The 72,089-nt window shown below is 42.0% G+C and overlaps 1 protein-coding gene across 2 annotated transcripts; it reads left to right on the top strand.

Annotated features, from left to right (window-relative positions):
• Positions 1–12,982: 12,982 nt before the first annotated feature.
• On the top strand, positions 12,983–69,984 carry sema4bb (sema domain, immunoglobulin domain (Ig), transmembrane domain (TM) and short cytoplasmic domain, (semaphorin) 4Bb). Of its 2 annotated transcripts, none has more exons than XM_069174151.1 (15): positions 12,983–13,057; positions 36,586–37,041; positions 50,304–50,464; positions 50,624–50,686; positions 51,257–51,355; positions 53,636–53,747; positions 54,145–54,261; positions 54,780–54,937; positions 60,103–60,284; positions 60,825–60,975; positions 61,401–61,611; positions 61,763–61,878; positions 62,767–62,924; positions 63,737–63,828; positions 64,893–69,984. In XM_069174151.1, exons 2-15 carry the CDS (start codon positions 36,921–36,923, stop codon positions 65,669–65,671), a joined length of 2,520 nt encoding a protein of 839 aa, XP_069030252.1. In that variant the 5' UTR covers positions 12,983–13,057; positions 36,586–36,920; the 3' UTR covers positions 65,672–69,984. The 2 variants fall into 2 exon arrangements, with proteins under 2 accessions (XP_069030252.1, XP_069030251.1); XM_069174150.1 differs by lacking the exon at positions 12,983–13,057 and adding an exon at positions 22,341–22,502.
• The last annotated feature ends 2,105 nt before the right edge of the window (positions 69,985–72,089 follow it).

Here is a 72,089-nt window from a genome sequence, read left to right as displayed (position 1 = left end):
TTTGGAAATTGATGTCATTATATTGACTATATGATCAATTTAAAATGCAAAACTGGACTCCCTTACTACATCGGGGTACAAATCCTCCCCACCTTTAGTATAAAGTCAAAAGATTGATTGAAAAGGCACATGCAGCCATAATCTGTTCCAACTCAGCCAGAAGGAAGTTGACCTCATCAACATGAGAATCGTCAGAGGGCTGACATCATGGGGAACCTAACCACGGCACTAATAATCCCCCTGCCACATCTCAAACACTCTCCTCTCCCCCTTGTTGGTGTGTGTGTGCCTCCTGTTCAGTGGGACAGAGGCAGAATATGTGTGTTGACTGGCCCACGCACAAAATACTATTGAGACGCATCGGGCAGCCGCCTCGAGCTCCCCATGACGTCACATTGGTTACAATAAGACAATCAACTGATGGGCCTTCCCCTACCGTGCTGTGAATGGACATCTGCTGCTGCTTGACAGGCCTTATTGGTTGTTGGGCGTTTAATGCCCTTAAAATTTTGCCAAGCCCAGTGTGGCTGGGCTGACATTTGCACATGACCCTGACAAATTATACGCAGCCAATCAAAGACGGGAACAAAGAGGTTTTCATGGCACATTTCTAGTTGGCAGGAATATATACTGTATATGATTTCTCTTGTTATTGGTCATTAGAGAGGGAGAGGTGTTTAAAAGATATACCAGTAGGATATGACTTTAGTTTGTCCAGCAAATTTGACCAAAGAAATACAACTTAATCTGTAAATGATCTCGTTTACACACTGATTAATTCTTTCAGTCATCTACTGCCAGCAGATTTCTTCCTCTGTGCTCTTCGTCTATGCAGTCCTGCTGAACTCTGTGAAGTGCTTCACATCTATGACAATATTTGTCCTCATTGAAGGAAAAGCTTTCATCAGCTTTTTCCCATTCCCCTTATGTTCCCACTATGTCATCAGTCTTCAGTGGCTGCCGAGCTGATTAATTGGCTGGCAGGCTGCTTTGCAGTCTGACCGTGATTGTGTGACTGGCCGACTGACTGCCTGGCAGACCTAAAGAATGAATGATTGGCGAACTCTTTTGCTGACATCTTACCAAGGTGACAAACTGGCTGGTTTGCTGGCTGATTCTCTCCTCAGTTGCTTTCAGTAATGACATCGCCAACAGAGTTAAAGAGTAAGGCCCATCTGCATTTTAGTGATCGTCAGTATGCCTCATTAAAAAAAAAAAAACAGGCACACAGTGTGTCAGTCTGTCTCTCACTACTCTTTGACTTCCCTACCCCATATTTTTTTGGGCTCTAAGCCTAGTTCCCACTGTCCCACTAAATACATGATATTATAATGAAACTTTCATTAAACCAAATTATTTCTTTTAGCAAATGCTGTTAAAACCACATGAATTACTATTTTTGTCAGGGACTATTTTTAGCAGCGGATTAATACCTGTTTGTTTCTCTAGTGAGTGTTTGTGGCAGCAGAACGATGTATGTAGGACTGACTCAAAATAAATCACAGTGCCCATGTTCATTGTTATGAAGGAACATGTCCTGCAGTGCAACAGTTTGGCTCACTGATGTTCTTTTAATATATTCTACCCGTTCCAGGCTTTGGCTGCAGTCAGAACTTGTAAGTAGGATCAATTCAAAGCTGGTCTTCTCATGGGATTTGTTACAGTGCGAGTCTTACCCTTTAAAATGAAGGATACAAAAAAGTTACCTAAAGGGTTTGGGTTATTGTGTAACAATAAACTTCTGGCCAAAAGGCAATCAGCTAGATATTATGCGAGGATCAGACGCAGATCTCAAAAGCCCATATAAGGTTTTGGTTACATGTCTCTTCTGGGGCAATCACTCAGGGAAGCTTGGGAGTTCTCATTTGTTGTGAAAGAACCGTCAAGCTGATGGAAGTAGATGAAAGAGGTCAGGAGGGGACAGATGATATCGTGCTCATAAAGCTTTTACTTCAGTCATTGTTTGCATTTATGATTGAAAAATTATCTCATTAGGTTACTCGAGTGATTTGTGTCTTTCATTGCCATTGTCAACAAAACAAGCTGTTCCTGAAGATCTATTCGTCTGTCACCCCGGGTCAGGGATCTTTCCAAGAAAACTCCATATTTGTCCCTTTTCTCCTCAGCTGCCTCGTGAAAGAGGGTTAAGTGATGGGTTTAAGGCAGAGGAATATCCTGCTTCTCTCTTGCTCTCTGTCTTGTTCACTCTCTTGCACACTCTCAATCATTAAAAGAAGCATCACTTTCTCTCGTATCTGAAAGCTAATAAATGCCATCTAGTTGTCAGAAATATTTTCGTATTCAATTCAGAACAAGTTGAATACCAGTAACATGCCAAGATAAACCCTCCAGTGTTTGTGTATTGTTTTCTGAAAAGGTAGTACACAGGATGAACTTAAGGCCGCACCTGCCTCTTTATTTCAACAAGCTTAAAGAGGCCGTTGATGAGACTGGAAGATCTTGTCAAGAACAGAACAGTTTGTTCTGCTGAAAGGAAGGCCAAACATGCACACCAAGTAAAAGTTGCTTCAGACAAAACCAGGAAATTCACACTGATGTGGCACAGCTGCAGAGACGAGTTGATAACTATTCTCCTGACACTTCATTCAATCCCTTGTAACAGGACATAGGAAAAGGCCCTTTGGTCCGTACATATCACTTTGTGTCGACAGCTGCACTCTGGTTATCATTCTCACGTCTCTTTTGTTCTGGTTACACAGAGTCAGGTTGTGGTGCTGAACTTGTTTATGTACTCAAGTGCTCATTAAACTTGTGCTGTTTCTATTAACATAGTCAGACAAAGCAATCTGTGCTGATATTTTTTAATGTCACTTAGGAAGGACTAAACTATTTTTCCAGCTGGACAATCTTGGCATTTTCCAGAAATCCAGTTATATTAACCCTTTTGATGACTTAGTTTCGCCGAACAGACCAAGTGACATATGACTGGTGTCACTAAAGTCAATGTGGTCACACACATCGACACACAGGCCGATAATGCAGCAGTTCAGGGGTGTCAGCAAAACACACAGATTACAACTTAATGGAGTCAATTTTAAAAGAAAGAAATGGTCAAGTGAGCTGAGTACGAGGGTAGATTAAAAGCTTTGGAAAATGCTACTGTTGTGCATGAATGATATGTAGAATCATGACGTGCACGAAGCCGGGGGAAGATATAACCCTCATGAGTAAGTGTTCGAAGATTCATCGCTTGATTAAAATCAGCACCTGAGTTACACCTGTTTTTTGAGTGCCGGTGCCGCCTGTCTGTGATTTCACCATATGGCACACATCAAAACATTTTCAAACTCTGGAAATTAGCAACAGAGAGCCTTGAAATGCTTTGGAAAGCCTACGGCAATAAAGCAGCGAGCGAGACGAGGTGTTCTGTGTGGCATTCGTATTTTAAGAGGAGCAGCGTCCAAAACTGAAAAAGTTGCATCGGGTCAGGAGCGCAACCAGGTGGGTTTTGTTTGACATTTGCGTGGTTGTGCACCATGAATTTCATTTTCCAGGGTCAGACTGGCAACATTGAGTTCAACTGTGACGTTTGGTACAGATGATCTGAACTGTGGTGCGATGGCATTTTGGTTTTCTGACATGACAACATGCCCCTTTCAGGGTGCGCTGAAAATGGGCAACACAATCATTGCTGCCTAAAACCTCTACTCATCGGATTTGGCTCTCTGATACTTCTTTCTGTTCCCCAGAAATTTGACACAACCTTTCATGTGCGCTCTTTGCTCAAGTTTCAGGTGCATACTGAAATCCCTGTGCACCTGGACCTGGATCACCTGGAGTACTTACTCATTAGGGTATCGTTTTCTCCTCCTTTGTGTACCGGTCACAGGAGCAGTCTCGGGACGTTTTGATCTGCTCTTGTATCAATTGGATGAGAATAATAATTCAATATTGTGAATCATAGGTTGACTTCCTTTTCGAGAAATGGATGAGATACCACTCTCACCTGTGTGGTAAGGCACTTAGCCGGCTCTTCTTTAATAACACTGGGTTTCTTTGATCTACTTGACAATGACAAAGACATGACAGCTATTGTGATTCAGCTTCACATAGAGTAACTACAGATGAGATGGGAGGTCACACAATTGGTGCATATTTTGTTAATTAGCTTTCAGTTAAGGGCCAAAAATTCCCTTTGCATATTGTCTAAACATACTTTCAGATGCTGATAGGCATATTTTTAATCTTACATATAGGTCCAGTGTAGTTGTTTCCTCATGTTTCCAATACTTTGAAGCAAAAATATGAGAGTGGTATCCGTCTTCCCTGAAAGAAAACACACAAAAATTATTTCTCAAAATATTGAACTGTCTAAAACAGGACTTCTTTGCCCTGTACAGCTTCAGCTGAATAGATGAGACAGAGAAACACTGTTTGTGCTCGCAGTTGAATTGTAATCGACACGTGTTTGTTTCCCAGCCTGGCACTCCTTCACCGTCGGAAACGATTGCATCTTTTTGATCTACGCCTCAGTGTTGTTGAGTCTAAACAGTGTCTGACCTGCTTGTATTCGTTCCTACATACATTCAGGTTTCAGAATATGTATGCAGTGCAGGTCTCTGCACCACATCAATGTCAAAACGCTTCCCCTCTCTTTTTTAGTGAAGCTATTTCCCTGTTTGTGGTCATACAAGTGTCTCATTGGGGACGCATGAAAAGGACACGCATGTACCTTTTTCTCAGCACCACCTTAGTGAATCCTCCCTCAGCTGCTTGGGGGCAAGAACAGACGTCGCTGTGTATCCAGAGAGAGAGGGAGGCCTGGCTGGCCGTAGGGTTGCCAAGGCAACAGGGAACATTGCGGGCATAGTGTGTGAAAGAAGAGGGGGTCTAAGCTGATAGGGATAACCGAGGCGCCAGGGGACACCTTTGTGCATTAAGATACTCCACACTCCCTTTAGAAGAGGAAAAAGACCGTTGTTTTATTTTATTTTTTTCAAACCAAACTAAATTAAACCATAAATAGTGCTGGTTAGGCAGTGTCTGAAATTGAAGAACCCAATATCAGTGAATGTAGCTCACGGGTGGACACAGAGCCATTTATTTATCCAGACCAGGGTGAATGGGCACTTTGATCTATTTCTCATGTCTGTGTTATTGGATGTGCGTTATGCATTGCACTGAAAATGAACACACTTAAAATTATGTGCAGTTTTTCACAACATTAATGTGAAATACATGCTGTACAAATGTACATATGTTAACATTCAAATACAAATATTAACATGGGTTCTTGCCTTTTATCCTGTACGTCTGTGCTGATAGACTGTTGCATCAGTGTCCTATTGAGGATGAAGTTGTGTCAAGGGTAAAGTAATCCTGAATGTAGTTTTGTTCTGCCATTTTAAAGGATATTAATATGAACACATTAAAATGAAGTTTGGGAAAGAAATTAAGGCTTATTTGAAATATGTGATTTATACAAGTCGCTCTCATTGACCATAAGCTAAAACTATAACACCATCAACCATCATCTGGATCTGTTGATTTTCCTACTCTTCAGCGGTCCTGAGCCATTCCTGAAAATGTTGTTACGCTTTGCTAACAGCACGTTGTGCATGTCAAGCATTCTCATGGCTCAGTGATTTAAAGTGTAATTGCAGCAGCCCCGGTCCTGCTCTAGTTGGGTACCCATATTGAATGTCTTCTCCTTTTATTCTCCCCCTTCACTTCCTGTCTCTATTCCCTTTCCGCTATCAAATCAAAGGGAAATGCAGCCACACATTTTCTTAAATTAAAGAAAGAAACTGGTTCATTTCTGATGAATTACAAAAACGTACACCGCATTGCAAATGTTAGCATAGCACTCGTTACATCATAAACATCAACACTCACTGTTTTCTTTTGAGGTCTTCCCCGTGCCAAGCATCTTTACACAGTGTTTTTAGGAAACGCTGTGGCCGAAAACTATAAATATATAATAAATTATTGATCCGGCTGTTTCTTACAGACCTTTTTCACTGCAGACAGTTTGATTCGTCGTAGTAGAAAAATCACAGGTATAACTGATAATGCTGAAAACAACTTATTGTGATAGTTGAATGGTACAAGGTGATTATTAATGTTATTGACTGTGCCTTTCCCAATATAACGAATCCAGACATCTGCTGTGAAAAGAGCCTACTGATGCAAATATCTGTTGATGCTTGTTTTATAACCAAAGGATGAACTCTTGTTGCTATTTTTGGTTTAACAGAATCTCAGCAAACATTTTCCACAATCACAAATTAAATAACATGGCAGCAAACATATATGTAACATTTTATAATGTGTACATTAATGTGCCCTGTCAATAGACCATCCATTGCAGCTTACTCTGCCATTCTCATGCCAGTGGTCTTAATTACTGCTATGTTTCCAGAGCCTGGGAACCCTACCACCATGTTGATTTTAGATGTGGCCCCTTCCCAACAGGGCATAGTTTTGTTTTTGTAAGAACAGGAAGATACAGCTTCATTGGAACTTACTCATAACAAGCCGTTCAGAACAGGCAAGAAATTTGAATTCTTTAAAGTAATGTAAACAGCTTCTGGGTGCTGTTTAATCTTTCAGTTAAAGCGTGATTGTTAACCTTTTTACAAGTGTGACAAAGTTTAGGCGTGTATAAGGCCATAATTAGTAAGAATTAGACCCAACAACGTAAATTTTCTGATAGCTTGATGAGATAAATACTATTTTTGACTTAGTCGTTGCGATGGTTGAGTTTGTACTGAACCGCTAAGGTGTTTGTGGCTGAGAACCGTAGAGGAAGAGGCGCAACCTTTACCTAACTTTTTTTTTTAAGGTACACAAGCGCTGAAAAGTCAGATGTTTTTTTGTGTATTACATGTTTTTTCCATGCCATCTCACTCAGTGTTTGAGTTTAACCTTGCAGTGATTTCCAAACTTCAGTCAGTAGCTTCTCTGCAAAGTTTTGCTTCAGAGCCATATCAGTTGTAATTCCTGTCAACTTTGTCACTGGAAAACGATTCCCAAATCCACTCTTTTGTGCCAGACATTCCCTGTTTTTTGGGGAAATACCCACGAAACTGCATGCATTCATTAAGCTGAGCCTTGACAACAGTACACTAGTAGCTCTCACTGTGAAGACCATCCAATAATCTGAAAACATCAAAGTTATCATTATCCAGACTGGTGAACTATAAGGGCATTTTCTGATCCATACTTTCATTTTTTTTAATTGTGCCCCCAACTATTCTGATCTTAAATAACTAACTTGTTAGCCATTTGGTTGAGCGCCAAAGTGGTAAATACAGATGAGGACAAACAGGATGACTGCTGAGTTGATTGTGAATTTGATTTGGAAATGATGACTGATTTGCCCAAATTTGATCGTGTCCAGTCTGAGTCCGTTTGTTTGCAGATAAAATAATGTCCTGTGTGATATCAAATTTTTCTCCTTTTCAGACCTTCTCAGTTAAATTCCTCCGCCTCTGAACAGTACAAGCTACGATTTGCAAGGTCGTTTACTCGCAGAATTTCACACCTGCCAGTCCACTAGAGGACCGAGGTATCAGTGTGACGGTAGGCCTCCCATTGACGTGAAGAGGTCTCACAACACAGGCCTTGTTAAAGTCCTTTAAAGATGCTGTAAAGCAAATTCCAAGACTTGCTTCTCAGTACATGATATACGTGTGAAATGAGTTGCTTAAAGCATGTGCAAAGTTTGAAAACTTTGTCGCACTGAAATGTGGAGTTAGACCGTTAAACAGTTTCTCATCCGTCTTCAGCTCAGGTTTTTTAAGGCGGGGCTAAAAGGTAGCTTCAGTACGTCACTGAGCTAGCTCAGATGGTTTATATAACCTTCTGCATGGCTCCTCCTCTCACACAGTGAAACGCTATAAAAGCCTGGAGCTCATTTGCATAAGAGGTCATCCCACTGGACTTCAGTTCTACTCCTGCCGTAGTCAGATTGTTATTGTACATCAGCCAGCTGCTACAGGACGTCTCCCTCCACCGGCAAAGGAATCTTTCCTGGAACAAGAACCTCCAAAGCAGCGCTGCATCGTTATTTAAATGTCCTACTGATGAAGAAAGGAAAAAGAGGTGGATTGATTTCGCCATGCTAAAGGAGACGTTAGGATTAACACCAACAGCCGCCTCTGCAGGGACCATTTCACAACGGATAGTTTTACCAACTTCCACCGGAGACGGACGGAGTTCACGGACACACGGCTTCTCCTGCAGCTCGGAGCCGAGCCGAGCGTCGCCCTCCCGGCCGTTCATCGTCCGCCGCCGCCAGCACTTCACCACTCAGCGTAAGTTCTGTGCACTTGTTATAATTATACTAGATAACTTTTCCACAGTAACTCTGCTACATTTAGTCCGCGGTGCAAATCCCTAATGGGATTTTACTCGTGTAGAATAACTTTATTTTCATGAAATGGGAGCTAACGTGCTAATAAGCTTCTATTGAGCTCGTAGCAGAGTTCAGAGGAAAATGCTCCGATAAGGAACTATAATATATGTAACTCTGTATTTTACATGTCGGGGTGATGGTAAACATGGACCAGAGGAGATCTAGTCCTCCCGATTAATGAGGGTTGTTGTTTTTGTACTCCGGTGTAACGTTACAATCACCGACCCTCTCGGTTACATGTACCGGTACCAGTCCGGATAAACGAGCCCGACTACATGTGCAGGAGGCTGCAGAGAGCAGGTGGAGGCTGCAGAGAGCAGGTGGAGGTGGAGGGACATCAGTGAAAGAGAAAGACGTTCAGCTCGACCTGAGCAGGTTCAAGGTTTGAATTGACGTGATATAATGAATTGACGTGATATAATGAATTGACATGTGATGTAATGCAGCGTTGTTCATGTTGCAGTTGTTACAGAACTAAATCAACTCCTCCGCTCTCATTATCTCCACTATTGTAATGCAGGTGTGTTAGAAGTAGTTGGAGAGCTCACTGTCTGCTGTCTCTGGTGTCCAGTTTTACTCCTGTGTTACAGCTCAGGGGGACAAGCTTCATTTATATGCATCTGTATGTTTCACTCATTGGACAAATAAATTCTGATTCTATTGTGTTTTCACAAAGCAGGCTGCTCCGTCCACCAGAGAGACAGAGCCACTGACATCATGCATGAAGTCACCTGAGAGGTTGGATGTCAGACGGACCGCTTAGTGTGAAAAGAACTGCAGCCACAGGACTCTCATACTGAACACCTTCCAGTGAGTGGGTGGAGCTTCAGCTCCTTCAGGACACGCCCCCCCAGTCTCAGAGCAGAGAAGACTGATGATTTTCTCACGATTTCAAAGCCTAATTTAACATACAGTACTTGTCTGTGTTTCTTTTCATTCAAATTTGGTTGGGTAGTTAACAACCCATACTTCTGTGGTGTAATGAATTTAAAATTCATTTTCACTTCTACTTTACAGCATCTTTAACATAGGTAGTGTGGGGGTGAGTGGATGGTTTATACATCAGACTCTCACCTGGGATGCCGATGTTCGGGGCCACAAGAAAGCAAAGCTGATTTGTTTGTCTTTTCCTTACCAAGTAGTTTTTGTGGCTAACACTAACCACGTCTGTTTTTTTCATGAACCACGTGGTTTTGATGTTGAGGCGAGACAAAGCCATCATACTGACACACTGTCCTCTAGTGAACAGGTGGTGCATTGCACACTTTGGCACGACACTACGTTGAGTAATTACTGATAACTCAGTCAGTTAGTTGTCCAGTGCATTAACTATGTTGTAAGGTGAATGGTCATTTCTGACTAAGATTGGTAATCCAACTTGGTGGAAGTAATCTTCATGTGTGGCCTGTCCAGGTTTCATCTACTCTTCTCGTGCTTTTTTTTTTTTTTTTTTTATCTCTATTGTGATAAATCCTTTAGGAGTCAACATGTTTTTATCAAGCAGTGTGGAAGAAGTGCCATTTTATCTTTATTTTAATCTATATTGCCCTTTTAAATAATATTATCTTACATTTGGCATATGTCCCTCAACCCCCCACATTAAAACCTCCCAACCCCTAATTTAAAAACCAATTGGAAACTGAAACACTTTTTTTTTAAACCCTGTCAATTAATGTTTGATCTAATATTCTGACTTCATAATCCTTGCCATCTGATTGCATCATTTTACTCCAAATCTCCTCTGGATTGAATGATTGTGCAAATTAATTTATCATATGTTTGTGTCACTTTCATTATTTTCGCATATGCTTCAGCAATAAACAGGCACCAGCGTGGGAAGTATACATTTTCTGAGCAACATGTAGCCCCAGTGATTCACATCCACTTGCATGTGGGCTCAGGACCATTAACCTTTGTCACATTTCATTTGGTGACTTCAGAGGATCTCTAATAGCTTGTGACAAATAAAAGGTCAACCCTATTTAGAGCAGGTTTTAGAGGAAGAAGTGAAGAATTAATTCCATACTCTTCAGTATCAATGTGACCTGTGTAAAAGCATGATGAAATTCTTTCTTCACTGCTGCTTCACCTTAAAAATGAACTTGATTTAATTTAAGTGAACTGAAAACTCTGCGCTATAACCTGAGTAGACAGACATTTGATGGTGACCACTGCTGCAAACTTTTGTAATGTTCCTAACACACAATTGAACAAATACCTTTATTTTATATAAAATGAGGTGCAGTTCTGATCTTTGACAGCCAACCCCACAGAGGAGGGAGGGGACAGACCCAGTCAGCATTTCCGAAGTGGGAGATGAGAGGACAATGACATAAAAGGAGCCTTTTTTTCTCCTTCGGCCAGTAAAAGATCATAGCTTAAACCAGCAGCGAAAATCATTAGACAAAGGTGTGTGAGAATATCCAATATCTCCAAAAAATTATTTTGGCAGGAGAAGAACAGGGCTGCACTTCTGAAAGCCGGCACAACAGTGATTGTGCCAGAAATGTTGCATAAAGAGAGCAATCATCAATCATTTTAACTCAGTTGAACCTTTTTTTTTTCTCGTTTCCCCACTGAGATTTCCTCCTTTGAGGTGTGACAACTGCATTAGTGGTGCATTAATCCATGTTACTGCTGAATCAGTGTGCTTTGTTATCTTTCAATCAAAGCCCCGCTGCCTCTTCTGTAGTATCACACATGATTTTGGTCTGTGGTCAGAAGTCTCTAAAGGTCTGGATGCACAAGATCTGCAAATGATGCGCATGGAGTTAAAATTTTGGTGAACTTTGACACACAAATTCTCACGATGAACTATGAGCAAGGCAGTTTGGTATTGCTAACATCTGATGGGGCAGAGAGCCAGAGAAAGCTATTGTAGCTTAACTAAATGCATTGCACCTCTCACTCTTATTTAATCTCCTCTGTCAAGGTAAAAACTCTTCCACACGGCCGTGAATTGCAGAGTTGTAGAACAGGAGTCGTTGGTAAAAATATCTTGTGAATAAACTGCGAGCTTCATGTCCCATTACAGAACCAGTGAAGCTAACAAGCTGACAAATTTGCTAACCTCCTTTTTTTTTTTGGCTCATAGAGCAGTTTTCCCTCGTTAAAAAAAACTTTTTATTGAACAGAAATTTAGTGAAATGGTCAACAAAATACCAGAGGGAAGTAAACAAAACAGTACAGAGAAATTGTGAGTGACAAGCCTGCCACCCAACCTGACAAGTTTATGTATGCTTGCCTGCTACACAAGTTCACTAACAAGTAATCATTATTGTCACCAAGAGGAATTGGCCTCATGCATTTTGTATGGACGAGACATTTTGTGGTGTGACATCAGGGAAGCGACACGAGGCGGATATGAGAGTGCAACATACAAATGTGCAATAAGTCCCACAAAGCCTGCAGGGCTAAACACTGACACAAGTTATGAAAATTAATGAAGAGAGCCGGGAGAAGAGACTTCGTTATCTTTGTGTTTCTGCCACCTGCAGCCTTCCTATCTCGCTTTCTGCCTCTCTTGTGCCAGATTGGTACAGACAGATCAGAGGTGGGAGGACGACCCTGAGCTGTCATTGTTTTCCTACTAACGCCCTTCCTGCCCACTCCCTCGTTCTCGCCTTCCCTCTTCTTCCCCCCTCTGCTCCTCTTTAGGGATGGCAGGCTGCACAAAGACAGGTGATTGCTGCTGCTATTGGGTAAAAAAAAAAAGAAAAAGAAGGTGTGTGTTTTCTCTTCCATTTATGTCAAAGCCAGCAGAAAGTGTTTGGAATCACTCACCTGAAATGTCAGTGACTTCCTACCAGGGTGTCCATCAGTGCTTTTTCAAACTGACAAGGGAGCCATTAGCCAGCTTGGAGTGTGTCTTGTGGTGAAAAGGAGCAGGATTGTGATTTTTGTATGTGTGTAATATTAAAAAAAAAAAAGGAAAATCAACATCTGGAATACATCTGTGCATGAAAGCTGTGAGAATACTTATTTATAGTTACCAGGAGGTTTGGGTACACGATGTAGAAAATGTGGCTCAGTTGTGATTATTATACCTTCTTGATTATAAATGTTGTTTATGTTACGCTCATATGTACACAACCACAGACACGCACGCATGCACGCACGCACGCACACACACACACACACACACACACACACACACACAGGTGCAGGCAGCATGACGACACTGCACTGTATGCAGCATGGACACAATCTTTAATCATCCTGTGGTCTGCTGCAGAGGGAGAATATACTGTGATGCAGACACAAACGCAAACACAAGGACACACACAGACAGACACACACACACACACACACCTTCCCCCACCCGTAGCCCACCCCCTGCAAACCTACCATTCCCTAGTCCATGATGTAATGCTATCAGACCCCTCCTCTCCTCTCTCTCTCCTTCTCCTCATTCTATTGGTGGCTCCCGCCTGCATCTGCTGGATCAGCTCTGACTCCCTGCACACTCACACACACACACACACACACACACACACACACACACACACACACACGCGCACATGTAGGCACTTGCATACACACACACATACACGCACACACTTCCATGCTGCCTCTCACACACACTCTTACACATACACTACCAGGGGGATTCCTCCGCCACTGCAGCCTCTGCGCGCTCCACCTGGCTCCCATCGTCCGCCGTGGGGGGAAAGCACGGTGAGTCCCTCCTTTCTCTTATGACAGCAGGCGACCGTGGTTCACAATAAGACAAAAGGATGAAAGGACATTGTTTTAATCTGCCTTGCCTATTCGTTGTTTTAGAGTGACGGACAAACACCGGGAGGCATCGCTGCCACTGCAGCCTGGGAGGAGAGGCTTGCAGCTGAGTTTGTGCTTGGAGTAATGAAGTGGTGTGAGCTTGCTCAGTTACTACAGACACCGGTCGTCTTGGCGCTGGGTGCCATGGCAATAGATTGCATTCAGTCAGGGTCTTGGCTTATTGTGTGTCTGTGTCCTAGTAAGGAGCTGGATGCTGTGGTGAGGTGCACGTGTGCGTGAGCTTGCGGTGAGATGAGAAATGTGTTTGTATGCATATGTGCTCACGCAGCCTGAAATAGGAAGATTAAATATGCTCCAAGGTGTTGTGGGTTATCTGATTTCCTCTTTGAAAAATGTCAGTAACCTTGGTTTGAGATATCAGGGGAAGGAAAGGAAAAGATGCTGGGAGCTGACTCAGTTGAATGTAAAACCAAAGTTGCTACTGCATTCTCGTGATGGTTTAGATTTTTTTTGACTCCTGCCAACTGAACAGGGAGGACATTATGATAACAATAAAGCCCTGACAGTCTCATTATGTACATACGTATAGATTGTTCCTCTTGCGCCGCTGACAAAGCAGGGTGTGTGCATGTGGTGAGGACCTGTTCGCCTGTGACATTTGGACACTTTCAATCCTCTGCCTTTCTTCTCCTTTCCCATTATGTGCACTGGGCTCTTTCACTGTAAGGCTCAATGACACTGAGTATAATAGGAGAAGTAATTATATTATTGCCACAGCTTTTGAATGCTAAATGGAGAATTAATAATAATGGAACTACGTGAAATAGCTGGTACATTTTCTTCCTTAGCCAAGGTTGACCAATTTGTATTTTGTAGCATTGCACTGCAAGCTCACCTTTTGAAATGCAGTGTGTTGAAATGTTAATATTTTATATGGCTTGTCTACTTCACATGTGGACACTCATAACTAATTCATCCAGATGTTTTTCCATTTCTATATTGCATGGAGCTGGCAGAAAAGCTAGACATGATTCACTTCTTTTCCATTTCAAAATAAATGATGGTTCACTTTTAAGGCGTCTTCATCCTGCATAGTTGATTAGTACGTTTGTGGGATCCATAATTTAAACAAATATCTACAGAATCTGGAGGGAAGTGTAATCCATCACATGCCACCAGCTCACTGGCTGCAAACCAAACCATCTATTTTCCAGGCTTGATAATCTGCATACCATTCTTCAATTAACCAACAAACAAATTATCTTTGCTGTGCCTTTCAACTCGCTCATTATTATCAGTGATGGCAGCCATAACCGCACAGAAATGGACCAACCCGCCCAAGATGTTTTGAAAATCAGCTGGCCTTATTCAGATTCTCCACAATCCCTCATGAAACAGTGTGTGCAAATGTGTTGGTGGATTTTTTTTTTTTTAATCGATGATTAGCACATGAAACAGTTCTTCCTCGAGGCTGTTTAACTCTGACATAGTCTCTGTAGGCTCGGATGGAAAGTAATTAGGATGGTGGTCCAACAAAAAAAACCGAATAAACCAACAGGCAATGAGGAAGTGCAGTTCCTATAGTCATTTCCTATTGGTTGTTGAAGCATTATTTTGGTCCTTTAAAGGTTCGTGTTTGGTTATACTGAGATAGTTTATTGATTTCTCACCGTGTGAATCCCATTACGGCCGACAACAGACATTGTGTCTCCCCAACTGCCCCAAAGACCTTTAAAAGTAAAACCAGGAGCTGATACTGCAGTCATGTGCAGCACTTTGAGCTTGGCAGAGCATCTAGAGGTTAATTCTCTCCCTGAAGCACTTCTTCACTTATTAGATATTTCTGTGTTCGTTTCACCTGTTTTGACACACATTTAGACTTTTGGAGTTTTCTTTGAAGTGGCGTTAAGGTTGCAGAACTTTGTTGGTACGATTTCATGCTGACTGAACATATTCATTTTGTAGCTTCCTTCACTGATGTCAAACCAATTGGCTGAAGTAAATATGAATATGAGCTAACTATTGAAAGGCTAGCAAATTAAAAGGATCAATTCAGTCAATATTTCATTGACTCTTCCATCTGTGTGACCAATTTGGATTTCAGCACAGAAAAGGATTCACATACCTCTTACTTTAGGTCTGTCACTGTTTCATAGCAGACTCGGTGTCACACAGTCGATAGCTTCCACATGAATTTTTCTTTTTTTATCAGATTGTTTGATATATTTTTTTTCCATTCTCTCTAAACAGAGACACCACAAGTATTTCTAAGAATAAAACATGCAATGGTGTGGGGCCTACTTATGGAAAATAACAACCCCATGACAGCTGCTCTGGTTCTTCCATCCCAAACTGAAAACACTCCCCTTCCATAATAACACTAAAGTACTCTTTCAGTCAAACTTTCCAGCAAAAGTCATGCACGCTACATCATCACTGAAACATGTTCAATGGATAAACTTCTAACTTCCAGCATCTAAATGTTAATCAGACAAACTCATCTGCAGTTGAACTGCACTGATAAAAGTATAGGATGTAGTGCCTGCACAGTGACACAGCTTAAAACACAAAGATACACTGGTTTAACAAAGACAAAACACTGAACAGATGGTTGATAGAAAAGCAAAATATGGAGGATGATCCTTGTTTAACAGATGAAAATCCACCTTGTCTGTTTGTCCTTCTACTTTTAACTGTATCAGCCAGAACGCCTGAATACATATCTTTGCTGTCCAAACAGCTGATTGAAGTATCTTTCCGTTTTCAATGAGCTTTCCACAAACCTCCACAGAGCTGAAAGAGCAGCAGTTTTTATTGTTCACTTTAATTTCAGGAAAGGATTACAAAAATCTTAATGGATAAACCTGCCATTAGACCGAAGAAATACACAAGCAATTTCATAGGTTTTAATGGTATTCCCCTTTAACACTGCACTATATTTAATGTCATGATTAATAAAGTTATTTGTGCTGAGAAATTAATTTTAAAGAAAATGTCCAAAACTCATTAATTCCTTCTCTGTGCCTGGAGGCTTTCTTCCACAGCCCTCCCCCTTCCCGCTTTGCAGCTGTGCAGGACCTTCACCTATGCCCTCCTACTGCGGTACCCACAGCCTCGCAGCTTCAAAACCACCAAGAAAGAGCCAGACAAAGGAAATCCATGCACTGAGCAAACACACACGCCAACATCTTCATTTAAATCTGCCCTAGCCATCGCTGACATCCCTTCCCTTAAGCTCCCTGGGGCAAAACAAACCACATTAAGGTGCATTAATCTCATGACACTCTATAGAAGTCATATTAACGCCACATGCCGGCCCTTCCCCCGAAGCTGTCGGACAGCTGATATTGCTTCATATTCATTAGGAAAGATGAAGAGGTGTCCGAACAGTTCAGCTGGCTCCAGTATGTTCATTATGGCGTCAAGACTTCGAGGTCTATTTCACAATCTTTGCCACATGTTGGACCCTCTTTATCTGTCTTTTTGTGTGTCTTTCTTTGTTTGCGTGTGTGTTTTTTCTGTAACTTTGCTGTTTACTGACCCGGAGAGCAATGCTGTAAAGGTAATCCATAGATAGATCCGCAGATATTTCTGTGACATATTTCCAATTCATCTTCAGATTCATTCCAGTTTTTCTTTTGTGAAGTTTTATTGTGAACCCAGAAGAACAAACAGAAGAAATCTAACGCACTGCATAGCCATGAAGGTAAAATCAAAGCTGTTCACTGGTAGCTTCAATAATCTCAGTTTCAGCTCCGACTGTATTCTGTGTTGATCTGTATTGACAAGTGAGCCGGTAAACCTCAATGCTTTAATTATTTAGGGAAACCAAAAACCTTCAGGAACTCACTCTGAGATGATGGAACGTGTAATGAATGAAAGCAAGAGCCAATTAAAGCTGATGAGATGATTTGCATCTCTTTAATTATTTTCCTTGTCACCATAAACACAAGCGTACTTCTGACATGTGTGTGCATGAGAGGGAGAGAAAGACAAAGCTGTGAGGAAGCAGGGATGGATGGAAGTCATAAAAAAAAAAAAAACAGTGGAAGCCACCTCCCTTGTCTTTGATACGGGCGCTAGCAGCCATCTGCGATAACTGAGTGATTTCCACTCTCTCTCTGTGATGTTGTTTGGCCACATTGGCTGTTACCAACAACCTACATGGACAGTGCCTTATCTCTGAGAGGATAAATTCACCGACATTACAAACACCTGGCATAAGCCCCTGCATTCCTCTACCGGTATCTGGCCATGTGAATAGTTTTGCTTTGATGTGTCCAGATTTGGGGACATTTGTTGCTGATATTTCTGCCTTGAGGTCAGTGCAATGGGAATGAATTGAATTTGATTTGTAAGACTCACAGCTTTGAAAAATGACAAAGCATCGTGCTTTTCACTACAACCCACAACTCACAGCATCTGTGTTGAGAAATTGTATCGGGACTATTACTTTGGAGGAGAGTAGGTCTAATGAAAACTGAAGTTTGTGGATTTTCCAGAGCAATCGGGTCATTGTTTCTCTGGTATGTTTTAGTCATGGAAGTGCCTCTACAGGGCTGGCGATGTTGGGCTGTCAGTCTGCCAGACCAACACTACAGGCCAGACTAAATATCTCTACTACTAGTAGATGGATTACCATGAAATTTGTACTAAACATCTTAGTAATATAAAAAATACCGACATACTTTATTATTATTTTTAGCTGTGAGCTTCTCCTCCTTTGTGAAAATTTGTACACTCAGAAATCAATTTTTTTTTTTTTTTCATATACTCCATTTTTCGTTTGTGGACACACTACATACACTAAAAAAAAAAAAAAATTCAGGACTTTTATGGATGGATTTGGGATACAATGTTTCCGCTACTTAGCAAGTGTTAGCATAGTAAAATGCTAAAAATAAGATGGTAAACATGAAAGGTGCTTAATAACAACACAAGCTGTTGAATTGTCTTTTGTAAATATGTTTTCTTTCTGTTGCTGTTTGTACAAAAAACAAATGTCTCCCATGTCCAGTGAAATGAGAAAATATTATTTGATTTCAGTAATTTAAGTTAGATTATTCTTTAAACTGTATCACGGTCCAAAAGTTCACTGTCAAAGTTGTGTAGCCATAAGACAAACATCAAAAGCTACAACATTTCATTTTAGCTATTTTGATGTGTAATGTATGATTTTTTGGGGGCAAATTTTGTCAATTTATGTATACAGACAGATAAGCTGTTTCACTTGAACCAAACAGGAAAACAAAACCAGGTCAAACCCCAGTGTGGCTGGGCTCTGTATGAAATGCCAGAGGGCTTTTAATTTGAAACGGTCAAAGGAAGTCCCGGCATTCGTCCAAACCAACGGTGTAACTTATCACTCACTCAGTGACAGACATTCACATTTTACGTTTGTGTTTGTGGTGATAGTTTGTTACGTAAGTAAACATCACTGACAAACAAATGTTCTTCTCGTCTGGTTTCAGAAACATGCAAAATATAATTTATAGGAATTTTATATCAACATAATTTAAGGAATCAAAATAGCTAGTCTCAGACTTGACGGGCTGACTGTGTCTGATATATGACCAACTTGTCAAAACAACCCATCTCAGGATCATTTATGGAGGAAGCAAATTAGAAACTTTAGGATCTACGTGCTGCCTCAGTTGAACAGTCATGAATCATCAGTGTGAAGAGAGGAGGCCTCTTGCGTGTGCGGAGAGAGATTAAGTGAAACGTGGGGGACGTTTTTGGGTCTGTCAGAGCTCGACAAGGTGAGGCCACGGAGATGAGTCAGAGCGGTCCACTGTGCAGGACGCACCTGCAGTGGACCGCTCTGACTTAACGTTGCAGCCTGCAGGGGCGAGCACACCTCGTACTCACACCGATGTCACCATTCAGTTAGCGCCAGCTCGCTCCACTGTGAGATGCTACTTAGGCACAGCAGTGCAATGTGTACGATTTCTTGCAGTCTTGCAATATCACTTTGTACGTTAAGCGTCCGCTCGGCTCTGAGTCCAGCTCCACTGAGGTTTAGCAGTTAGGTTGATATTTTTCTGTATTCCTGCCCTGCCGTAAGTTAATACTTGAATTGTTTTCTAACTAATGATTGTAAAGTTTCCAGTTATGGACCTGACTGACTGGTTGAATCTATAATTTATGTTATAGCTTGCTTATCTCCTTTTTTTTTTTTTTTTTTTTTTTTAGCTCCAGCATAATATAGACATGGGAGATAAACTCATCCATCTGACCACTGAGACGTAGCTCTGTATTTTTTTTTTAACCTCAAACTGTTATGAAAACACGTTAAACATTTTAAGTAAAACCCCTTTTTAGCGTCTTCATGGATAAAGCTGTCACAGATCAGACCTTTTTAAAGAGTTCAGCCTGTCAAAGATAATCCAATCCAGATTTGACCGATCCAAGTACAGTGGTTTTAGATTTGACAACAGCAGGGCCGGTATCATTAATACCAATCTGACTCTGAGTAAGAAAGTTACACTGCTGGTCGGCTAAATGCCACAGCTTTCAAATTAAAATCACACATTTAAAATTGAAAGCTCCTATAGTAGCAATAAAACAGCCAACAGGAAAGATGCCATTTGGAATGTTTTTCTGTTCAGTTTGAGTTTATTAGCTGCATTAAAGAGCCGTTACTCGCCAAGAGTTGTCTCCAGTAGTGGAAAACAATATGATGTTTACTCTGGTTTCCAGTGACTCACTGTCCCCTGTTGAGGCGTGGGGTTAACTAATTAGCATGCTAATTCAGCAGACATCTGTGTAGCACAATATTCAAATGTCTTTGACATAGTGTCGAAACCATTATTGCTTCACTTTCTGTGGATCATTTTTTAATTGATTTTTGAATGTTTTAAACTAAGAATATAACAGAAACAGTAACTGTGCTAGCCATGTTCAGCATCTTAGCATGCAGATGTTCATACAGCTGATTGAAATGTCCTTTTACGTTTTTAGTTTATACTTAAGTCATAAATCAAAGCATTAGAACACATTTTGACCTGATTGCGGAGTGACAGGAAAATTGTGAGAATCATCAGTGTCGTGAGGATTCTTTCTCTGGGCACCACAAAACGCTTATTTTTAAAAACAAAATCATTGAATTTTCTTGCCTGTGCACGAAACGCTGATCAATACGAATGACAAACGATTTGAGGCTGTAAATCAAAGAGGAGAAACTGTTGATCTCATTGACATAAGCTGGGCTCTACTGCGAGCTGCTACGACTTAGGGCTTTTGTTGGGTGAGTAAATCCAGAGAATATAGGCGGCTATCCAAATCTGATGTTGTCTGTCATATACTTAACCCCAATAAAAGCTCCACAGGGGGGCATGCCCTTAATATGAATGGTTGCTGTGTGCTCCCTGTGTTCAAGTTCACGTGCCATAACAATGAGATTATTTGAGCGCAGCAGATTGAGGGTGATGTGGTCAACAATTAAGCTTTTGTCAAAGTCATGAGGAATTTTTTTCAAAGTATAAAAATGCCCCAAATAAACTTCAGCATGTCTCACCCAAAGCTGCAGTATCTCCAGTTTGAGGGTGCCAACACCTGAGGACTCCTTATGTTGTTCTCCTTTTGTCAGTGGGTGGTAGAGACTAATTAACATTTATAAGTTTTAACCTATTTTTCTTAGAGAACTTAGTCATAGTTTGATTTTTTTATTATTTTTTTTGCCATAAATTACTGCTGAGTGGAGATAATAAAGAAAAATTCTGCCCGTTTTTAGAGGAATTCGTACTGCTGAGTTGTCTATCCGCCCCCTGCTGTTTCAAGCCTGACTTGGTAAGTGGGACTACTCTCAGAAGTAATCCTTATTTGTAGTTGAGGGACTACTTGGGTCTCGGCAGATAAGGAATAGCAACTTTGATTTGGGGTATTTCTATCAAAGTACATACAATAGAGAGAGATATGCATGCAGTCGAAGCAGAAGAAAAACAGGGACAGAAAGCCAGAAAAAAAAAAAAAACGGCGCCTTTGTCATAAATTTAACCCCCACCTGTCAAAGAGTTTTCCATTGTGGGGTGGGAGACATTGGCCTTTGCTTTATCTGAGGCACAGACACACAAAACCAGTCAGAGTGTGACAGCATTTCCAGAATAAAGCGTCAGGACTCTGTCATACCGAGCTATCAGCATGCAGCCTGCAGCACTCAGTGCCTGGCTTGGTTACTGTCATCAAATTTCTTTGTGTTAACAGTCAAAATATCTGACAAATTGTCACATTACCACATGTTACTGAGAGCAAGGAGTTGGAGACTAATCATGTTATTTTCTCCCCTGCGGGTGAGAATAGTGGTTTTGTGTTATGCTTGAGCTTGATTTGTATCCCCCCGTGTTAGGAAAGATAATTTGGATTGGACATCCAGAGCAGAGCAGAGGGGACAGCCTGGCTGAACTCTTTAAGGAAAACTAGATGACTGGTGCCCACAGCTCTTTTTTTTACTCTTTTCTAGGGGTAAAAAGAGATTACATGAATGGCTGGGTCTGGTTGTGCTCAGGTCTTTGCCTTTGTACATAATCCCCTGTAATTCTCTTTGTGGTGGACACTCTCGCTTGTCATGCATTGTTTGATGGCTGCAGGGGAGCCCCGAGAAGAGAGTGCAAGACGGACACTGACACCCAACCCAACAAAGCAGGGAAACTTTTGCTCCACGAAGACATCTGTCACCTCAGATTCTGAGAGAAGCAAAATATGAGTCTCTCCTCTTCTCTGAGATCTTATTCTGCAGGATGCATTTGATGTATACTTCAGAATGTTTTTCAGAGATCAGCCTCTTAAAATGCACAGCTCGGTTCATCATACGCATCGATAACTTGCGGAACTTTGTACGTATATATTTATTGTTGTGGAAAACAATTTTCTGTATTTTAAGCTATCTTGATTAGTTCATAAACAAAATTTACACACTCCACTTCAGTCCTAATAGGTCACTCAAAATGGACAGAATTAATTTAACAAAAATTTCATTTTCACAATAAATTTTAAATTATGCTATTTCTGTCTTACAAAAGGGGGAAACTGGACATATGACCTGTAACTTTGTGATATTTTCTCTCTTTGGTTAACAAGAGGTGATTGTAAAGAGTGCTGCAGGCTCTGAGTGGTTGCAGGCAGGCAGCGTGTGCTGTGGGTGGAGCCAAAGTTTGGAGGCTTGAAAGAGACCAGCGTCTCGTTTGTAGCGGAGGAGGCTCGTCTTCATGCGCACGGAGGATGGACTTTACCTCACGGACACGCTAATGGACTCCTTAACTCACAAGCTCCAGCGCATTTTGCGGATTTAGATGTTGTTTCGATCCGTTTTTCCGACAGTTTTTCCCCGACAACTGAAGACCTCAGCTGTGACCGAGTGGTTTTGCGCAGCTACTCGTGGATGGTAAAGTCTTTTTGTGCTTCGGTCTGCTTTGGTTTCCATGTTAACAGCTTTATAGCGAACACGGTTAAAACGCACATAAACGTATTTTTAATTTATTATTTGGTTTTTATTATAGTAATATTATTTCCCGGGCCTCTTTATACCGGCATAAATGTACATTTTAAGTATTTAGCCGGGGCAATTTATTCTAAGAGGAGATCTTTAAAGCGCAAATGCTGGTTTTCTGTAAAATTGCTCAGGTTGGTGATGCTTTATCTTAATACAGTCCCTGAAAATCTGACTTTGATTCCATTCCTACATGGTTTGTGGTCTTGTTCACCTCAGAGCTGCCATTTCTGTCACAGATGTGCTTGATAGGACTCATGAAGGGTGTCAAGCACACATTGCCTGATTTGCACCCTCAACAAAATGTATAACTTATACATGAGAATAAAACTAGTTATGTTGTAGCTGTAGCTTCCAGTATCTATTGTATATAGGTGGGGAGATAACAGCATGGACTTGCTGTCTGCCCGTGTGGGTAAACAGCTGTTATTTGCATCTAGTCCAAAGAAACAGCAAACCAGACACTGTTCTGAAGATCTCTGCTTTATTTCACCAAACTTAAAGAAACATTGGAGAGTTTGCTGCTGCTAAGTGCTAATTAATCTTATGTTTCTGTTAACTCCACGGCTAGCCTTTTGGATTTGAGTCTATCCAACTTTACACTTTAATGATAATTTACTTGATTTCTCTCATGCTCTTCCAAAGAGCGGCCTCCTCTTATCTCTGCAGCCGTGTTGCAGAATGTGTTGACATACCTCCCATATCGCTCCACATTTCTATGAAACAAACACAGTTTGACGCTGGATGGAACATCCTCCTTTACTCTGTGTTTGGATTACTTATAAAGTCTGGATTTCATCCTGAATTGCTGGACCTAATCTGGTTGGTTATGATGCAGTTGAGAGCAGAAGACATTAATTTTTCATATTGTGCTGATATACTTTGTTGGAATCAGACTGTAAATGACCGGTGGAGCAGACTTCCCGTCGGACCTCTGCTGTTCCTCTTCTCTGTTTACCGCTGTGTGATACTATATCGGTAACACTGATCCGACTCTCTTACTGTAAACGAAACTGAAGAAACTTTTTCTCTAGAAGCACGTGCAAAAGCATCATATGGCATTCTTCACGCCATCCTCCCTCTCTCTCCTTCTTTCTCTCACTCTGCAGAGCACATGCACTTATACACACACACACACACACACACACACACACACACACACACATTCAAACACAAAACAAACACGTAGTCTCCACCCAACACTCCACCCACTGTAACAACTTCAGAGGAATGGTCAGCATGTGGAGAGGTTTTGGTAAAGAGCTGGAGGGGAAGTAGAAACCGGGGAGGGGAGACACTGCTGCTTTTAACCCCCAGAAGGTTTGTGATATTCCATACGCTGTCCAGAGGGACTGGAATCACTCTGGGCTTTCTGATGGGAACTTGCATTTTCAGACTCCCTGTGCACCCTCCCATAAAGTGCTGAGATGTGGGAAAACAGTCATTTTTGCTGGGCTGAAGCCAGACGGCACCCAGGGACGGGGCAGACATGAGGCCAGCCACGCTGCCTTTTCATCAGCTCAGCTGAGATTGTGCAGAAGACCTCAAAAAAAGGTTTGTTGCCTGTCCCCAATAGTTTGACACGGTGTGTAAAACTCCTGTGCAGATTTTGTTTTCTCTGCGTTTTCGCCGCAGCTAAAACATTTGGCAGCGAAGGCGCCTCAGTTTGAGGAATCTGCGAGAATTCTTTTGAGTGTTAATGCTACCTTAAACTGTGAAAACTCGCACTTTGCCTTCACACGTTGTCCAAAGACTTTAATGGTTTACATTTGCTTTCACTAAAACTTGGCTGTAGCCCTGCATGCTAACTGTCTCTGCTGTGTCCTCGCATAGCTTTTGTCTGCCAGTTGCAAGGCCATTCATATTCAGTTTGACCTGCAGGTCCTGTCAAAAGGCCGGCCAGGCCCTGCAGGGGTTTTGATGTTGGCGCTGAATGCAAGTGATGTTCCTCTGAGGCTGTCCTGATGAGCCTGAAATTCTTCTACAAATGGGAGTTTCTACGGTTTCCTTTGTCTTGTCACTCTGGCGATACTTTCACAAATAGATCTCTTTTTGATAGTAAAAGTGTGTGTTCCACTTACATTTCACTCATGCCTGGTAATATCTGTTCACGCAGGATCTTATTATGTCCATGCACTGCCGTACACAGAATTACACCCCTGCAAGTAGTTTTCTATCTGATTTTCTTCATAGCATGTTTTAATTTTAATGAACGTGGTTTCTGCAATGTTTATACTGAAGATTCAATGTGACTGTGTGGTTGTTGTGATGTAATCTTTAGGCCTCCTGAGGTCATTATAGTCCTGTAATATTTCTGTTGTAATCCTATATTTGTGTTCATCCTTTCACAATAAAACCGACAGCAGTGACAGACCCATGTTAAAGAGAGCTGGGTAACACATTTTGACCCACTCTGGTTTTTGGTGAAGGAAGGTTTATATCACTCTGCTGCGTCGGTCTGACGACTTCCAAGTTCATCAGACTTGCCCTCTGCAGTGACCCGTAGGAGGGCCTAACTGAGGTGGTGGAAATATATTATGTAACATGTTCTTCTCCAGAGAGAAATTAGCCTCTACTTCGTTTTCCCTCTCTTCTTTTGAAAGAAATATAGTGGAAAAAGATAAACTGTGACTTTGTAATGGAAAACAGACTAGCTATGTGCCTGGAATGTTTTTCCTTGAGAATCTGCTGATAACCATATGTTGTATTGCATTTGGGGGTGATATGAATTCAGTTATTGTGTTTTTATTTTGCCTAAAGATCGACCTGAGGTTGAGTATTTACATGGGAAATTACTAAATAGACCCATATTATTCAGCTATAAAAACAAAGGACTTGTATTCCTACATATGGCAGGAGGGGGACATTATCAAGCAATTAAAGAGAGAGTGTGCAGCAGTGGATAAGCAACCCATTTATTGCAGGGAAATACTCTTTATTTATTCTCCTCTGCCTCTGTTCCAATACAATTTGTAAACCAGGTCTTGGTTCCATCTGTGGATTCTGTTTCCCCTTCGTTTTCCTGTTTGTTGGGTATCAAGTCAATTTACAAGGTGTTATATAAAGCTCCATTCATGTATTGATATAAGTTTTCTTTAGTATGGAAAATCTCTTATGTTAAGGACAGTATAAAAATAATAAGTGAAGGGTGACGAAAGGAGGGCATGTATTGTCTTTTTTTTTTTCCTCTCTTGGATGAAGAAAGGGTAGTTGGACTTTTCTGGGAGAGCAGCAGAGGAGGTATATATATATATATATATATATATATATATATATACTATATGCTACAAATTTCCCTTTTGAATAAAAAAAAAAAATGAACCCACACATATCAAAACAGCTGTACACGAGCATACGTGGGTGACACCGTTTAAAGTCCTGCCAATGGAGTCACACCACTGCACTGATCAACAGGTGATGGTTACACTCCAAGACATGCAGCAATGCTACAACAAAGGCAGTAAAGAACAAACAAGTAAACATGCATGTGAACAATGTTTGATTTATATTATTTCAAATATAAACCGTTCAAAATTTTACATATTTTAAATTTGCGTGAATAAGTCTATATTTATAAACAAAAAGCAGTCTGTCAATCTTGATACAACAGAAGTGCTGGATTTCGCACCACTCTCTCATGTTTGACAAACATTTTTCACTTTCCAATTTTCCTTAAATGTGAGCGGGCTTTGTTGTCATCACATATAATGTTTAAATTTAGGTTCACGGTCAAAAAGGTTATACCAAACTACTGTTAAGTGTTTTTTGACATGTTGGAAGTTTTCCACCGTTTAAAGAAATTAAAAAAAAAAAAAAAAAATTTGGGATGAGCTTCTTTTTTTTAAATTTATTTACTCTCCAGACAAATAATTTTTGTACAGTCCCTTAGTTAAAAATAAAAATAGGCTGAGTTTGTCTTCTCTTGCAGCAACTTCATAAATCAATTAATCATAATGTTGGCGGTCTTTTTAATCATTTGTAATTATATCGTAAAGTAATGGTTATGGAAAAAAATCATTATGCTTCCATTCCCTATCTGTCCCATGTATCAGCTATTATCAGCTGGACTGTTGCCAGCAGGGACCGCACTGTTGACTTATTTCTTCCTTTATTGGCGGCGACTGCTCGCAAAGACAAAGACGGAGCCCATACCTGACAGTAAACAAAGCAGAAGTGCTTCAGCTGTTCCTTTTGAAGTTGACATGTTTACCGAGAGTAAACGGCCAACTGCCTTGAAGTGGCAAACCTGACAAATGACTCAGACACAGTGTCATGTTTCCACCGGGGATGAGTAATGTGAACAGTTTTGTAGTCGAGGCTTGTGGCTACGATCATCGAAAGTCGTACCTGAACACGCTTGACGCGACTGCAGTTCGGGTCTGACAAGGTGAAGTGTGGGCCAGAAACAGAATACAGTCATCTGATACGCCTTTAAAATCCTATTGGCCTGCTTGTCAAATCATGTAAAGAAATGAGTGCTCACATCGGTTTAACTACAGGGATTAATCGTGTGCGCGCACACACACACACACACACACACACACACACAGGCATGCGCGCGCAAACTCGAGGTGCAAGTCATGAGATGAATGGCTTACTATAGACAGCCAAGCCTGTGGGTTTGATGGTGTAATTAGCAGATGAACTGTGATGCTAACACAGCATGGTCCAGACCTCACAAAGGCCTCTATTGTGTGATTACATGACTGAAAATCTTCGCCTCTCCTTTGTCACGCCACAGAGTTTGTTCACAGTCTTGACTGACATCATCACCGACCCTGCAGATGAATGAGATGTTCTCCTTGTGTTGTGGCCGTTTGCCGCAACAGCATTTCTTATATCTGGGCTAGAAAGTCGCACGGAAACAGGAATGACAGGGATATAAATGAAATGCGATTTTTTTCTTTTTTGCACTGCTAACTTCTTTGGACAATCATTAAATTCAGTTCTGTCGAGCCGTACAACCCATAGCAAGGAAGTGTGTGTGGACATTTAAATTCCTTTCTCTCCTTGTCTGATGTTCCCACCCAAGGCAAAATGTTGAGCTCTTATCGTGAGGATTTCCTGATTGGTCAGTGCACTTCATTAGTCTAAATAGGTCATCAGGTTAAAAGTGTATGGAGAGCTTTTCAGCCCAGAAGCACATAAACAAAAGGAGATTAATGTAATCTATTTTCCAGTGAGTTTGTAGTCCAATAGCAATTATTTTTTCAGAGCAGTCAAGTTATTTCTTCATGAGTGGCTTTTACATCTCCAAAGGTTTCCATAGTTTCTGTAACAGCGCTGTGTCGAGAGGGAAATTATGTCTCCTATCACGCTGCGTTCTGACTGATGCGCAGCTCATTATTGACGCTTTGCAAGTTTTTCAAGAACCGATCTCCCACCGTTCCCCGTCAGGCTTGAATAATTTCAGGCAAGGGCAAGTCTGTATCAGAGAGAATAAGGTGACCCTAGCTCTCCTTTAAGCACTTATCTCCTCTGCCAGTTCTGCTTCACTCACTCGTTTGAAATGATAATTGCTACTTCCTGCATGGCAAAGCTGAGCAGTATGTACACTAATGTAAAAGGTAGTTTAATTATTCCTCAGAGCCTATTGGAGCTGCGGATCACACTGAAAGTGGTGTCACATCTCGCTCTTTGCTCTTCATTTCAGCACAGTGTGGGTATGGCGCGGTGGGATGAACGTCACAGAGATACAGTCCCGTGCCCCCTAACCTTAAAGACACCGCAGAGGGATGTAGAATCACTTGGGTCGCCTCTGCATTTTAATGAATGCCTTTGACTTGGAGACACAGATGTGACGGGATCATGGAAACGGCGCACGTACCATAGTTAAACAATTAACAGATCTGTCTGGTAGCTCAGGGTCATGCCAACCCAATTAGGGCATACTCAATGAGTATCCTGCTACCTGATTAACATATGAGAAGGAGGTTTGATGCAAAGATGTGGATCAGCCAGTGAGAGCGTTTATATCCACTCTTAATGGACACTAAAGTGGATTTCATGTTGCACTGCAAGTTTTTGTTGTGGTGCTCTAAAAGCTCATCTTTGATATGTGTTTACATTCAGTTTGGTCGTATAAGCGCTCCTTTCTCTTTAGCAAAAAACCCAAATTGGTTTTCAAGTTTTATTATTTGAAAGTGATCATTATTGCGTGTTTGAATGCACCAAATTGCCAGTCATCAACACAAAGACAATTCTGTGAATAATTGATAGTACGTGCAGGAGGAAGTCATCTTCATATCAGTCTGGGATCACACGTGAATAAATAATGGAGTATTTAATTTGAGTTCTGTTCTTAGAGACTTTCACATTAATGTCTGATGACACATCCTGTTGTATCCACGAAATAATGCCCAAAAAACCAAGATAGGAAAAGGCACTGGACTATAACGCGTGATATAATGCTGGTATTTAACCACATAAAATATTGAGACAATTTTGTTTATGCATCAAAATACACAGTCTGAAATCTATCAAACAGTAAAAGGTTAGAATTCTTGCAGCTTATCAGCCACTTGCAGTCACTGTGAGTCACACATTACCCTAAAGGAAATGGAGAGGTATATGTTGAATCAATGACTACCGATTAACAGTCGGATCTGCTTTTTTGTGCCATTTGTACAAATTTGTTTCTTTCAGAAGACGTTTGCCTTCAGGCGTCGGGATCCTGAACCCAGAGTTTGCAGCTGTTCCATATTACAGACCTAAAAGTTGGAGCGTGCATAAAGGTTTTTTTTATTTTTTTATTTTATCCTGGGTTAGAATCTCTCTGCTGTGTGCCGACAGAGGCCTCGGTTAGTTTCGGAGCCAAGAGAAAATCATGTTACCTGCAGGGTAGAAGTGATATTGGAGAGACAATAGAAGAACATTTTTCTATTTTTTTTTTTTTTTATTTGTATTTTTTTTTTTTACTTCCAATTGTAACTGAGGCTAAAAAGTGAAAGCAGAAAGCAAATCTCTTGTGTTCAGAAAGTCAATGCCCTATTTATCCCGTACTTTTATACTTTTTACTCTTTTAAATATTTACAATTTAATCAGTATTTCATTTCCTGCTCTTCAGGAATTTCCTTTTTAAGAAGCAATAACAAAACTAATCTTGATCTTTTTTTTCCAGGTTTTCAATTGTGTTCTGCATGTTATGAGTTATGAGGCGGCTGTCCATATTAAAAACTACTCAAAGGCTCCTGTAAGAGGATATCCTGAAGATTTGTCTCTGATAAACGTTTTAGCTAAGAAAGTGACGAGCCATGTCAGCACCACTGTAAATGCACTCAACACTTAAACCATATCTTGGTAACGTTTAGTAAGACTTCCTGTTTTCAAAATTCCACAGACCTGCTAGCAGCTTGGTTGAATGTTTTCACAGTTTGACGAGACGTCATTAGACCAACATGGTGATTGTGGGACTCGTCTCCTGACCTGTTTTGAATTCAGGTCACGTCATGTATTTATGTCATGGTGGATGAAGCACAATCTCTACACGCCAGGCTGTGCTGTAGTTTGCAATATTGTGATGTCATTACAGTCATCTACTCCTCATCATTTGTCTTTATCACCGAGCGCCCTCATCCAGACATGCTGATTCATGCTTTGACGCTGTGTAAACTCACCGAGTCACTGTGATGATGAATTTGCTATGAGCTCCGCCAGCTTAGAAAACAATTGGTGCTGTCTCGACTGCTGCACGGGGTGCTTACAGTTTATTTTTAACCCAGTCGTGATTTATTTAGCAGTCTGCTTTCTTGGTGCTGGGAGCAGCCTGCTCGGCCGAAACCTTCCTCTTCACTCCCTCCTGTCCCAGTCCCAGGTGGACCGGGTAAAAGTTAATGTGGTGCCTGATGTTCCCACCAAACATAGTGCTGCATGAAAACAACACTAGTTCACCTTCTACCCTTGACTGAAGAATATACTGAAGATTCATAAGGTTTAAAGTTAGCTGACAGTGCTGTTTTTTTGTTCTGTATTATCTATTTTAGTTATTTATCAGGAGGACTACACTGTCTTTAAGATTAGTGGTAAAGAAAACTTTGCCTGTACATAAGCAAGAAAATATGTGGTTACAGAAGCTACATCTTTCTTCTCTCTTTCTCATCTCTGTCCTGTTAAGGTGTAAAAGTTTAAGATAGTCTTGTATCGATAGATTTCCGCACAGAACAGTGGTTGCCAGATTTCACGCTTCGTTTCTGCTGTTTTTCCGGTTTGATGTTTGATTTGGCTGTACAGTGGACAGCCTTCCTTGTCAGTTTGTGGCAGGTTATCATGTACCAGAAGAAGAGACAACACAGTTTTGTTTTGAATGTTTTGAATGCTAACCTTTTCCATTGGTAGCACCTGGTTTTTGGGAGAGTCGGAGGATACTTGGTCAACAGCTACACGGATCCATCAATTGTGTGTGGTTGTTTCAGCCAGATCTGTCTTTGAAACACAATCCACACACTATAAACAATTTCAACCTAAATGTCACTTCAACCTGGCAACCTGTAACCTGGTTTAAACAGAAACCTGTAATGACTAATAATGTGCAATATGTGAATAATGGATTTGCACAGAGTAATATGCAATGAGTAACTCCTTACATTTTTCACATGATTTGGCCAATCCTCCTTTTAGTATATTTTGCTAGTGACTCCTCGTTAATTAAGTAAAGGAGCTCTTAATTTGAAACGAGTGAATGGACGGGGGAGCTAATTAGGGATAAATTAATGATAAAAGACAGTGCTTTTACAATAAGTTAACAAATGTCTCACAGTTAACCACTGAATGGCTAACCATTGATTTTGGGGAAAATTGGCCCTCCCCCCACATCCCCTGTGTGATTTGCACAGCCCACTCAGTGAAGCAGGCTGCTGCAATTGTGAGTTATAATGACAGACACAGCAAGGAGTCTCTGCCTTGTCAGTCACCTGCAGGGGTCTTTTCTGCCCAACATAATGACTCCATAAATCTTACTGAATAGTCATCTGAATCCAAGGGGCCATGTTGTTTTTTAGGGTCGAACACAAAAAAGAAAATTTTTACTTTCACATCATTGCAAGAAAAGAACATTTATTCGACCCAATTCATTCGAACCACGGGCTTTGTGTCTTTTTTGGGAGCAGTTACCGATTGGATACAGTCTCTCAAAGTCACCCTTAAATCTGGCAAAAACTGAGACCCAGTTTCAGATTTGATTGCAACGCCACAATTAAATTGCTTTCATAGTTCTCTTTCATTTAGATGCACTCATGATACAGCTAATGGATTGGACCACGGCCTAATCTAGCCTCATGTCAAACTCTGTGATAGTACTCTCATCACAGGGTCCTGCCTGGCTGCTGATTATCTCCATAAGTGCCTCAGCCTGTGCCAAAGCCTAAATGTGAGACGAGTCACTTTGCAGTGATGAGTTATTGGGAGCTGGTAGTCAAGCACAAAGCCTGGTCATTTTACACAAAAACTGACCAAATGGTTAGCATTCACGCTGCTCCCCTGTCCAGTGAACTCACCATGACCTGGCCGAGTGTGTCGCACAATGTGTCTGTCATTTCCTTTCTCCCTCTGAACAGATGCAGGTATTAATAGGGAGCCTCGAGGGAGGTTGCGAAGGTTAATGAATCTCTAGCTTTAAGCAATATGGCACCAGATTCACCCTTCACAGATACAAGGAGCAGCAGACCCTCGCCTAGATGAGCAGATGGGTCCTGTGGCATTGAGCATAGCTGGTCGCTTGTACTGTAACAGCTCCGGTTGAATAGAGCTCTAATCCTATAAATCCTATAATTGTTGCCTCTAATAAGATCACTTTCTTTGGTTGAGTACTTGCTGTCAAATATGATTTAATGCTTATTAATATTAAGTCCTTTTTTTCTTCTTCAGAACCATGCACCATTGTTCTTCAGAATGGATTAGGACACGACATGATTAATTTGACTAAAATGCATGTATGTGTGATGTGGTGTTTAAGTGGAAAAAGTACATCAAAGAAAACAGGAACAGTGCAGCATGAGTGCAGTATTACATCAGTGTACTTGCCCTTCATGCCCTTGCTAAGCCTGAACAGATCTGCCTCAGGCGTGCAGAGCATCCATCCAGTCTTCGTCAGGTGCTGGCCCCAGTTATACGAACATTTATGAGTCCTCCAGTGTTTTGGATTCCCCAGATGTCTTCTGTTTCCCAGTCAGCTGCATGGGCTTCTTCATATTGACACAAAGTGTTGTTTTACTGATCAGACGCAGACAAGGAAATGGACTCCCAAGTCTTGCATGTGAGACAGAAATGAGTGTTTATTACTTTCTTTTTCAGTTTTTGGAAGTCATATAAAAAAACAAAACAAAAAAACAACAACTCTGAAATCTGCCGATCTCATTTGGTTTATAGTCAGTGCATGCCTGGTACTAGCTTCAGATCGTATTTCATCATCATGATACAATTCATTTGGCAACTTTCATAGGCTGCAATTTGGACCGCATCAATTAGAACTTAATCTCTGTTAAGTTGTGCATCGCTCATCGCCATACTGGTCAGAAAAGTAGTTTTTGTTCTCTTTTGGGCAGTCAGAGGTCAGTCCAAAAGTGTTGAGATACTTCTTTATGCATTACTGTTCTACAGAATTAGCCAAAAAGCTTCCTAATTTATCAGTGAGGCAGGAAATCCTGTTAACAGCACCCCTCTCTTTGCATTCAAATTTAAAAAGACCTCTGGAGTTACATAAGGATGAGCCCTGGGAACATGTGCGCTGGATGTGCTGCCATGCTTCTTTTCCCAGCAAGCGTAAGAGGGGTCCTCCAGAGGAGGAGGGAAATGTTACAGGATCGTGGGTGGATGTCTCAGCCTCCAGTGACTCAGGTAGCTTCAGTGGAGCAGCAAGAAGCAAAGCGGGCTTGGTCGTGAAGTGAAGAGCGACACAGACGTATTGGTTCACTGCTCGAGACCCCGGGGACGGACAGACACCCGGCTGTGACAGGGAGATACAGAAGCAGTATGAAAGTCTTTCCACACCAATACGGCTGCATTAAAAAAAAAAAACTTTCACAGAGCGTTTTAGCACTGTTTCCCAATTTATCTCTGTCCATATTAACACACCTGAAACTGCATATCACATGACCCTTCACATTCGCTGGGTATGCCAACCAAAGCGGGCGATACAAGATTTTTGGTGACTCATCGGCTTCTGTAAACTGCAGTGTTGGTCACCAAATACGGTGCAACGCAGAGCTGATAACATTACTGGACAGAAGAATTGTTGCAAATTACCTGGATAATCGCTTCCCTCCTGTGCATGTCGGCAGTGGCATCTTTATAAACTGCAGAATTTAACTGCTCAACAGCTGCTATTGTAGACAACAAGGTCAACAATGCCTGTAATTTGTTTTCCATGTTGAATTAATCACTTGTAGTCAAAGCTGGTGTTTGTTTTCTTCTAGAAAAATGTCACATGGTAGTGGTGTGACAAATTAATGAAGGACACGTCGTGACAAATACGACCTCAACAGGAAGCAAACTTGAGTGTCTGCGTTACCATTTTCAAAAGCCTCCGTTTCCACACATTGTCTAAAACACAACCCCTTAGTTTTTCAAACTAAAGCGAGTTCAGCAGCATTTTCAGAAGTCTAAGAGGCACAGGAGTAGCGTGAATGATAGCTGTGGATGTGGTAAAAGTTATGCATTTAAAAGAAATGGACATATTGTTGTGGGTATAGCACAGATGAGGTTGTAAATCTGTTTATTCCACATTCTTTTAATCAGAACAATGGTTCTCCTCAGCAGGCCTCTGTCTCATCACACAGTCACTGCCCCAACTCTCCTCCTGGACTGTTGTTGGATTTATTAGCTATCGTAAATATTTGAATGAGGTCTTTTAGGAGTTGTTGCACTGACGCAAGAGATGCCATGTGCTCTCCAGTGTTTACTTTCTAAACGTTGCCACCTACATGGGGGCTCCGGGGAAGACATCCAGTACTGTCGGGCAATAAGGAACAGTCAATTGTGTTTTAACACAGGAACAGCCTTTATTGTGTTCAGTGAAATGAAGTGAGGTGTGTGTGTGTGTGTGTGTGTGTGTGTGTGTGTGTGTGTGTGTGTGTGTGTGTGTGTGTGTGTGTGTGTGTGTGTGTGTGTGTGTGTGTGTGTGTGTGTGTGTATGTTTTATCAGGCTGTTGGTAGAATCACAAAAATCAAGCAGCAATTTTTGCTCCTCTGGTTTAGGTTTAAAGCCAGATGTTTTCCCTGCAGCTATTTGGTGTGGGCATTGTGTTTTAGTTATGGTATCCAGGGATGTCGGTCAGGCTGACACTGTAGCCCAGACTTAAAATATGTCAACAAATATTGGGTAGATAGCCAGGAAATGTATTACAGCCATTCATGCCCCTATCAGGGTGTAATAACTTCAGTGACCCCCTGATCTAGCACCATTAATAAGTCAATATTTTAACTTTGCCAAATTGTTTCTCACAAAATGTCAGCAGAACAAATGACATCAGCCTCAGCTGGTCTTTATGTTTAGTGTTAATACGTATTTTCTAGCATGCTAACATGCTACACATGATAAAATGGTCAACATGGTAAAACATACGTTACTACATTTTAACACTATCATTGTGTGCATGTTGGCATGTTAATATTAGCGTTTAATACAATGCTAAGTGCAGCATCAGAGAGCCACTAGCGTGGCTGTTGTGAAGCAGTTGTCATTGATATGTTTACAATGATGGATCGACGTGTTATGTAAAAAGTGTTACTATTTGTAAGAAATCCTTCATAGTGTTACAGCGTGTTTCCGTACGGTTTTGTTTACAACTTTACTGTTTGGTTTGACTCTCGCTTTTTTTTTGTCATAACAGGCAGCTTTTTTCCACTGCTTTAATAACCCAACTGTACACTGTCTGTTTACCATTTGATGCTGACCGGACAAAGTTAGGTGACCAAAAACCAAAATACAAGAATAGGGAATATGTCCAGGTGCCCTTAAACATGAATCCAAACGCTCACGTATCTTCTGATCAGCTGGAAGTTCACCAGGTCAACTTAAAGGATCAGTGTTGAGTTTGCATTTTGTTTCTGTTGCCTTCAAATTCCCCAAAATCATTTATTGCAGGTTTTACAACTATGAAGACAAGTTTCCAACTTAATTATTGTGTTTTTAAAAAAACGACATTTTATCTCCTGTGTTTGTTTTGCAAAGAGGAGCGAAACAGATGGGAATTGCACCTATTTCAAGTGCTCTCCAAGAAAACTGACACCCTGCTAAATAAGAAATATAAGCATATGGCTACACTTTATGTGCACACTCACACCGAGGCCAATAAAAGTCAGAGAGCTGGTCTGTTCATTGCGCCTCTTTGAGACAAATTACAGTTTTCTTTGGAATCGCTCATCTTTCATTTATTTCCCCACAAAGCCACAAAAATTAGAGCCAAGCTCCGAAGTTATCTTCTTGTGGATCTCTCACCAATTGTTGATGCCAGCATAATTAAATTCATGGATTTAAAAAAAAAAAAATCCAGCAGGCATTTTATCTTGTGGAGAAACTTTGTGGGCTCCAGTGCAAGCAGCAAATTGGACATTCACTTAGACTTGAAAGTTTGTGAAACCCTTCAGGCCACCACATGATGAGTGTGTTCATGTCAGCCGGCTGGTGGTCTGGATTATTTGTTTAGTTGAGTTTTTCTTCGGCTGTGTGGTGAAAAAGTAAGCAGTAAAATCACAAGTAGTCGTTGCTGTGTGCTACAGTTCAATATTAAAGTCTCAGGATGGCGAGATGAGGCGGTTTACTTTTGGGTGATGCCACTGTTGCTGTCAAAACTGATAAACACCTCTCTCAAATCTCTGCAGTGTTTCCACACCATCCCCCAGAATGATCCTCAGCCAAGTGCATCAGTCTCTGTGCCTTTGGAGTTGGTAGTTTTTACGTCAGAAGTTGGATATGGATTTGTTTTTTTTTACCGTGTTCTTGGATCAGACATAAAGAAACCATTTCTCTCTCTTCTCCCCACAGATCCAAAATGACTTGTACTAAATGACCACTGGTTGGAGCTTAGCGCTGATCCATCGAAGAGCACTATGAGTAGATGAAAACAAGCAGCCTTTAATCCGGAAAGGATTCCTCCTCTCTGTGCTAAGAGTCTACTAACCGTGTGTAAGGACCACTGGGAGTACAAGAATCAAGTCAAGGACACATTCACCCCCCGTCCCCCGTCCCCCTCCGCCTGCAGGAAGATGGGAGTGAGAAAATAAAGCTCTGTGGAGTCAAGAGGAGCTTAATGAATTCCAAGGAATCTTAAAACAAACTGTGTGCATTTGTGTATGTCTGCATAAGAGAATCAGGCAACCATGTGGACATTAGCTGCGACTGTCCACCGTCTTCTGGCTGCTGCGCTGCTATTGGCTAGCTGCATCCAATCAGCGATTGCCACCGAGGAGGATGTCACACCACGCATCAGTTTCCCCTACAGTAAGTAAAAATAATTGTCACACTTTCGTTCAGTCATGATAATTGTGAGAATTCAAAGAAAAGTGGAATGACAGCAATGCTCTTGTTTTTCATAACATGATGGACGGTTTAAACAGAAATGTCTTGTCATCACTTGGCAACGTTGATAGGCGTGGCAAGTTTGTCGTGCTTTGGATTTGGAATTGAATTGAAAAGAATTGCAAATGTTCTCATCATAAAAAAATGTTTTTCTCGTGATGTTTTGTTTAGTTTTAAAAATTAGAACAATAAAGCGTAAATATAACATCTGTCTTGTCCAAGTATGAAAATTAAGCAGATAAAACTTTTATTATCATAATTATTATTTAATTCTGGGACTAATTAGGTCGACACTGCAGGAAAGAGCACGACCTCTTTATTTCCTTAAGTTTACCAGGGACGTGCAGCTTCAGCCTTTGTCTTTTATTTTAATCATGTGGATTAAGTTCATATTTTGGGTATTTTTAACGGAAATAGTATTCGCTGGGAACTATTTGACTATTATTCAAAGAGACCCTCTCTCAACCTGTAAACTCTGCTGTGAATGCACAGCTGCGGTAGACTTAGGATATGCTAGCTTTACCTGGCAGGGTTTGCATTGCACCTCCCATTTAAATTCATTTTTGTAACTTTCCACACCGAACTTTTGGATGGTTTTAGTTATCTTTGCATGTTTTAGCTGCATCTAATCTCACAGCACCACAAAGAGTTCTATTTCTCCTCCTTTTGCTGTTTAACGACAGTTTGCAAACAGCTTTTATGAGCTTTACTGACACCTTCTGGTGATGGTAACACATTACTACCAGGTGACTTGGGAAAAATATACTGGCCTGTAGATACTAAGTGACGTGCGAGATCAGACACCCTGACAGGCATAGCAAAGGTAATGACTGGAGGCGGGGCTTAACAAATTCCACACAAAGTACTATCATCTAGATCGGTGGTGCACAAACACAGCTGCAACAAGTGTGCAGTGAAGCAGTCTTTGCTGCAGAGTCTTCACACAGACATGACAGACCACAAGTGCCCGCATGCCCAGATGCACACATGCCAACTTAAAGACACCAACACTACTAACACCATTGCTCATAAATACATGCAATTATAAGTTTTGCTCCCTGCGGGTCTTTTTTTAGATTAGATGCCACTGCAAAGAAATTACTGTCTGTGTTGTTGTTTTTTCCCCCCTAAGCCTTGACAGAAGGACACGGGGGGAAATGTGTGGTGTAACAACGTGGCGCCTCAGATTGAAGAACAAATGAAGTGCAATAATTGGGGGCCTCAGCTGTTCTGTGGCACATAAAGTCCATACCTTTTAGCCTCTTCTTGATAATATGCAGCTCAGTGCCAAAATTTATCTCTCAAATATAAGTTTACTGTTTGTCCTGGTGAATCCCCTGATTGAATGGAAGACCTTTTTGCACCTGACTTCATCATTATATGCAATTACTCTGCACACACTGAAGCAGTACTCATTATAATAACTGTGGATTAATCTTTGTAATTTAAAAACGTGGCACTGTTTCCTAGTATTTGCTCAACTGACAGCCTTTTGGTAATTGATTGATGCATTATGGGAGACTATGATAAATGAGGTAGCTGTTTGGATGTGGCTCTCATGGGAAATTGGCTGCTTCTCAGGAGAGCCTCTGTAAGCAGCCACTTTTCAACATCCTGTGTTGCAGCTGTTGAAAAGATCAGGTCTACAAAACCAACAAGTTGCTTCTCAAAATCAGCTCCCTGCTTCCTACAATGTATTTCTGTCCTCATCCAGGCAAATATGCTGATCCAGCAGGAACTAAAGTACAGGCTTACATGGATGCAGCAGGATGTTTCGGCTCCTGTAAACACTACCTGCCTGAATCTGAAGCGCCGCCCCCTGAAAACATATTCTGATTCTTGTTTTCTTCTCTTCATCCAATTTAGCCAGGCGTCATCCTTTCTTCACATGCACCGCCCTCAAATTAGCATCACTCACAACCAGGAACAACCTTTCACATGCTTCAGCCATTTAACTTATTTCTAAGAGCTAAATGGTTTAAATTGGGCCAAGGCTAGTTCCCAGCAAGTGAGTGTTTTGCAAACCACTGACGTTTCTGTTCTCCCTCCACTTTGCTTTAGCCCACTTAGCATTCATAATCTAAATTTCATGTATTTTGACACGAGCGGTTAGTGATGGAGGTTGTCAACTGGGGAACATAAGTGCTTTCATCAGATAATATAGTGTAGAAAATCTTATTTCAGTGTCATTGCCACTGATTATATCCTATTCAATGAGCTTTGCTTAAACAAGGTCTGCAGCATCACTGACATGCCAAACGTTTCGTATACAAACTGGCCTTGGTTCACCGTGCACCATTGATTTAAAAGATGTAAAGCAGGTCACCTCTTTAAACCTCCATTTTACATTTTATTGCTTGTAAGAAAAGCACGACCCGGTTATTTTCTTGAGAGAAGACCCTTGCCCTTTTCCTGGAAAGGCGTCCCTTTTCTTTTTGTTCTTCCTCCCTCTCCTCTCGCTCCTTCCTTCTCCCCTAATGAGCGGGCTAATCTCCCATGTATAGTGAGTGGAGTTTTTTGTGGTTGCTGCAGTGGGAGAGCTTGTCTGTTTTTCATTATGGCTCTTGTGCAGAGAGGCAGCACAAAGGATCACGGGACTTGAAGCAGTAAGCTTCGGTTCGGCTTGTATCACTGCTAGTTATCGGAAACTTCTCAGGCAGGATGTTGCTGTCTTTCACCAGAGATGCACTGAGAACGGGGGTTATTTGTGTACCTTATTTTGTGTTCACTTAGAACAAGGAGGAGAAATTCAAATTGGTTAATCTGGTTCCTCTTAAAGCAATAGTTTGACATTTTAAGAAACGTGCTTAATATGTGTCTTGCTGAGAGTTAGATGAGATAAGTGATTCAGGGATAGTACATTTGTTGGCGAGAACCAGAACCGGTACAACAGCTGAGATGTGAAGCTTCATGTCTAATAGTTTAAATAACCTTGTAAATATATCCAGATATACAGTACAGAGTGGAAGCAGTTTCACATTTGTACATCAAAGAAGAGACGACTATTGGCCTTGGTGAAGGTCTGCGCTCTCCATCTGCCCTTTTACTTAGATTTTTGTTTTGTCTTTTAACTTCTTGTTGCTAGTGAAAATAAAGATGATTAAAAAGTTGCAGCCCTGATCAAATCAAACAGCTTCTTGTTGTCCTCCACACCTCCAATTGCTGATATGTGACTATTGTTTAAATTTTGTATATAAACTATGAAAGGAACATTTAGGACTATGTGTTAATATTTATATAGCTTCACAGTCATGTAACACTTCAGTTATTTTCTGCTTTTGCTGTACTAATGCAGAGTGCATAGTGACTTGGGAAGAGTGAGGTTGTAAAACAAAGGCTACACAAGGCCGATCTGAAACCCGTAGCATCCAGAGACTGTGTTATACAGCACATCACATAGACACCTTGATAGATGGAAAACGGCAACTGACAAAGGAAAACAGATCACATCTGTCTTAATACTTTCACACAGGCTGCTAGCAGAGAAGCAAATGAAAATGCCCCTTTAACCCGAGCTTCAGAGCACGCTGTGTATGCTCAGTGTACACAGTGTCCTTTCTTGTTTACGTTCGGTTTATGTTCGGCGAATATTGTGCGCTTTCTCTCATGCATGCTAATCCACTGACCTTGGCAGTGTGTGTGGATTGCAGTTCAGAAACAGAGGAGGGGCAACAAGAGGGGAGGGGGGCCGAGGGGGTCGGACCAAATACTCCTGAGGTTTTAGACATGCTCCGATGCCCACCTAAAACCCAGCAAGGACACGCCCACTGATCCTGAAAGAAAAGCAGACTGTGGCTTCCAGCAGAGGTGGCACTCACAAGTGCCTGCATATAAAACCATAACAGCCCCAACAATGGGGCATAATTACGGCGCATCAACTCCGTCTGCTTCAGACGTTTTAATGGCTTCACCGCTTGCACGCTCCAGGGAATGTACAGAAAAGTTCAGTCTTTGCAGATTTCGATCAGGAACGTTTGATTTGAAGAAAATGGCAAGCAGCGCAAAATAATGGTGTATCTGGTAATTAAGATAGACAGAGAGGAATGTGAGGTTAAAGAGTGTCATTAGATTAGATTCGATTTTTGGATCGCTGTGGTGCAGTGAAGATTGGTCCAAAACAAAACTGTGGTTTGCCATCATCACTATTAAAATTTTGCACCTCAGATTTTTAGTTTTACGGTTTGTTGTAATACCGAAACACAATTTTTATGATGGACTACATTTGTTGAATGGACGTGCATTGATGTGTTGTCTGTAGTGCTGGATGTACGTCATTCTGAACAGCTCAGAGACTCGCAAACCAAAAAATGCTTTCACACACTTGTGTCCACACTGTCATCCAAAAGGTATTCTTTATTTCCATTGCATTCAACATCAAAACAAGGTGTGGAATCCTGTATATACACAGCTTTTTTTTTTTTTTTTTTTTTTTTATCTCCGGGTACTATACAGTATTTAGAGGTGAATACATCCCAGACAGTCTTGTTACTTTACAAACACACAGGGACACAACAATGCTTTTTTATTGTTCCGACCACACCTTTTTACAAACTACTATGACAAGAGGAGATCCTGCTAAGTATTGTCATTTTCAATACATCTGCAGTCTCCATTGTGTACACGTTGTGTGTATAATGGTCAAAGTGGATACAGTCACGAGCGCAGAACAGACTTGTCTCTGACCACTTTCAATTAGCTGTGATGATTTATGACCGAAGGAAGAGTTTTAATGGATTCTTCTGACATAGAATTTAATGAAGTCGAACTTTTGGCTCGTCTATAACATCTTTCCATCATACTAGGTTATTTCCTGCACTAAAAGCCATTTGGCTAGTTACGCTTTTTTCCTGCATCACTGCGTTACACACTGACAGTGCTACTTTTTTATATTGGAGGGGGGCTAATGTGGGAATAAGTTGCATTAAAATGTGGATAATTTCAACAATATGGTCAAATGAGAATTAAATTGACGCATACTACACCAACAATATAATGATCATGCAACATTTCTAGACACAATGATGTACTACAAAAATAAGTATGTGTTCATACTCTTTTCAGAAGACACTTGAGGTTTTTACATTCGAGTTGAAGCAGAACTGAAATGGTTAAAAGCAGCCGGATCATGTATCTTTCATTAAAAGTCAGAACTTTCCTGATTCGGTTCCAGTATGTTAATACGCTCCACATGCCGTTTCATTCTGACTCGTGGATGTGTGTGAAAAGAGAGACTGAGGTGCGTGTCCCCTTGAGGCCAGGCTGACTATACGCTGTGTTAAAGAGACACAGCGGAGGGAATCGGTAAAAGTTGCTGATTTTATAGAAATCCTGTTTTATTTATTGTTTTAACGGCTGGCTGTCTTTTCTTTTCTTTTATTGATCAGCCGCAACAACAGACTGCCATGAAATGGTTTAAAAACATGAAAATCTCAAGGTAGAGTAATCCTTATGTTCAAATAAGGAGGCGAATGCAGCAGATCCTAAGTAGAGCTGACCGATGCTGGATTTTTGTGAAGTAGAAGAATTCAGATTTCGATATGTTGACCCCTTGTGGCCAACATATGTTATGGAGGCAGGATATTTTACAGTTTATTGTAAAAAAATATCGGCTGATTAAATCGTCCAACTGATAAATCAGTCGTGCTCTAATCCTGAGCTCAGCAGGCAGCTGATAGCAGCATGACTACAGGAAAGAAATATGACTATGACTGGAATACTAAGAGTAAAAGCTTGCAGCTGTTCAACTGAAGAAGTGTGTGTGTGTGTGTGTGTGTGTGTGTGTGTGAAAAAGACAGAAAAGTCATTAACGAGGAGTGTGAACCAATGTGCTTGACCACTTCCCCTCCTTGGTCACTTTGTGGTATACGAGTAGGAGACTGTGCGATTGCAGCCTGCTCTTCTCATCAGGACCTCTCCACACACACACACACACACACACACACACACACACACATACACACACACACATAAAGGGTCGGGGTTTGTGTTTGTATGCTGCAGTCGCACTGTAAAGACCTTCAGCACATGTCAGTTCAAAGTGAGTGCACTTAGTAAACTGCAAGTAGCTCCTCTAGTGCCCTAAAAGTGTGCAAAGTTAGAAATGGCTGCACAGATGTATCGACGTTCACTTTGATGGGATTCTAGCAGCAGCCGAAACCGTCTCTTGGCACGTGTGAGCCCGTTGAATGTGGATGTCTTTTCATGCCGTGTGTGTCTTTAAGCCACATTGAATCCACTGTTTTGGTCCGTACAGAGATTTCTCAATGTTGAGTTGGTCCACATTAAGTTTTGTCCACTCCTGGTCTTCGGGACCTGAATCCTAATGACTTCCATGATTCCCCTTTGTCAGCATGTCCACAGCTGCTTGTTGGACTGCCATGAAATTTTGCACAGATATTCATCTTCTCACAACTTGATGGTGATCCCATTAGTTTCCACCCTTAATTTTTCTTCTAGCAACATCATCAGGTCAAAAGTTGAACTTTTCCAGTACTTTGGTTTAAGACCAAACACAGGTGAAACCGACATTCTCATCAGGTTCAGCGTTGTTGTGTTTTCTGCTGATGAACATGCTGAACATTATGCTTGTTTAACATCAGCTTGTTAGAATTTAGCTCAAATTACAGCCTCACAGTCACAGATATGCCCGAAGACTCTTAGTCTTGTTTCTGTGTGTAATAAAGACACTGAGAATAGATTTCTTTGACATATTCTGTCTCTTGAGACCAGAACTGCAGCGACACTTGCAGCATGTGGAACAACTTAATTGTTAGACCAGCGCGTTTGAGCTTGTGGCCTTTATCAGGGTCAACATGCAACACACTGCATCAGTTTGTTTTCTTTCTCTGTGGCGTGCACCTTGGCAATAGGTGAAGTTGTGTCCGAAATTTGTACTTGCTTTTACATCCTCTGTCTCTTGCCTGTAGAGCAGAGAAGGATGGATTGATCACCAAAGATTCGGTACTACTAATACAAAGTATTGTTTTCAGTGTAGATACTGGCGTCAATGTCATTGACACCAAGAAATAGATTAATTGCATGTTGTAGATCATGTGTTAGGCACATGAACTCGCCTCTTAACGGAGCTATATTTGCATCTTTTGCGCTGTTCCCATCTTAATGCCACATACCCACCTTTCAAATTCTGAAATAGCCTTCATCCTGCAACCCCTCAATTCTTAACTTTGCACCTGTTAGAGCTCTAAAACAAGATTTCCTGTCTGCTTCTTATCCAAATACTCAAATTACTCATTAAGTTTTTTTCCCTGCTGGAACATCGCTTCACCGTGTCAGCACCACTGTATCCTGTTAACAACACAGGGACTATCAACCCACCACCCACCTGTGCTACGCAGGTCTTAAAACAAACACACTCTTCATGCTGAAGCAGGCAGACTGTAAATACTTTCATGGAGCTGAGCGTGAACCAGAGTTCAGCGGCAAGACGTATGAAATATTAGAATTTGTGGTGTCCCTCACCGCTGCTGAAGAGAGAGGATGGAGAAAGAGAGTCTGAAGAGGCACGTGACAAGCATGGGCACGTCTGTTTTGAATTGCGAGTGAGGAAATTACACCCACCCTCCCTCTGGATTTCAGGGTCTGCGTTGGAATAACTCACTCGGATACCACATAGTCTCTCTCCATCTCACCCAGCTTAGATCCAGGATTTTGTAAGCTTTCAGCTGTGATAGACCATCGCGCTCTGTCGTGTTGAGTGGGTGCGTGCCAATCCAGAGTGTGTCAGGATGACACCTGAGAGCCTTTAATTACAGAGCAGAGCATCATGACTGTGTCAGCGCCTTGTTCTCTGCTTTTAGAGCTATGCAGTGCGTTGTGCACTGACCTCATCCTTCCTATATGTGTGTGGAGAACTGTTTTATCTTCAGAGGGTAAAGCAGGCATTTTTCAGGATTTCAGGACTTGTAGATGACGCACGACATTTCCAACAAACAGTCTGTCATTTCATGGATTTCTGTTGCTGTGTTTCTGCACCTCTAACCACGGGGCCCCATTAGCACCTTTTTTGATGCATAATCCTCACATACAGCAAACACGACACTGACACACTGTCACACTCTGGCTATTATCTGCAAGGTCCAGCCGTCTCTCAGTATCACGCGTTCAAATATGAACGGAACAGACAGCGTATACAGACACACAACAGTGCAGCAAAGCATTGATAACGACACAACACATGTGAGCCGGATGACCCGACCTTACAGATGCTGTAGGATTCACTCCCTTTCTGAAACTGACTCAGAGCTGCCAGTTTTTTCTGCTTTCTCTTCTCTTTTTCTGCCTCTGTGAGATTTCCTGCTCCTTTTTAAATGAACACTTTGACTTTGCAAAAAAAGCAAACTGGCGGTTTTTTGTTTTTTTTAATCAGTAAGATGAAGGTTGACGTAACTGCCATATCTGATAAATATAAAGCAAATGTACATCTCTGAAAAATGGTGAAATATTCCTTTTAACTGGAACCGAATCCACCCATAAACTCCAGTTAATTTTCTTGTTGTGCTCCCTCGGTAACAACCCTGTTCTTCTAACTCTCCTCATCAGAGGCCTGTGTCCTCCGACTGTGTGGACAAACAGTGAGTCTGTACTGACTTGGCTGGCATACTTCTGCAGCACAGAACAGGGCTGCTTTCCGTTGGCAGTAGTCACTAGCAATGAAATAACCATCACTTTGCCTAAACATCAGGAGGAGCGGTGCTGCGATGACCTTGAAGTGACTTCTGTCAGCTCCGGCGCTGCTATCAAGCTCGTTGTCAAATCATGTCAAACGGAGAGCCTTGAAGCTGTGCACTGTTGTGTAGCTTCGGATGGCAGAGGGCAGCGATTGTGTTTTGTTTTTTGTTTTTTTCTGGATGAATTTGTGTCTTGCATGCACGATAAGATGAGCCCAGTTTGAGATTAATATCGGCTGTGCTTCACTCTCATCTCCTTTTGCTTTTGTCAGCCCGGCTGCAAGCGAACCCCTTTGTCCCTGTTGCCCCCTCGCCTTGTGACTTGGCTCATGCTGCTATAGTAAATCTGGGGCATGTTTATACTCATGGCTTTTAGGAGTGTCCTGGCAGGCCTATACCTACCAAGCAGCCAATTAGTCACCCCGCCCCTGATGCAATATTAAACCTTTGGAGGGGAAAAAAAAGGAAAAGGTTGATCCTGCTCCATTTTCTCTGAAATATGATGCTTGCCAAAGTGCTGGCTCAAATTCTGTTTCTCGGCGACAAAGCGTCTGCAAGCTGGCACGCTGTGATGATGTCTTAGTTACCTCAAGGGTGAGTAAGCACACCGAACGCACTCAGCTGGGATGTGAATGTTAGAGATTCAGAGGCATGCAAGTCTTAATTGATGTCACTGTGCTATTTCGGAGGTCTGGTCTCGCAGCACTGTTAGACTTACCAAAAATATATTTCGATCATGTCAAAGAAATATGGGAATGTATTTGATTAAAGTCTCTGAGAACATGATTTATTTTTTTTATGGTTCAAAAGCGTTCTCCTTCAAAAGTTGTTTTTTTTTTATTTTTTTTTTTCTTCATATCTGTACACTAAATTACATTAATTCTTATGTTTATCTGAAGGTCTGCAGTTCTGTTAAAGAAAGAGTTGGACATTTTTTGAACTATACTTACTCACTTTCTTTCTGAAAGGAGGATGAGAAGACTGATTCCACTCTCACTCTGCATAAAGACTGGAAACGGGGGAAAACGTCTTGCCTGGCTCAGCACCGTGGCAACAAAATGAAACTACTAGCATCACGACCACTGATAAATTAATATTTTGTATCTTATTTAAGTGAAATAGATAACTGTTTGTGGTTTTAGTGGGGGGTAATGTACCTTTCTTCAGCTTTTCTTGTAGAAACATTGTATCTCCAAGCAGAAAAGCACCTAACCTGCCTAGCCAATGAATGCACATTTTTCACATTCTACATCCCAATATTGTCTTTTCAGTAGGTGGGTTACACTGGTGCTAGTATCTATAACCAGAAACTATTATATAGTGTTCATAAGATCAAAAATCCCAGCAATAAATGAATTTATTACATGTAGAATAGGACTTTTGAGATTCATATCTGTGCTTTAGTACAAGGCGTTGGTAGCTGTTCATTGTGTGTACAGATTTAGTCGCAAGAAAGCTGAGTTCTTTGATCACTAAACATGTGCTCTCTGAAATCCCCTGTGATCTGATTTCTTCCTGCCGTCTTCAGCTCCACTGATTTTATAAAAGATAAATAAAAAGAAGCATCACAATTAAAGAATAGAGTGAACACTCTGCCCGAAATTGAATTTTATGTAATTAACTGCTGAGAGGGTATTGTGTCTCAGTGGAGACGAGACATTGAGCTCTTGAATGTTGTCAGTGTTGCTTGCAGACCATGTTCCTCCAGCTGTAAACCGTCCTCGGACGATGCATCTTTTGAACAGTTCCTCTGCGCTCTCCACACAACCACGGAGAATCGAGGCAAATGCATTCAGTGTGACGTCCAAGCTCAAATTCAAAGAACTCCGTAGAGCCAACTAATTCAGCATGTTAGCACCGGCAATAAAGCAGCCATATTGATGGTAGGTGTGATGTGATGAGCATTGGCAGAGGTTGAGGGCCCGGCTTGGTGACAACCAGCTGATTAAACAGGCGGGTGATGAATGGAGCTGCTGCCCGGCTATGAAATGGCCCGCAGTTGCTGCCGCCGTCCATAGATGCCTGGCATTCTGCTGTAGGCATGTCAAAACACACAAGTGATCTGCTGCATCAGAGAGCGCAACAATCTCCTTAAAGCATCAACCTCTGTTGATAGGCGAGGGGGGGGAATTAGAGTTTGGTTGGTTTTCTGTTTGAAATCTCTGCGGCTTGATGCAGCGTTGATGTTTGTTACTGCGTGACCTTCTGCTCTTATCAAAACATCCATCTGAGAGTGCTTTGAAAATAGCACCCCCCCCAAACCCCCCCACACACCCACCCTGTCTGCATGTTTCTTCATAGGTCAACATCTCAATCCAATCTTCTTGGTTACCACAACTCCCACTCGGTACCCTGACCTCAAACCCTCCCTCCCGCTAAGTAGCCTCGGCCTGCTCTCGGAGTAAAAGTTTCATGAGTTTGCTCTCCCCTGCTCGTTATTCCATTGTCTGTCGAAGACATTGTCACTGTGATTTATGTCAGCGAGTTTTTAATATGCCAAGGAGAGGCTGTTTTTGGTTCCAGTCAACGTCCAAAACCCAGGGGAGCCGTGACAATCAGGCTATGATATGTCCCCCTGTTGAGAGGAGGGATGGCAGTCCTTTGTCTGCCAACTGCACCGTCCACTGGGACTGAGTATCCTGATTTTTATGAGCATTTAAGAACATTTTAACGGACTTAATTCACCTTTAAATAAAACCAGTTTTTCCGTCTCCTCGCAGGAAAACTGTCCTGAACCCTGCGGGTGACAATAGAAAGTCTTTTTTATTTTGCCTCCCGTCCTCTGATTTTAATGACAGCCCCTTCTCTTCATTGGCTCCAGATGTCACAATGTTTTAAACAGAGCGAGGGCTGTTGATCTGGAAAAGGCCTTAAGATTTGATTTTTGGACAAGATACGGCTTGTGCAGCTGGCTCTCACTCCCACAAGGGGAAGACGATCATCTGCCAAAGTGCCTTGAGTGTTAGATGAACCATTTGTTTGTGAGCACATTGAGAAGTTTAAGTCATGGGTTGTAAACATTTATTGCAGTTTACTGGCTACATTTGCATTATTGGTCCAATGTACCACCTGGAGTGTTGAAGATAAACGTCCTGCTGGTATCTCTTTCTTACCGTCAGAAGGGCCTGAATTTGAATTTAGTTTGCTGGTTGTACATGTGGAAAAGGCTGTAAATGGTTTAACTGCAACAAATATTAGTGTTTACGACACTACATTGGAGCCAGTAATCTTATTTGGACAAGCAAATGGAGCCCAAGACCCCCAGTGTTTTGGCTTGGGAGTGTGTTTTGGAATGAGGCAAGAGATAAACATTTACATAAACATAACTGCAAAGATTAAGAGGTATGTAGCCAACGGATGCACGGATATTATATTCCATGTCTTTGGTTAGCTTTTACATGGCTAATGGATATGACGTAATAACATTCACTAAACCACATACAGATACAGGGTCCCTGTTGTTTATCCAAAACTTGAATGTCTAGAATAAACCCAATCACCAGGATGTTTCGAACCCTGTGTTGGCTTTTATATTCAGTGTTTTTGAAAGTTTATCATACATTTAATTCAAACTAAAAAGTGTCCAATCGTCAGACCTTTTGCTGTTTATAAAACCTGGCTCAACAAATCAACCTGGTCCTCTTTAAAATGTCACTCTCGCAGTAGAAAGCAATAAAAAAAAAATCTGCTGCTGATGTCACTATAGGACACCGAGTTGTTTGTGATCCAAAGGGAAATGCTATAAAAGAAGCGACGTGGACGTCAAATCTGTATTTCATTGCAAGCGCTGTTTGAAGCTGCAGGTGAGGGAGCGACGTGGGAAAAAAGTAACTCATTTGACTTCTGGCCCGCTGCTGAAGAGATCTGTTTGAAGAGGCAGCAATATGAAGGAGATTTAGATTAGTGTTGAGTAGCAGAGGCTTTTACCCCGCTGCCAGTGCCGAGCGGAACGAAGAGAGGCGGCCAGCGCAGGAGAGGGTGGACGTGGCTCGCTGGCGTACGAGTGACATGTTGTCGTGGAGCTGCAGTAGCTGCTGGCTGCCGCTGTGTGCGAGCGATAAATGGAGAGGCCGCTCGCCTCAAGGAGTGAGGGTTATAGGAATGACAACGAGCTCGATGAGAGTTTCCCACTTTGTGTGATGAATCGATTTGACTGCGGCTCACAACTGTGTAGTTGGATGTAATGTGATGTCTTCCCACTTGTTCTTCTTCCCTGCTTGATTTGTGGTTCCCTGTGAGGCCTGGAGAGTGCTGGAAATGGTAGAAGAAGAGTTCTCGCGGTCGTGAGGGAGTCTTCTCTGAAATCTCTGCTGATCTTATGTTGATGTTTGAGTTTCAGAGGCCTGAGCAAAGGAGTGGTGGTGGGTTTGAGGGTTCGTGCAAAATGATTGCATGAATTTTAAAAACGAATCCCCACCCCAAGTGATTTCGTCCTTTCTGTTCCGTCCTTCTAGGTGTTAATAATCTGCTGCGTGTTTTCTTTCTTGCGTTTTCCAGATGCAAAGGAGAGATCGGCCAAGAGATTCTCAGTAGACGGTGTCTTCAATTACACCTCTCTGCTGCTCAGCCAGGAGGATGACATGCTGTACGTTGGAGCCAGGGAGGCGCTGTTCGCACTCAGCCTCTCGGACATCAGCAAGACCAAGCTGCAGAAGAACGTGAGTCAAAGTTGCAGAGCAACGGTACAGCTTGGCTCACTTGACTGCTTAGAAATGCGGCAGCTTTGGTTCGCAGCTAATTCGGGGCATGTTTCAGAATCGGCATGGTTTCCCTGTATTTCACATGACTTATTCAGGCTTTTGCTTTTGCATCTTCAGCTGACGTGGGGCACTCCTTCTGGAAAAAGAGAGGAGTGCAGCTTCAAAGGGAAGAACCTGGAGGTGAGAAGCATTTTTTTTCTAGCGCTCCAGCAAAACACTGAAAGATGAAAATACCTCAGAAAGACACTTCTAATAGCACAATATAGAAAACCTAGCTCTTTGTGTACAGGGTGTTTGATTATTTCCCCTATTTGTTTTACGGAGGTTGAAAATAAATAAAATGAGCTGTGTTGACAAACCTCTCCACCAGTTACAAATAGATTCATCAAGTGTGCAGGCTCACCAAAGAAATTGCTCTTTCTTCTTCCCTGTCTGTCTGTTACCTTGTTGTCATGCCAGCTGTCGTATCCCCGGGCGACAGGCCTCGGTAATCTGTGCGCTGCAGTGTACAACTCTGGTCTGTGTATTACAGAAAGCTCACCAGGCAACTGCTGTGACGCTGGGAGGTTTTCCCAACAGTGTTTGAGGAGAGGCGAATATTTTTCTACCAGTTTCTGAAAGATTTACTTGTGTTTACAAGTATTTCAGGCTGATATTTTAAAGGAGCTCCAAAGAAAATCTCATTCACTTCTTCTGAGAATTTCTTGTGAATTTATGGACCTGACACTCTCTCCATTTGTTCCCATCCAGACTGATTGCTTCAATTACATCAAAATTCTTCTGCGGCTGAACAGCACTCATCTCTATGTGTGTGGCACCTATGCCTTCAGCCCTGTCTGCGCCTACATAGTAAGTAACGACCTCTCAATCTGCCCGTCGTTCACCTGCAAGAGCAGATTTTTCTCCTGTCACTAAAAACAAGTCTTGATTTTTGTATTTTTTTGTATTTCTTTCCTCCCATCCCACTGGATGAGGTTTGAATTTTGATTTATTTTTTTGGTGCTCTTTAGGAATCGTGCCCTTTTATCCACCATGTTGGTATTGGATCTGTGGTTATCCAAGCGTAACCGAATCCTGCTGCAGCGCTTTAGCCAGACAAGTCAACAGGGGGTACATGAACTGCGTGGTTCCCCGAGAGAGGGAAACAGTGGATCTGTTTATCTAGCGGAGGAGTACATCTGGAGTGATGGTAGCCGGCAGCAGGACGACATTGATTTCAGTGACACGGGGGCAATCGAGCTTGGCGACAGCTCAGCTCTAGAAACGGGACATTAAACTCTCCCCTTTGACGTCAGAGTGAAAGAAAAACACGGCACGTCTCAGACAGAAGACGACTTGGCAGGACGTTAGGCCCTGAACTCGGATTCCAAGCGAGTCTGAGCCCTGTTGGTCCGGGTGAATGGTCGTCATGTTGACAGGGTCCACAACAGTGTGTGTGTGTGTGTGTGTGTGTGTGTGTGTGTGTGTGTGTGTGTGTGTGTGTGTGACTGAAAGCATTCCTTGCGGCCAGATGCTCTGAGATGCAGAATCTTAACAATGATGAATGTTTTATTTTCGTAGCACTTCTGAAAACAGTCACGGAGGATTTTACGGGCAGTGTAGCACAACACCGAAGCCAAGAAGATCCACTAAACAATCTAAGTGACAGACATGAGTTTAAACAAGCTCTACGTGAAACAACATCTCAGTGAAAAAGTATGGGAAGATTTTCCACGCAATGGACGCAACACTGTCCTATTTGATTTGATTTGATTTTTTGCGAATGGAACAAGTTATTACTCTTACTGCAAAGTGTCCACATATATTTTTCATGTGTATCTTAATTCAACACTCATTTTCCCACATGTACATGAAATGATGGCTTCCTCTTTCTGTACCACAAAGTTCAGCTAAAGGTGATATGAAGCTTATGCAGTCTAAATTAGACAAATACAGACATTTTAGTTCAAGTTGGAAATACGGTGCAAAGAAGGAATTTTGTACTAGAATTAAAGTTTGGAAGATTTCTAAAACTCACACCTGCTTACCTCAGGCGAGTCCTCTTTTATAGAAGTGCTGAGAATTTTGTTCCCCATCACGTACACTGACATCGCTTTAAGAAGGGAGCTCTTTAGTACAGACAGCAGAAACAATACAGCACAGCGTTATTTACCTCAGTTTAAAAAAAAGAAATATACAGCTATACAGCTATATAGATAGATAGCTATATAGCTATATAGATAGATAGATAGATAGATAGATAGATAGATAGATAGATAGATAGATAGATAGATAGATAGATAGATATTGAAGTGTTTATGAAACAGACTAAAAGAAATAGTCCAATCTGACCTGTAGTCAGGATATTGGTTGATTTGTTAAAGCATTGCCAATTTATGGATTTGGGCAGTTGACAGTCTCTCTGAAAATGCAAAAAATGTTCTTAAACAAAAACAAATCCCATAAAAAGACCGAAACCAACAGTGTGTCCGTGCATCCCTCAGTACTTTCTGACTTTGCTAACTTGCCTCTGGTTCTCAGCCTTAAGTCTGTTTGTTCTCATTTATGACATAAATCTTTAAAAGTGAGTCACAAATGAAAATATGTATTTATTTATTTTAAAACAGCTGGTCTCTTTAGTTTTAAGTGAACATTACTCAAACAACAGTAAAACGTGAATTTTCTGGAACGTATTGAGCAAAGGATTAATGCACATTAGGGAACATTTATGATGACAGGACGGTGTATGGAGGGATAGATGCAGGCCAACAGTGTAGCTCAGTGATGTGTTTTTGAACAACAGCTCAACAAGAATGAAGTATCTCAGACTGTGGCTCCAAAGAATACTCGTTACGATGACTTCATTGAGTTTGAACTTTTAGTGAGATTTGTTGACAGTAATCTTCTCTCTGTGGAAGTAACACGGTTGCCTGTCACATACATTATCCTAAAACCTTTGACTTATAAATCGTATAGCGCTACAGGATGTTTAAAGTGAGCAAACTCTCAAAACATCAGTGCCCTGTGTGTATTGTAATGGAGAGAGTGAGCTTGAGGTCACTGATCTCACTTTAGCTCACTCTTTTACTATAAGTAGAATTTAACTGGACTGTGCCTGAGGGACGTTTTTCTGTTTGTGTCCGTCCCCAGAACACGTCAACATTCACGCTGGAGAGAGACGAAGTGGGCGAGGTCGTGATGGAAGACGGGCGCAGTCGCTGCCCTTTTAATCCAGAGTACAAATCCACTGCCATCATCGTTGGTATGTAGAGTAATACATACACTTATTATGAATGGCTTCCTGTTGGGAAGAGACTCTGGCAACAGGTTCAGCTGTTTCTGAAGCTACTTTGATGTCGGCTCCATCTTTGATTCAGTAATGAGTCATGATGTGCCTGCTAATGCTGTTTGTCTGCATCAGGCTGTCTGATAAATAGCCGGACACCAACAGACACTGCTTGTGTTCAACTTCTTTAACAAGCAATTAGTAAATAATTGAGCTGGATATGGAGGGGGAGAACTGATTTGTCTAATCCCTCTCAGACTGTTCTGGTGCTAACAGCTTACTTTATTACTCACTCCATCTCCTGCAGTCATTTATTTTGATTATTAACAGAAAATACAGTTCAAGCTTTATCTTTTCCTCTGTTTTCTTCCAGATGGTGAATTGTACACTGGCACAGTCAGTAACTTCCAAGGGAACGAACCAGTCATTTACAAGAGTTTGGGCCAGGGAACCGCTCTAAAGACTGAAAACTCCTTAAAATGGCTGCAAGGTAAACTCCATGTACCCCATCAGATGTTTTTTTTCGTTGTTGTTTTTTTTTACCCTCTACACATCCTCCATTATGTACCGACCACAGCAGATAAGCTCCAAAAAGTAGTGATCATTAGTGAGGCACATTCGCTAATGCATGCCGACCGAGAGCAAAGACAAACGCTGGTAGATTGTGGGATCTCGGTCCTATCAGCCGCCGCACATGCACATCAAAACAGCCTCAGCCGGCTGCCGCTGCTTTCGCCAAAGTGAGCCGCACTTTGCGCACAATTAAGACCTCTCTTGTCTTTTGATCTCTCTGTAATTCATGCAGAGTGCTCCTGATGAGACATCTGAGTACAATTATACAGAGGATCCTGTTTCCTCTGCCCTCACAGGATTGTGTGACACAGCTCTCTGACTTCTATCCAAATTTATGGTGATACAAAAAGTGATGAAGTGAAAAAACTGATGATAGAGGTGTAACATATCTCCCTGACCACATGTTTGCTCTGTGTTTTTCCACTTTCGTGACAGATCCGGTGTTTGTCGGGTCTGCTTACATAGAGGAGAGTCAGCCAGTGGGCAACCCCGTGGGCGACGACGACAAGATTTACTTCTTCTTTAGCGAGGCGGGAAAAGAATTTGACTTCTTTGACAACACCATCGTGTCAAGGATCGCTCGCGTGTGTAAGGTAAAGCACCGGGGGTTTAGGCTGAAGTGATTGCACAAGATGGTCATGCAAAGGAAAGAGGCGTAGCAGGGATCAAACTTCCTCTCCTTAATCCTGATACAATTACCTCAAAAAAAAAACGAGACGGGACACTCCCGTGTCAAAGCCCGTTTGGTAACATTAAACTGCATGTCATGCCTGTGTACATGCCGTGGAAACATGTCACTGGTGCGTTAAGGCTTTCTGTATTTGACTGTACAAACATGTTTTCAGCAGATTTGGTTTCCCCTTGCCTGAATCATCGCCTCCTCCTCTTCGTGCCCCCCCCCCCCCCCCCTCTCTCTCTGCAATGTCAAATCCCCCTCTCCTTCCATCTGCCTCACAATGTCAGCTGCACTCGTCCATCCCTTCAGCTCCTTGCCTTTCTCCACCAGCCCTTTGAGCTCTGCAGGCATTATTAGTATTCAAGGGCGCTTCGCTCCAATATGAAATGCTTTTCCCACTCTACTGTATGGCCTGTTTCTGTTGCAGGCAAAGCATGCAAACGGTAGCAACTGCAGAATTCACTCGGATCATTTAAAGTGGCAACGTCATTTCTCCTCCTCCTGGAGAGTTTAGTTTGGTTGATCAACCCGGGTAATCAGTGGCAGACTTTCTCCCTTTTTCACCTGTCATTAGATCAATTAAAAGGCTGTGAAGCTGCCTGATACACATTGCGCTCAGCATCCCTCCCTGACTGATGCCTCTTGTTCATGGAGGCAGTAATGTGAGTAATCGCAGGGACAGCATGTAATCTTAAGTGACAGCTTAATGACTTAGTCCTGCTAGGCTCTGGCACTCAGTGCTGCGACACCTCTCGTAGCCGGCAGAGCACCTCCTGGGTTCTATATATGGAAATCATTGACAGAAAGGCCCCCAGACTGTGGCAACTTGCTGCAGATGAACTGTGCAATAAAGACAGAAGAATGGCTTTCTCTGCTCTGCAGAGCGCCTTTATGTTTCTGGAATGCAGCAGCTCTCTTTTTCCCCGACTGCCATCTTTTCAGAAGCTCTTCTCTGGCAGTATAGCAGTGCTGCATGTGGTTTATTCTCCAGTTTACTGAGCAAATCCTCAGGAACTTTTGACATATGATGAGCCACAAGAATCCCACTTCCCGTTTGGCTCCTTTTAAAAGAAATGAGTGTGTAACTTGTCATTCAAATGTCAGAACCCCCAATGTGTAAACCTCATCACTTTGGTCTGAGCTCTTGTGCAGTAAGATCTGAGGCTGGTTTCATAACTTCAGGTAGACATCTAAATGTATGTGTTGCACAAAGCTGTCTAACTCCTCAAAGTCTGGTTAAACGAAGACTGCTGATTCAAGCAGCTAAGCTCCTTTCACTCGGAAAATGTTTGCTGTCTGCAAACAGTCAACATACGAACAATTGACTGTGAAATTCCAGTGAAGTGTATAACAATACAAATAAATGCGGTGTCATGGATTACTGTGGATTACCATAGAAACAAGGCTCTTGGTTCAGAGTTAGCCTGGGTGGCTAACTGTTTAGGCTTATAATAAGTCAGTCTCTATGTTTGTGAAACTCTCATTTGTCCAGTGGTTTTCACTGTAGCTCCACCTTAGAGAAGAGTAACAGGAAGTTTCATGTTGCCATGGATTCAGTTAAATTACACTGTGCACTACAGGTTGAGCCATTTTTAAAAGCATAAAAATGAGCTATTAGCGGTTCCTGTGACCGTCCTGACGACTATCACTGGATTACTTACTGAAGGATTTACAGATGTTTATTTCCCACTGACGTTAGAGATAATGATATCCTCGGGGAAGTGTCAATCACACTGAATATAAAAATGTATCTCACGTCTGTGCGTTCAGATTTTGAGGTATTAGAGGTATGACTGAGAAATAGTCGTATGTTGTCGCAAATTGTGGCAGTCGGGCTGTGAGGGTTGTCGGTACTTTAAGCGCCTCTGTGAGCTGCGTGCCACTGGTGCTGCATCTGCTGACTGTGTCGGTAAGCAGTCAAATTACGCAAACTTAACTCCCTGTTGTTCTCAGCTTTTCCTTCCACTTCGTGCAGTGTGCTCAACTCACGGCCCGCTGGAGAGGCCAACCTCACGAGTTTGAAAACCTCCACATTAAACCAACCTAAGAGCAAAATTAAGACCGATTTAACGCTACAGACCTGATTTAAAACGTCTTGAGAAATCGCCTTTTTTTTTTTTTTTTTTTTTTCCTCAGAATAGCGTGTCACATGTCAACACGCCCTGTGTAGTCCTTCAGTGAGCCGAGAGGACTGAACTGAACTCACATTAGGGTTAGGTAGAACCGAAGTATGAAGACCACTCCCTGTTAGCAGGCTCCATATCTAACACACTTTTGCGAACTGACAGAAAGCATGCGCTCCTTTTTCTCTCCGTGCAGCAGGTCAAACACAGATCTGTTGGAATGTGGTTTAATATCTGAATCACATTGGGTGTGTTGGTTCATCTTGGCAGACTCCGAAAGAGGAAATTCTTCTTCTCAGATAGGTTAAATGAAAAAGTGAAAGGCTCCATTTTGTTTGATGATATTGAAACTACTGTTTTACTTCGCTTTGCCAAGTAATTCTGCTTCCGAGTTGTTTTTTCGCCCCCTCTTCCCCTATCTGTCCGTCTCCCTCCTTCCACTCCCTCTTGCTTTTGTTTATTCAGGTGTGCACTCTGAGGGACTGTAGAAAGCAGGCTGATTATGAACATTGTGCGGCGCCGTCGTGCTTACCTCGTGTACATCTACTCCTCAGGCTGATAAACCTGAAGAATCTTAAATGTGGTCAAATGTATGAGAGCTGCAGCACAAAGGAAAGAGTGTATTTTTGGAGGGCAGCTATCAGAGGGGAGTGGTCGATGCGATTCAAAGTACAAGCTGCACAGCGGAGCACGGCAGCAACGGCCGCGGACAGCTGAGAGAGCAGGAATGTGGTCTTCTCATTATGTGGACGGGCTACTACCACAGCTTAGTAATTGGCTCCCAGGCCCTGCATCAGTCCCACATGGGTTCACTTCACTGTTGGGCAAGATGGTTGTTTGTGTGTGACGGTACAGGGAGGAGGAAACGGAGGCAGTTACAGTTTTGCACTTTATTATCTCCTTCAGGGTGATTCACTCCTCGCGCTGTTATGTAGGAGTTGTCCTCTGTTTCTGAGGCCGCGCTGATGGGATAGTTTGGATCTGAGACAGGAAAACTGTCTTGAGATTGGGTGAGACCACTTGTTTTGGTCCTGCTTTTTCTCCCCTTCTTGCTCCTCCTGTGTTTTCCAGCTTGGTAGCTACATTTGGGAGGAGTTTCTTTTGGTGTGTGTTTACAAGCTCTTTGATAATTGCTGGTTCTAGCGGAGTCGTCTGATAACTGTTTATGTGAATATTTTGTGACAGTTTAAAGGAAGAGCAAATGCCTCCGCTGTGTGTTGGAGGAGAAGTGAGGCGGGAACCACTGATCTGGTTTTCAAAACTGTAATTAATAACTAACCATTGTTTGTTTTCCATGTCACCATCCTTCAAATAGCAACTGATATTTTGCTGGATCTTTTATGTTAATTTTTTGAAAATATCCTACATTATATTGCTAAAATATCCTTTATAATGCAGTAAAAATTCACCACACGTACGCTGCTTCACAGGAAAGGATTTAAACACCTGGAAATGCATGCAATCAATGTAAAAACCTGGTTGTGAAAGTCTAAGTAAGCACTTTTTACATTCCCTTATTTCACCTTAGCTGCATCCTCTGAAGCAAAGGGGGTTTGCAGCTGTGATACAATACAAGCACTGAAAAAGTACTGTATGTCTTCCTAGCAGCTAGTAAACTGCAACATATTTGAAGTCCCGGGGCCTATTGTGTGTTCAGGCAGAACAGAGAATTGGAAAAGCAAACTTCCCATTTGGGAACGTCCCACTTCCTGGAGCGTTCATATGATGACGACAAACAGGCAACATGGAAATCTGCTTTATTTCTGCTGTGAGAAAACAGAAAAGTGACAACCTCATCAGTCATATACAACAACACATTGACCAAAGGGAGCTGAGGAGGGAGATTTTATTTCCACACTACATTTCTTCACGTTTTGATGTACTGTACTGCTGTTTTAAATATTTACCACACTAGGAAACTAGGTAGGCTTTGCGAACCAAGTCTGGCCTTTTCACCTTATTTTTGGAACAGTACATTTCTTCCTTTCACCTGAAACACTACCACATCAAGTGATGTCAAACCTACTTACCGGAGCTCTTGAAAACTATTCTTAGTTTGACACGTGTTCCGGTGTATATTCTCCCACATGGAGGATGGACTTTCCCAGTTTTCAGTAGTTCATCGAGCACCATAAGTGTGTTTTTCTTATTTCACTGTTTGACCTTGAGAAGAATGTTTTGAGTCTGACACTTAATCTGCTGCAGCTTCTCAGTGTTCACATGTATGATCATAATTTTTTGTGCACTAGTTTGGAAGCTAATCGTAGTGTTCAGCTTTTACAGGTGCTGCAGAAACCTGTGACCTCCAGTGTATACACACGGAGAATGGACATTGTTGGAGACGTCTTGTGTCCAGCAGTCAGTGTTGAAATCAAAAACCTGCGTTTTAAAAGTTTTAGATGATTACTAGAACTTTTTTATGGGGAAAAAAAACGTACCAGTCTTAATATATAAGACTTAATGTATAAGAGGTTAATATCTAGACCAGATCTAAACTTATTTGATACCTGATGAACTTGCTGCTTTCCATCATAGCTTCAGTGAGCAAATTTGAAGTCAAGTAGAGTTCTTTCTCAGGCAGGGTGGGGCCCCGAGAGGCCTCGCCCACTCCACTCCTGTTGTCTGGGACTCCTGGTCTGTTGTCCACATCTGACTCAGAGGGCACGATGTCCTCACTTCTCACCGCAGCCACAACCTCTCCAGCTGGAAGCAGAGATTAGTCATAGTAGAGTCAAACTCCCAGCTTCTTCAACAGCCTCACCTGTTTGTGAGACACACTCTCCTCTGACCTCACCACTTCCCCTCCCTGCACCTTCCAGCTGCATCAATACTCATGCACCCACAGTCTAAATAAGCAGAGATTGTGTGCTCTCCAGGAGCACTAAGGAGTAATTAATGAAAACTATAAAGGGGACTTGAGTCTTATATGACTCCTGTAACAAACTGGACCTCTTCTCAGGGTGATAAGGGAGGTGAGCGGGTGCTGCAGAAGAAATGGACCACCTTCCTGAAGGCTCAGCTCCTGTGTTCCCTCCCGGACGACGGCTTCCCCTTCAACATCATCCAGGACATGTTTGTCCTGAAGCCCATGGGAGACAGCTGGGAGAGCACCGTGTTCTACGGCGTCTTCACTTCTCAGTGGTAAGACACGACTGCAGGGAACGGTTCAGACTGTAAATCAAAATAATCATGTGATTTATGTCACGGTTATATTTATACACATGCACACAGACGCTTGAATCTACGCAGCTCACACACCATCTAGAGACTGTTTTTATTGAATATCTGCACTCAAATTTGGCAAGTTGCCTTTATTTTTTCCTTGGCTTCTCTGAATTTAGAGCAGCTGTAATGAGCTTAAACATTAACACAAGCTCATGCAACCCCAGTGTCTAATTAATGTATCAACAAAATAAAGGTTTTAATATGGAAATCTTTCAAGCGCCCACTCTGCAACTGTTCTCCATTGAGAGGCTGCTGCTCCAATTTCCTCAATAAAATGACAACAACTGCAAAAAGTATGGATTGGAGGGAAAGAAATGGCAAAATGCTCCAAGAAAGTGTCCTGCTGAAGCTTTCAAAGCAACAACACTGTTTAATAGGTCACCGTGTCGGGTCACTAAAAACTGTTTCCAAGTTTAAAACCAGGACACCAATGCACACTTCTCTGCTTGTTTACAGGTACAAAGGAGCCTCCGGCAGCTCAGCGGTGTGTGCTTTCACTATGGCCCAGGTGGAAAGAGCCTTCAGCGGCCGCTACCGCGAGGTCAACAGAGAGACCCAGCAGTGGTACACCTACAACCACCCTGTACCAGAACCACGGCCCGGGGCGGTGAGTGCTGAAGGCAATATCTTGTGAAGAATGACGCAGCTTCTTTTAGTTCAGTCTGTGCATTTTCATTCACGTAGCGTCAGTCAGAGGAATACACGTTCATGTAACGGATAAAAAATAAGAGGAAAGGTCGTCTTTTGTACCTTCCCAAATATCGAATTTGTTATCATGCATACAAATGCCACATTACAGACACCAGTTGTACCTGTGGATTTATCATGGGGCTGTTCAGCATGCAAGTGTTTTCCATTTATAAATCCTATTGCATTGATTCATTACTTCCAATTTTACCTCGCCCTAAATTTTCTGTTCTGAAGTTAGTAACACAGGTTAACAGACTGCGTCGTCTCCTTTTATGTCTGTATTTCCGGCACTACTGGAATAAGTAGACATTCATTTTTCATCTCTAATTTACTCCCCGACAGTGCGTGACCAACCACGCCAGGCAAATGGGTATTCAGTCGTCTTTGCACATGCCCGATAAAGTGCTCAACTTTGTCAAGGACCATTTCCTGATGGACAGCGTGATCCGCAGCGCGCCCCTGCTGCTGAAACGAAGCGTGCGCTACACGCAGATCGCAGTGCACAAGATCCAGGGCATGGAGAGGGCGTATGATGTGCTCTTCATTGGAACAGGTGCAGCTTTTTACACAACAATAACGACAGCAAATCACCATGCGAAGTTGTTCTTTATGCATTTCATTTAATAGGACAAAATACATTTCAGGTTGCTTCATTTCCACCTGTAGAGAATGTAACTCACTCTTACTACTTCTGTGTCTCCCAGATGATGGAAAGCTCCACAAGGCCATCAATGCCAACGATAAGATGCACATCATAGAGGAGATGATTCTGTTTCCGGAGCCTCAGCCTGTGCAACACATCGAACTCGATCCTCAAAGGGTAAATCACGACTATTTCGTTGTGCCGTTAACAATATTTAATGCAGGAGCAAATTAAAACACATTTATTACAACTTAATGTTCATCTGCAATGGTTATTGTCCTCCTGTTCTGTATCGGTTTATATTAAATGTTTTTCCATGTTTACTCATTTTTAATTAATTTACAGATAATAAAAATGTAGAGGAGTTAGTTTTACCTGACTGGGCCGCAGACCTTTTCTTTCCACAGAGACCATCCCATTGAGTTTTCCTACAAGTTACAGCACCAGCTGGAACAGTTTACGATCCTCTCTGGCATTTTACCCTCAGCTAAATTTCATTACCTTTTCTCTTTCTGTTACATAATGGCCTCTCCCCAGGCCAAAGCAGCCAAACTGCAATCTTATCTAAGATTCTGTAATTCTTATAAAGTCTGAGTTACTTACTCTTATCTCCAAATAGGGATATGAAAGACTAAGACAGAATCCACATGATGTCCTTCTAACATACTGACAGATAAGCAGGTCTAAATATAGTCTGTATGTTTGGGAACAAGGAGCTCACTGTGAATCAGTGTGTCTGTAGAGTTTGTGGTGGAAATACGTATGCGTTACATACACATTGATATTAAAAGTGTTTAAAAAGAAACGGAAACGGAGCAAAGTTCTTTACATCAAACACTGACTTGGTGAACATGTGCCTTTGAACACCACACTCAGCTGGTATCAAGACAGAGAGCAGCTGGCCAGAGTTAGTCCATTATGTAGGTTATATTCATCTGATTATCTTCAGTAATTGTTTTAGCATGGTTTCCCTTTTAGAAATCTGTAACCAAAAGCAGAAAGCCTGCTCTGCCCTGCATTCTCCTTTTTATCGCTGATGACTCTCTTTTTTTCTCTCCTCTGCAGGGTCTGTTGTTCGTGTCGTCGTACTCGGGCCTGGTGGAAGTTCCTGTTGCCAACTGCTCGAACTACCTGAGCTGTGGCGAGTGTGTGTTGTCCAGAGATCCCTACTGCGCCTGGACCGGGCAGCTGTGTCGGGATGTCAGGATGGCTCCACCTGACAGGTGAGAGCTCGTGTACAGGTACCCTTAGTACAGTCGAGGTGCGATATAGCAGCTCTGTAAGTCTTTTCTTAAGGTTCTTCAATCTCAACATGCTAACAATGCCCGAATGTTGGGTGTAATGTTTAATGTTCACCATCTCGTTTTAACATGTTGAAGAAACAGTGATGGGCTTGCCATTAGTTTTGCAGACATTAAATATCACAGGAACTACCAGAGAAACCCGATGTGTGTATTCAATTGTGTAAATTTGACAAAACATCAAAAGAATTGTTGAAACATTTCACCAAAATCCACAAATATGAATTTCATGATGGTGCCTAATTAAAAATCAGAGTGATTTTCCTTTGGGAACCACAAATGTTATTCTATCCAATATTGGACATATTTCACATTGTGGACCAAATGGTGGATTATTGCCAGCCAGAGCCACAAGATTAGCATGGCTGAATAATATATAAGCCTACTCTTCTATGTAATTCCTATTAGAGGTATAAATTATACAAACACTACACCTATCCAGAGAAAAATGGCTAAATATGCAAGGTTACGAATTCACGTTACCTCTCCTCATTTCACCTCAACAGATTTCACATGAATGTGTTTTAGCTGAGAACAACCACCCCAATAAATACATAACTTAAGCATTGAAAGCTCAGTCATAGTTGCTTGAAGAAGTTGCTCTTAGTCATGCTGATGAAGCCGCATTCAGAGGGTTTAAATGAAAGACTTGAATGGTTACATCCATACAAGGTGCCTTTCATTACAGCTGCTAACCCTCACCCTGTTGTTTTGTTCGGTATGTTTTGTGTCAGCCACTGGCAGCAGGACGTGGAGGAGGCTGACACATCAGCGATTTGTAACAGGACTTCTCCCAGCCCCAGATCTGCCCGGCCAGCAGCTTCTCGTGAGTGTCTTCTTTCTGTGCAGTACTCTTTAATTTTAAGTGTTTCACCTCACGAACACCACAAACAAACACACACTTAGAGTTGAAGAAACATGTTGTCAGTTCCAAAAAAAGAGACGTAACAAGACATGCACGCAGGAGTTTTAAGTTGGAAAAAGTCAATCAAACGTGTAAATTACAGTGAAGTTTTTAATTTGAATTCGTATAATATTCGTTGATTATACTGTGGTTACTGTAGCGACACTTTAAAAACAATGTCTTCCATGTCAACTTTTTGGGACATTTGCTTTTTTGCTTGAACGTTACAGTAGATGAGAAGCTTGATACCCCTCTCGTATATGTCAATTAAAAATAAGCTTACAGCCTGAAGACTGTCTCCTTTTATAAAGATTACAATTTCTTTTTTTAAATTGTCTATTTGTGGATTTAAGAAAATAAAGGAAATGTTAAGTTAATTTGTGAGTTTTTAAGGTTCTTTTTGTTACCTTTAAACACAAAAAATAATTTCCCTTGTTTAACTGGCACCTCATCGTAAACCATTAAGGTGGCAACTAGTATATATGTTTACTAACCGCCATTAAGCAACAAAGGAAGAAGAGCACGTCAAGACCAGGCTTCGGTAAAACCTGTGTGGTGCAGTGAGCTCAGATGCTCTGGTACAAACAGGAGAAACAAGCAGAGAAATATAAACATGTAAAAACTTTGCAGCAATGAAAAACTGCCCCGTAAACTTAGCATATCATAAGTATGTCAAAGCTTTATATATGGCTATTTGAGGGCAAAGCATTCAGCGAACGGTCTGCAGTTAATAATCAAATAGTTCCCAGTGAATATCTTAATAGTATTTTTGGACAGAGCCATGCTAGTAGTTTTGCCCTGCTACCAGTCACTATGCTAAGCTAAGCTAACCTCTCCCGGCTGTAGCTGTGTACTTAACAGACACAAATGAGACTGATTGGATGTCTCGACTTTCTGCAAGAAAACAAATAAGCTGATCTCCCAAAATGTGGAACTATTTCTTAAATATTGCTTTAATGGGTTTTAAAGTGCTGTTTTCTTTATAGGTGGCTCCCATTGCATGCTCATTACCATCCCAGCCAACACATTCAGAGTCCTGCCCTGTAAGCTGCGGTCCAACCTGGCCCAGAGGAGGTGGCGTTACAGTGACAGCGCCAGCCAGTTCCTCTACGCGACCCCTGAGGGGAACCTGGTGGTGGTGGCGGCGGCTCAGTTGGACAGGATGGAGACCTACGAGTGCTGGTCAGAAGAGGAGGGCTTCCGCCAGCTGTTGGCCAACTATTGCGTGAGGGCAGAGCCCCGCCAAGAAAGCACGACCCTGATGGGTCACTCGCGCACACCGCACGTCGCGCGAGAGGAGACCATCATCCTGCCTGGCGAGTCTCGCTCTGAGCAGATGCACACGAAGACGTACTGGAACGAACTGATTGTGGTGTGCGCTCTGTTGGCTTTCTCCCTCGTGGTGTTCTCGTTGTTCGTCATCTACAGGAACCGCGATCATATGAAGTCCATGCTGAAGCAAGGCGAGTGCCCCAACATGCAGCAGAAGAAGCCGAGGATCGTGGGAAAGCCCACCGAGAGCTTGCCTCTCAACGGTAACACCATCCCCGTTTCTACTTCGGATCACAAGGGCTACCAGACGTTAAATGACAACTACATCTGCAGTACGCCCACGCACGAGTCCTCGCCAGACAACAGCAAGAGCTTCTCCGAGTCCTCCGACAGGCGGCCGCTCAACCTGAAGGAGAGCCACGTGGAATACTCCCCGACCTGCCCTCGGCCCAGGGTCAGGTTAGGCTCGGAGATCAAAGACTCTATCGTATGAGAGCACGGCTTTCGCTAACCGCCGACACCCTGTATCTCCGTGAGGGATACAGACCACCGAGCAAAGGAGAGGAGACCCTGACATCCTCCTACATCACGGCACACTTTATTTTAGTCATCTTAGTTCTGTGATCAGTCCGGAGGTCATTTCGTTTAACCATTTCCACTCCGAAGCCAGAGGTTGGTCCGGGTCTGCTGCGTAAGGCGGGAAGAGGAAGCGGCACAACAATCCGGTTTCAACCGGGATCACCAACCATGGCAGCTGCTACGAATAATTATAACGGTCTTATTTTTGAGTCCATCTTGTGGCCACTAACACCATACAGTATGTGTGTAAGCACAGGGCTGGGCTACATGCAGGAAGAAAAAATAAAACCATCAACGAAGGTCCTTCTTCCTATATCAGTATTTCTCTATAGGTATGCAACATCCAACAATAAATTGTCTAGATGTCCATCATAAAATACAATTACCACAACAGACAATAAATTAAGAATATTGATATATTACCCAGCCCTGTTTCAGTAATATTGCACAGTCTCTGCAGGAGGTGGCTGCCACACCTCTGATATTATGCACACTAGAACCAGGCTAAGGCTACATGGTGACCAAGAGTTCAGGTTCAGGAGAATATAAAACGCGTAATGCACATTTATCACGAGCCACACGTGATGACGGCGAGTCGGAAGCTAATTTGTTCCCTTCTGCTGAATAAATGTCCTGACTGTATGAGGATACGTGTGACCAGGAGATGATGCCACCCCAGAGCCCTCTTCGGCCGTTGGAAGACCACAACGTCAAGAAAGAGTATCAATAATGTGATCATGGATTATGTTGCGGGCCTAAATACTGACGTTTACCTCTCGAATGTATGTTGTTGTTCAAAGAAGGTCTGTTTCACTCGCATAAAACTGCACCATGGACGATTTGGGGAGACGATTGCATTTCTAGTCACCTGAGGTGGCCCTGTTCTTCAGTATTGACCCGCAGGTACCATGATGGGTTCATAAAGGGACTGAGATGCAGATGCTCAGTTTTTTTTTTAAGCTAATATGGAGGAGAGACCTGACATTACAATGGGGACATCCACACCTCGTAACCATATACAGGGCAGCACTGAAGTCATCATGTGCACCGTGCCAAAAGAAAAAAAAAAAAAAACTAAAACTAACTTGATTGTCTAAATGCAATAGTGCCATTCTGTTGACCATCTCATGCTTTGTGTTGGCATTGATCACTGTCGAAGAGCACATGGTGATGCACCCGGGTGGGGTTTTACTCAAAGTATTGTGGCACTAATAATAAATAAATGTGAAGTGCAAGGTTTGGGAATTTCTCTAAAGACTGTTATCTCGTAAGAAACTTCACAGACTGTCGAGTTGAATAATTAGTGTGAAATTTGAACGGGAGGGGAGGGGGGGGGGCAAAGGATACGTCGTGGACATTACTTGCCAGGAGAAAATATTGGCAGTTTTCCTTCTGCCTTCTCAGCGAGACACGCGGGTACAACCGAGGTAGACAGCCGCTAAAGATACAAACTTTTTAGTCCATTTAAGTGCTAATAACAACAAACAACCAGTAACTAATGTCACTGCAGTGGAGAGATAATACATAGTGATCTCTCGTCCAGGCTACAGCTGGACCCCCCCCCAACCAGGTTACATGTCTCACACACACACACACACACACACGGCATCCACCACACTCAGTCGGGAGGTCAAGGTGACGTGATCGAGTAAACCCACAGTATATATTCCAGCATCACACAGGAGCAACATTTTGCTATTTCCAACACTGAGCGGACGAGCTATGTAGCTGCTACAAGTTGACAACGTAACCCGCACGGCGTACTGCGCAACAGTGGTCAGTGTTTCCTTTTCTTTCTTTTTCTTTTTTTTTTTTTAAAGTTTTTGTTGTGTATATACAGTACTCGTGCTTAATATTGTGTGTTTTTAAGGGACCTCGTGCAAGATGTGTTGTAGAGATAGTCTTGAAACTAGAGAGTGAACACTGCTGATATATATATATATATTTTTATTATTTTGTTTTCCTTCATAGTGCTTTACTGCCTATTTCAGCATACATTTCACCAACGCTGTTAAGTTCAGCACCCGGGCTGGTTTTTATCGAGCACATCAAAGCAGGAGACGGATCTGTTTTTTTTTAATTATTTTTCTGTCGTGCTAAATTAAAGGGGGGGGGGGGTGGGTTTGATTTGAATAGGCCTGTCGACTTATGTCGGGGCGATACCGCTTTTATGGTTTTTTACACGAAGCTCCAACCTGCAACTGGTTAGCTTAGCTTAGCGTCAAAACTGGAAAACGGGGCAGTCTGGCTTCGTCCAAAGGGACTCTGCAGCCCCTTGAGGTTACTTGTCAAACAACAGACTCAAGGAAGCCAGTGCTCTCGGCCGAGAAATAGGCCAGCACACGGGGGGGGGCTGGTATGAAGATTTTGTTATCTTTGGACTGGTTGCTTCCTCCCTTTTTTCCCAGTCTTCGTGCTAAGCTAACAGGCTCCTAGTTGCAGCCACACGTATGAGAGCGATATCAATCTTCCTCCTGACGAGAAAGTAAATAGTTATATTTTCCAAAATCTTGAACTACTGCAAGCTGAGACTGAACAAATATACTGAGAGTATTACATTTGCCAACAGATGGATAACCAAAATAAATCCGATTCTGAGAGCAGTGCAGAGCGCTGTTCTTTTGACCTCCTGTTAAGACTGCGTTTCTAGACCAGGGGTGTCAAACACGCGGCCCGCGCGGCCGGGCCCGGCCCGCCAGGGGGGTCCAGCTCGGCCCGCCGGATGACTTTGCTAAGTGTGAAAATTACAGAAAGACATAAATTGCATTTCTACGAGAAAATGGAGGTTTACGAGTACAAACGTTTTGTAATTTTTTTTTTTTTTTTTTTTTTTTTTAATCGATCCAGTAATTGCTTCAAAAACAGCGTAAATGCGACGTCTGCTCCGGAGGGAGCAGCGCGAGCTGCTCGCTTTGTGACGCGAGGGAATCTGCAGAGGAGAGCCCGGGCAGGTAAACAGTGGGCTGATGTCTGAGTCTTTGGTCTTTACGTTTCTAGTTTATTGTAGAAAGACCTTAAAATAGGGTTTATCATCCAAAAACCTTCACCAATGATTTAAACATAGAGAAATATTGTCGTTATGTATGCGATATTATGCTACGATTTCACTGGTCTGGCCCACTTGAGATCAAAGTGGGCCGTATGTGGCCCCTTAACTAAAATGAGTTTGACACCCCTGTTCTAGACTATAAAATGTCTCGGTAACCTGCTTTGAGGTGCTTGACGGATAACCTCACAACATAAAATGCCTTTAGATGTCAAGTTGTTCTGCCTTTTGCCATGTGCCACATAGTACACTACCCAGCAGTGACCTCACCAACAGAGATGTGGTGATTGGTGTGATTGTAGCCCTCAGTGGGCACACTTGACTCCACAACACAACACGGGTCAGTAGTAGATTTACAGGTTCACCCAAGCCACCATTAACTTTACCTGCAAACAAGACTGGGAGCTGCTCAAAATCTTGTACTGCTCTGCACCCTGTGCTTATGTAAAATATGATACTGGACACAGCTTCCTGAGAGGTCAGTGTTAAACAATACTATAACTTTGAGTCTCATATAAAGAGCTGAAGTTACAATATTGACCTCAATGGTTATTAATCCCAAAAGATATATACTGTGTCATAAATGTGCTTATTTATTAATGATGTGCTTTTTCCATAAAAAAGCAATCAATAATACCACGGTAAATGATGCGTCATTTTGAGTAGCTCCTCAGTAATGCAACATACTGTACTGGATATGAATGTAGCCAACTATATATTTGTAGAACATCTACAGGAGTCTATTTTCCTAAAACGGCTTCAGTAAGGCAATCCATGGCAACATCTTTTCAGGATTTTGTTTTTAACTGTCATAACTACAAAGAAACAGCACAACAGAAGTAATAAATCATGTGTGCTGCATGATGTAGTCCTGCAGTAAGATGCAAGCACAGCTACAAATCCTCCATATCGGCTCAGCCACGAGGCACAGCGTTGGCTTTGCATCGTCATACTGAACACCATAAGCTTAGTTGACTGAATAACTATTAGACAAATGTGGTCTTGCCTGCATGATTTTTTTTTTTTTTTTTTTTTTTTTTTTATTGGTTGTGTACAAATAACATTGTGAACTGTATTTTTTGTATCATTGAGATTGTGACTGTTGTTTTTATTATATTGTACATAAAAAGCACTTTATTTTAATTTTTTTAAGATAAATGAATAAATTACATGTTTTGACACGTGCATGTGTGAGTCCATTTTATGCAGTAGAGTGCTGTTTAGTCTTTGACTCTGACACTTAACTGCACTTAACTGAAAGAATATGACTTTTAATCCCCGATGTCCATATCATCTGAGGTGTGAATATAAAGTGGAAGTTCGGTATTGGAAGTGTACATGGACTAAACCCTAAATATACTCTAAAAATTGAACGTGTACACAGTAGGTGAATAATATGTTACAAGTCCAGAGAGTGCCACCTACATAAACACACTTTTCAGTGGTTAATGAAATCCATTTATTGCTGCCTTTCAGAAGCAGTTCATCATGCAATCAAGCAAATTTACATTTGAATTGAGCTGGTCAAAAAAAATGTAATCATTAAATATGGCAAATTTACTAAATACCTTGAGAGAAGCATTTAAAATTAACTCACTTACAAGTGTTTTTTCCCATTATCATCTGTCCCATGATATTTTTCCCGTTACCAATTTCTATTCTTTCTGACCTCTTTTTGATTCAAAGACATGCCATCGCAGTAAAAGCTGAAACTCTGATTGGCCAGCTGAACACTGAAATGATAGCTGAGATCACGCCTTGAGCTGCCAACGCCCAGCTTACTGTATTCATTTTACTGCACACTGATCGGATCCCAACAGGGAGGAGGTGGGGTTGCTGTATCTAGTGGCAACCACCAGGAGAGCCGCAGAAAGAAATGTCAAAGGTTCATTTATGAGTTTTAATGTGAATAATGTCATGAATGTTTTGAAAAATGAATAAATACATTTTTTAAAACAAACTGACTATTTTTAGAAAAAAATTAAAATAAAGCCGACACAGGTGACCTGATTCGGCCGCACATTTAACCTTTGACCCGGGTTTTACTACCTGTTATCTTGAGTAAACTTTTTGTGTAATAGCACAAGCAGAGGCCTTGTGGTGGATCTTTTTTTTTTTTTTTTTTTTTTTACTCCCTAATGTCCGCATGTAAAAACTCAAAACAAAACATGGAGATGACTGTGAACCTAACAGGGCTCCTACAGGAGATGTTAATAGGTGTCACTGTCCAGGAGCTAAAGAGGAGCTGCCTGCTGTCTGCTAGCATTTATTAGAAATCACTCCCAGAGTCAGTTCTTCAAAAATAAACGGCCGTTTGAGGAACCAGAAGAGACGTTTTGACAAACGCTGGATGGATCCGTGTGTACGACGAGAATACAGCGCGTTCAAAGACGTTTTAAAAACTACTTGAGGAGCAGTTTGGACTCAGGAACCAGAAACCTGTTGGCCCAGAGACCAACTTCGCTCTCAACCGAAACAACAGCCGGCTGTTTAGTTGTGATGATGAATAACGTTAGTGCGGCTTTATTTTTTTCCTTTTGTTGGCTGTTATAAAGTTTGTGTGTGGGCTTGGTTTGATCGTGGTACCTCGAAGGTAAAGACTGAGTTTGGTTTTCTTTTCAGTTTGTCTGTCTGCTGTGTGATTTTAAAGGCTGAACGGGCATACGGTGCTGTCTTCCTGATTTCTTCTATTTTTGTGTGTATCTCAAACTAAACTGTCAGATATTCAAACCAAATCTAACATAAAACAACGGCAGCCAGAGTAAACACAAAATATAAGGTGAAAAGTTTATCTAATACCAGCTGGGCCCGTGTGAAAAATGATTTCCCCTCTTAGTTATTAAATCCAAAGAACTGCCAAACTGTACTGATAACCAGCGGCAGCTGAACTAGACAGACCCAGCCTGACTACTATCAGCCCTGTTCAATCAAATCATCCCTTAAGTAGATTATTTTCAGAAACACAAAGCCATCCAAAAGATCTCACCTGTCGCACATTATGCCAAAATCAAAAGAAACTCCAGAGGAGATGAGGAAGAAGATGATTGATAAACATCCGTCTGGGAATGGTTACAAAGCTTTTTCTAAGGCTCCACAGATCCACGGTGACAGACATTATCTACAAATAGAGAAGACTTTAAACACGAGAACCTTCCTAAAAATGAAAAACCTTCCACATTTTGCCCAAGAGCACAGTGAGAAACTATCCAGAAAGTCACAAAAGACTGAAGGAAAACATGCAGTGAACAGCAGGCCTCTCGTTCCTCAATAAAGATCAGTGTTCATG

Source organism: Embiotoca jacksoni, unplaced genomic scaffold (assembly GCF_022577435.1).
Source record: "Embiotoca jacksoni isolate LCO1_2020_lvr unplaced genomic scaffold, fEmbJac1.0.p SCAF_6, whole genome shotgun sequence".
Taxonomy (NCBI): Eukaryota; Metazoa; Chordata; class Actinopteri; family Embiotocidae; genus Embiotoca; species Embiotoca jacksoni.
The sequence above is the reverse complement of the archived record's forward strand: the minus strand, read 5'-3'. Positions and strand labels throughout refer to the sequence as shown.

Coding starts and splice junctions, on each gene's coding strand:
- sema4bb (XM_069174151.1), top strand. CDS start 36,921: ATGTGGACATTAGCTGCGACTGTCCACCGTCTTCTGGCTGCTGCGCTG. Junction 53,748..54,144: donor ATCCACTGCCATCATCGTTG/GTATGTAGAGTA, acceptor GTTTTCTTCCAG/ATGGTGAATTGTACACTGGC. Junction 54,262..54,779: donor CTCCTTAAAATGGCTGCAAG/GTAAACTCCATG, acceptor CTTTCGTGACAG/ATCCGGTGTTTGTCGGGTCT.